This window comes from Pan troglodytes, chromosome X, assembly GCF_028858775.2.
Source record: "Pan troglodytes isolate AG18354 chromosome X, NHGRI_mPanTro3-v2.0_pri, whole genome shotgun sequence".
In the NCBI taxonomy this organism is placed as follows: domain Eukaryota; kingdom Metazoa; phylum Chordata; class Mammalia; order Primates; family Hominidae; genus Pan; species Pan troglodytes.
The window spans coordinates 75,183,134-75,255,222 of record NC_072421.2 but is presented as its reverse complement, the minus strand read 5'-3'; the positions used below and the strand labels follow the sequence as shown (position 1 = coordinate 75,255,222).

Genomic DNA, 72,089 nt, shown 5'->3' with positions numbered 1-72,089 from the left:
CATAGTATTCCATGGGGTATATGTGCCACATTTTCTTAATCCAGTCTATCATTGTTGGACATTTGGGTTGGTTCCAAGTCTTTGCTATTGTGAATAGTGCCGCAATAAACATACGTGTGCATGTGTCTTTATAGCAGCGTGATTTATAATCCTTTGGGTATATACCCAGTAATGGGATGGCTGGGTCAAATGGTATTTCTAGTTCTAGATCCTTGAGGAATCGCCACACTGTCTTCCACAATGGTTGAACTAGTTTACAGTGCCACAAACATTGTAAAAGTGTTCCTATTTCTCCACATCCTCTCCAGCACCTGTTGTTTCCTGACATTTTAATGATTGCCACTCTAACTGGTGTGAGATGGTATCTCATTGTGGTTTTGATTTGCGTTTGTCTGATGGCCAGTGATGATGAGTATTTTTTCATGTGTCTCTTGGCTGCATAAATGTCTTCTTTTGAGAAGTGTCTGTTCATATCCCTCGCCCACTTTTTGATGGGGTTTTTTGTTTTTTTCTTGTAAAGTTGTTTGAGTTCATTGTAGATTCTGGATATTAGCCCTTTGTCAGATGAGTAGATTGCAAAAATTTTCTCCCATTCTGTAGGTTGCCTGTTCACTCTGATGGTAGTTTCTTTTGCTGTGCAGAAGCTCTTTAGTTTAATTAGATCCCATTTGTCAATTTTGGCCTTTGTTGCCATTGCTTTTGGTGTTTTAGACATGAAGTCCTTGCCCATGCCTATGTCCTGAATGGTAATGCCTAGGTTTTCTTCTAGGGTTTTTGTGGTTTTAGGTCTAATGTTTAAGTCTTTAATCCATCTTGAATTAATTTTTGTATAATTTGTAAGGAAGGGATCCAGTTTCAGCTTTCTCCATATGGCTAGCCAGTTTTCCCAGCACCATTTATTAAATAGGAAATCCTTTCCCCATTTCTTGTTTTTGTCAGGTTTGTCAAAGATCAGATGGTTGTAGATATGCAGCATTATTTCTGAGGGCTCTGTTCTGTTCCATTGGTCTATATCTCTGTTTTTGTACCAGTACCATGCTGTTTTGGTTACTGTAGCCTTGTAGTATAGTTTGAAGTCAGGTAGTGTGATGCCTCCAGCTTTGTTCTTTTGGCTTAGGATTGACTTGGCAATGCGGGGTCTTTTTTGGTTCCATATGAACTTTAAAGTAGATTTTTCCAATTCTGTGAGGAAAGTCATTGGTAGCTTGATGGGGATGGCACTGAATTTATAAATTACCTTGGGCAGTATGGCCATTTTCACGATATTGATTCTTCCTATCCAGGAGCATGGAATGTTCTTCCATTTGTTTGTATCCTCTTTGATTTCATTGATCAGTGGTTTGTAGTTCTCCTTGAAGAGGTCCTTCACATCCCTTGTAAGTTGGATTCCTAGGTATTTTATTCTCTTTGAAGCAATTGTGAATGGGAGTTCACTCATGATTTGGCTCTGTTTGTCTGTTATTGGTGTATAAGAATGCTTGTGATTTTTGCACATTGATTTTGTATCCTGAGACTTTGCTGAAGTTGCCTATCAGCTTAAGGAGATTTTGGGCTGAGACAATGGCATTTTCTTGATATACAGTCATGTCATCTGCAAACAGGGACTATTTGACTTCCTCTTTTCCTAATTGAATACCCTTTATTTCCTTCTCCTGCCTGATTGCCCTGGTCAGAACTTCCAAAACTATGTTGAATAGGAGTGGTGAGAGACGGCATCCCTGTCTTGTGCCAGTTTTCAAAGGGAATACTTCCAGTTTTTGCCCATTCAGCATGATCTTGGCTGTGGGTTTGTCATAAATAGTTGTTATTATTTTGAAATACGTCCCATCAGTACCTAATTTATTGAGGGTTTTTAGCATGAAGGTTGTTGAATTTTGTCAAAGGCCTTTTCTGCATCTATTGAGATAATCATGTGGTTTTTGTCGTTGATTCTGTTTATATGCTGGATTATGTTTATTGATTTGCATATGTTGAACCAGCCTTGCATCCCAGGGATGAAGCCCACTTGATCATGGTGGATAAGCTTTTTGATGTGCTGCTGGATTCGGTTTGCCAGTATTTTATTGAGGATTTTTGCATCGATGTTCATCAGGGATATTGGTCTAAAATTCTCTTTTTTTGTTGTGTCTCTGCCAGGCTTTGGTATCAGAATGATGCTGGCCTCATAAAATGAGTTAGGGAGGATTCCCTCTTTTTCTATTGATTGGAATAGTTTCAGAAGGAATGGTACCAGCTCCTCCTTGTACCTCTGGTAGAATTTGGCTGTGAATCCATCTGGTCCTGGACTTTTTTTGGTTGGTAAGCTATTAATTATTGCCTCAATTTCACAGCCTGTTATTGGTCTATTCAGAGATTCAACTTCTTCCTGGTTTAGTCTTGGGAGGGTTTATGTGTCAAGGAATTTATCCATTTCTTCTAGATTTTCTAGTTTATTTGCATAGAGGTGTTTATAGTATTCTCTGATGGTAGTTTGCATTTCTGTGGGATCGGTGGTGATATCCCCTTTATGATTTTTTATTGCATCTATTTGATTCTTCTCTCTTTTCTTCTTTATTAGTCTTGCTAGCAGTCTATCAATTTTCTTGATCTTTTGAAAAAACCAGCTCCTGGATTCACTGATTTTTTGAAGGGTTTTTTGTGTCTCTATCTCCTTCAGTTCTGCTCTAATCTTAGTTATTTCTTGGCTTCTGCTAGCTTTTGAATGTGTTTGCTCTTGCTTCTCTAGTTCTTTTAATTGTGATGTTAGGATGTCAATTTTAGATCTTTCCTGCTTTCTCTTGTGGGCATTTAGTGCTATAAATTTCCCTCTACACACTGCTTTAAATGTGTCTCAGAGATTCTGGTATGTGGTCTGTTTGTTCTCGTTGGTTTCAAAGAACATCTTTATTTCTGCCTTCATTTTGTTATGTACCCAGTAGTCATTCAGGAGCAGGTTTTTCAGTTTCCATGTACTTGAGCAGTTTTGAGTGAGTTTCTTAATCCTGAGTTCTAGTTTGACTGCACTATGTTCTGAGAGACAGTTTGTTATAATTTCTGTTCTTTTACATTTGCTGAGGAGTGCTTTACTTCCAACTATGTGGTCAATTTCGGAATAAGTGCTGTGTGGTGCTGCGAAGAATGTATATTCTGTTGATTTGGGGTGGAGAGTTCTGTAGATGTCTACTAGGTCCACTTGGTGCAGAGCTGAGTTCAATTCCTGGATATCCTTGTTACCTTTCTGTCTCATTGATCTGTCTAATGTTGACAGTGGGGTGTTAAAGTCTCCCATTATTAACGTGTGGGAGTCTAAGTCTCTTTGTAGGTTTCTAAGGACTTGCTTTATGAATCTGGGTGCTGCTGTATTGGGTGCATATATATTTAGGATAGTTAGCTCTTCTTGTTTAACCGATCCCTTTACCATTATGTAATGGCCTTTGTCTCTTTTGATCTTTGTTGGTTTAAAGTCTGTTTTATCAGAGACTAGATTTGCAACCCCTGCCTTTTTTTGTTTTCCATTTGCTTGGTAGATCTTCCTCCATCCCTTTATTTTGAGCCTATGTGTGTCTCTGCACGTGAGATGGGTTTCCTGAATACAGCATACTGATGGGTCTTGACTCTTTTTCCAATTTGCCAGTCTGTGTCTTTTAATTGGAGCATTTAGCCCATTTACATTTAAGGTTAATATTGTTATGTGTGAATTTGATCCTGTCATTCTGATGTTAGCTGGTTATTTTGCTCATTAGTTGATGCAGTTTCTTCCTAGCCTTGATGATCTTTACAATTTGGGATGTTTTTGCAGTGGCTGGTACCAGTTGTTCCTTTCCATGTTTAGTGCTTCCTTCAGGAGCTCTTTTAGGGTAGGCCTGGTGGTGACAAAATCTCTCCACATTTGCTTTCCTGTAAAGGATTTTATTTATCCTTCACTTATGAAGCTTAGTTTGGTTGGATATGAAATTCTGGGTTGAAAGTTCTTTTCTTTAAGAATGTTGAATATTGGCCCCCACTCTCTTCTGGCTTGTAGAGTTTCTGCTGAGAGATCAGCTGTTAGTCTGATGGGCCTCCCTTTGTGGGTAACCCGACCTTTCTCTCTGGCTGCCCTTAACATTTTTTCCTTCATTTCAACTTTGGTGAATCTGACAATTGTGTGTCTGGGAGTTGCTCTTCTCGAGGAGTATCTTTGTGGCATTCTCTGTATTTCCTGAATTTGAATGTTGCCCTGCCTTGATAGATTGGGGAAGTTCTCCTGGATAATATCCTGCAGAGTGTTTTCCAACTTGGTTCCATTCTCCCCATCACTTTGAGGTATACCAATCAGACATAGATTTGGTCTTTTCACATAGTCCCATATTTCTTGGAGGCTTTGTTCATTTCTTTTTATGCTTTTTTCTCTAAACTTCTCTTCTCGCTTCATTTCATTCTTTTGATTTTCAATCACTGATACCTTTTCTTCCAGTTGATCAAATCGGCTACTGAAGCTTGTGCATGTGTCATGTAGTTCTCGTGCCATGGTTTTCAGCTCCATCAGGTCCTTTAAGGACTTCTCTGCATTGGTTATTCTAGTTAGCCATTCATCTAATCTTTTTTCAAGGTTTTTAACTTCTTTGCGATGGTTTTGACCTTCTTCCTTTAGCTCAGAGAAGTTTGATCATCTGAAGGCTTCTTCTCTCAGCTCGTCAAAGTCATTCTCCATCCAGTTTTGTTCCATTGCTGGTGAGGAGCTGTGTTCCTTTGGACAAGGAGAGGTGCTCTGATTTCTAGAATTTTCACTTTTTCTGCTCTGTTTCTTCCCCATCTTTTTGGTTTTATCTACCTTTGGTCTTTGATGATGGTGACGTACAGATGGGGTTTTGGTGTGGATGTCCTTTCTGTTTGTAATTTTCCTTCTAACAGTGAGGACCCTCAGCTGCAGGTCTGTTGGAGTTTGCTGGAGGTCCAGTTCAGACCCTGTTTGCCTGGGTATCAGCAGCAGAGGCTGCAGAACAGCGAATATTGCTGAACAGCAAATGTTGCTGCCTGATCGTTCCTCTGGAGGTTTCATCTCAGAGAGGTACCCGGCCGTGTGAGGTGTCAGTCTGCCCCTACTGGGGAGTGCCTCCCAGTTAGGCTACTCGGGGGTCAGGGACCCACTTGAGGAGGCAGTCTCTCTGTTCTCGGATCTCAAACTCTGTGCTGGGAGAACCACTACTCTCTTCAAAGCTGTCAGACAGGGACATTTAAATCTGCACAGGTTTCTGCTGCCTTTTATTCGGCTATGCCCTGCCCCCAGAGGTGAAGTCTACAGAGGCAGGCAGGCCTCCTTGAGCTGCAGTGGGCTCCACCCAGTTCGAGCTTCCTGGCCGCTTTGTTTACCTACTCAATTCTCAGCAATGGTGGGTGCCCCTCCCCCAGCCTCGCTGCCGCCTTGCAGTTTGATCTCAGACTGCTGTGCTAGCAATGAGTGAGGCTCTGTGGGCATGGGACCCTCTGAGCCAGGCGTGGGATATAATCTCCTAGTGTGCCGTTTGCTAAGACCATTGGAAGAGCGTAGTATTAGGGTGGGAGTGACCCGATTTTCCAGGTGCCTTCTGTCACAGCTTTGCTTGGCTAGGAAAGGGAATTCCCTGATCCATTGCATTTCCTGGGTGAGGTGATGTCTCTCCCTGCTTCGGCTCATGCTCGGTGCGCTGTACCCACTGTCTTGCACCCACTGTCTGACAATCCCCAGTGAGATGAACCCAGTACCTGAGTTGGAAATGCAGAAATCACCCATCTTCTGCGTTGCTCATGCTGGGAGCTGTAGACTGGAGCTGTTACTATTTGGCCATCTTGGAACTGCCATAGTTTTTGTCTTGAACTTTATTTTGTCTAATACAAGTAGAGCTACTCATGCTCTTTTTTGGTTTCCATTAGCATGGAATATATTTTTCCATCCCTTTATTTTCAGTCTGTATCTGTATTTATAGGTGAAGTGTGTTTCTTGTAGGCAACAGATCAATGGCTCTGGTTTTTTCATCCATTCAGCCACTCTATGTCTTTTCATGGGAGAGTTGAGTCCGTTTACATTCAATATTACATTCATTACATTACATTATATTCATTACATGCATTACATTCAATATTATTATTGATACATAAGGACTTACTCCTGCCATTTTGTTATTTGTGTTCTGGTTGTTTTTTCTGGTCTTCTCTTCCTTCTTTCTTTTCTTCCTCTCTTCTTTTATCGGAAGTGATTTTCTCTGGTGATATGCTTTAGTTTCTTGCTTTTTATTTTTTGTGTATCCATTGTATATTTTTTAATTTAAGGTTACCGTGAGGCTTACAAATACTATCTTATTTGTAAGCCTCATTATTTTAACCTGATAACAACTTTAACACTGTTTGCATAAACAAACAAGCAAAAATAAAACTAATAGACTCTATTCCTTAACTTAATTTTTCTGCATTTTAACTTCTCATTGTTTCTATTTATATATTATTATTGTACTGACTATATCTTGAAAAGTTGTTCTAGTTATAATATTTGATTGGTTTATTGTTTAGTCTTTCTATTTAGGCTAAGAGTAGTTTGCACACCACTGTTACAGTGTTATAATATTGTTTTTCTGTGTACTTACTATTATTGGAGCTCCATTGTATGTTATTCGCTTCTCTTCTCTTGCCACTTTTAGGATCCTTTCTTTATTCTTGACCTTTGGGAGTTTGATTATTAAGTGCCTTGAGGTAGTACTCTTTGGGTTAAATCTGCTTGGTGTTCTGTAATCTTTACCTTGAATATTGCTATCTTTCTCTAGGTTTGGGAAGTTCTCTGTTATTATCCCTTTGAATAAACTTTCTACCCCTATCTCTTTCTCTACCTCCTGTTTAAGGCCAATAATTCTTAGATTTGCCCATTTGAGGCCATTTTGTAGATCCTGTTGGTGTGTTTCATCATTTATTCTTCTTTTTTTGTCTCCTTTGACTGTGTATTTCAAATAAACTGTCTTCAGGCTCACTAATTCTGTCTTCTACTTGATCAGTTCCACTATTAAAGGACTCTGATGCATTTTTTAGTATGCCTATTGCATTTTTCACTCAGGCATTTCTGATTGAGTCTTTTTACTTATTATAATCTCTTTGTTAAATTTATCTGATAGAATTCTGAATTCCTTCTCTGTGTTACCTTGAATTTCTTTGAGTTTCCTGAACACAGCTATTTTGTATTCTCTGTCTGAAAGATCATGTATCTCTATTTCTCCAGGGTTGGTCCCTGGTGGCTTGTTTAGTTCATTTGGTGAGGTCATGTTTTCCTGGATGGTGTTGATGCCTGTAGATATTTGTTGGTGTCTGGCCATTGAAGAATTAAGTATTTATTGTAGTCTTCACTGTCTGGGTTTATTTGTACCCCTTCATCTTTGGAGGGCTTTTTAGATATTTGAAAGGACTTGAGTATTGTAACCTCAGCTCTATCTGCTTTAGGGGGCACCCCAAGCCCAGTAACACTGTGGTTCTTGCAGACTCATAGAGGTACTGCCTTGATGGTCTTGGACAAGATCCAGAAGAACTCTCTGGATTACCAGGCAGAGACTCCTGTTCTCTTTTCTTACTCTCTCCCAAACAATCAGAGTCTCTCTCTTTTTGTTCTGAGCCACCTAAAGGTGGGGGTGGAATGACATAAGCATCCCTGTGGCCACCACTACTATAACTGTGCTGGGTTAGACCTAAAGCCAGGACAGCACTGGGCCTCACCCAAAGCCTGCTGTAACTACTCCCTAGCTACTGCCTATGTTCTCTCTAGGCCCTGGAGCTCTACGGTCAGCCCAGGGGCAAAGCCTGCTAGGCCTGCATCCTTCCCGTCAGGGTGGCGAGGTCTCCCAGGCCCTGGGTTGGTCCAGAGGTGCTGTCCAGGAATTAGGGAATAGAGTCAAAACCTTAGACCTCTACCTGGTGTTCTAGTGTACTGTGGCTGAGCTGGCAATCATGCCACAAGATGCAGTCTTTCTCAGTCTTGCCTCACCTTTCCAAAGGCAGAGGAGCACTCACCTTATAGCCACCACCCCAGACCATGAGAACTGCCAGACTACCGCAAATGTTCCCTTAATGCCCAATACCTCTTAAGTCAGCTTGTGGTAAATGCTGCTTGGCCTGGGACTCACCCTTCAGGGAAATGGGCTCCTCTTTGGTCCAGGTCAGGTCCAGAAATGCCATCCAAGAGTCAAGTCACAGAATTTGTGACCCCAGGAACCCACTTGGTGCTCTATCCCCCTGTGGCCGTGATGGTTGGTACCTAAGTTGCAACACAAAGTCCCCTTTACTTTTCCTTCTGCTTTTCTCAAGCAGAAGGGGTTTTGCCTAGTAGCCACCACAGCTGGTAATGTGCTGAGTCTCACCTGAATCCAGTGAGTTTCACAGGCTCATTGAAGGCCCTCAATGTAGTACCTGGGTATCACTTCTGGTTATTCAGGGCTCAAGGGCTCTTCAGTTAACAGGTGATGAAGGCTGACAGGACTGAGTCCTTTCTTTCAAGTCAGCAGGTTCATTTCTGGCCAGGGTGTGTCTAGAAATGTTATCTTGGAGGTAGGGCCTGGAAGAGAGGCCTCACAACACTGGCCAGTGCCCTAGCCTGCTGTGGCTGAGCTGGTATCCAAGATGCAAGACAAAGTCCTTCCCATTCTTCTGTCTCCTCTCTTCAAGCAGAAGGAAGAGGTCTCTTTTGGAGCCATGAGCTGTGCAGCCTGTGGTTAAGGCAGGGTTGATGCCAGCACTCCCTTGGCTGCTCCAGCTGGTATCTCAGTATGTCGCATGCCCCTGCACCCCCAAAAGTCCACTGTTTCTGGGCCTAGTTCAATACTAGGACTCGCCTAAGAGTTGCAGTCCTTATGGCCTAGACTGCCTTTCAAGTTTACTTGGAGATACAGAACATTGCAGCCCTTGGTGGCAAGGTCTAGAGGAACTCAAGTTCTGACTGCTGGGATCAGCAAGTCCCCTCTGGCTAGGGCAGATTCAAATACTCCCTTCATGGGTGGTCATCGGCTGAGTTTGGTTTAGTTTTCCTTTCTGCTCTAACAGAACAGCATTGAGTTAACTGCTTCACAATACTGTGTTATCCCTCCCCCAGCACCCAGGGACACTCTGTACCATGCTGCCATTGCCAGGGGTGATTCAGGACTTTTTTTTTAAATACTTCTTCTGTGCCTCTTTCAGCAATATGAAGTTAAAAGCAGGTACTATGAGTGTTCACCTAACTTTTGGTTCTTATAAAGGTGTCTTTTCTGTGTAGATAGTTGTTAAATTGGTGTCCTTGTGGGTGGGGGACCATCAGTGGAGCCTTCTATTCTGCCATCTTGCTCTGGTTCTCCTATTTTTATTTTTATCTTTTTTGCAAAGATAGAGTCTTCCTATGTTGCCCAGGCTGATCTTGAAATCTGAGGCTCTTGTGATCCTCCCACCTTGGTTTCCCAAAGTGCTAGGATTACAGGCATAAGCTACCATGCCTGGCCTACATGATTTACATGTAGAAAACCTTAAGGGCTCCACCAAAAAACTGTTAGAACTGATAACTAAATTTAGTAAAGTTGCAGGATACAAAAATTAAGAAAGCAATCCCATTTACAATAGCAGCAACAACAGTAAAAATGCTTAGGAGTAAATTTAACTAAGGAGGTAATAGAATTGCATACTACAAAGTATAAAAAACTAGTGAAATAAATAGAAGAAAATATGAATAAATAAAAATGTATCCCATGTTCATGGATCAGAAGAATTAATATGCTTAAAATGGCCATACTACCCAAAGCAATAGACAGATTCAATGCAACCACTATCAAAATTCCAATATTAGTTTTCACAGAAATAGAAAAAAAAAATCCTTAAATTCATATGGAACCACAAAATACCCCCGAAAACCAAAACAATCTTGAGCAAAATGAACAAAGTTGGAGGCATAACACTCCCTGATTTCAAACTATATTATAAGGTGATGGTGATTAAAACAGCATGGTACTGGCATAAAAAAGACACATCAACCAATGGAACAGGATAGAAAGCCCAGAAATAAACTAATGAATTTATAGTCAATTGCTTTTCAACAAAGGTGCCAAGGACACACAATGAGGAAATTAGAAGTAAATGATGTTGGGAAAATTGAATAGCCACATGCAGAAGAATGAAATTTGATCCTTATTTCACCCCATGTACAAAAACCAACCCAAAATTATTTGAAGACTTAAATATAAGACCTGAAACTATAAAACTACTAGAAGAAAACATAAGGGAAACATTCAACAATACTGGTCTGAACAATGATTTTTTTTTATATGATCCTGAAAACACAGGCAGCAAGAGAAAAAATAGGCAAAGGGAATTACATCAAACTTAAAGGTTTTTGCACAACAAAGGAAACAATTAACAAAGAGACAACCATGGAGTGGGAGAATCTGATAAAGGATTAATATACAAAATATATAGAAAACTCAATAGCAAGAAAACAAACAACCTGATTAAAAGATGGGTAAAGTGGGTGATGGGATCAACCATAACCCAAACCTTAGCATCCTGTAGTGTTCCTAGGTGACAAACCTGCACATGCACCCCCAGGATCTAAAATAAAAGGTGAAATTATTTTTTTAAATTATAAAAATGGGCAAAGGACCTGAACAGGTTTTTTTTTTTTTTTTTTTTTTGAGATGGAGTCTTGCTCTGTCACCCAGTCTGGAGTGCAGTGGCGTGATCTCGGCTTGCTGCAAGCTCCACCTCCCCCGGGTTCATGCCATTCTCCTGCCTCAGCCTCCCAAGTAGCTGGGACTACAGGCACCCACCACCACGCCTGGCTAATTTTTTGTATTTTTAGTAGAGATGGGGTTTCACCATGTTAGCCAGGATGGTCTCTGTCTCCTGAGCTCGTGATCTGCCTGCCTCAGCCTCCTAAAATGCTGTGATTACAGCCGTGAGCCACTGCGCCCAGCCTCTGAATAGGTATTTCTTTCTTTCTTTCTTTTTTTTTTTTTTGAGACGGAAGTCTCGCTCTATCGCCCAGGCTGGAGTGCAGTGGCGCTATCTCCGCTCACTGCAAGCTCCACCTCCTGGGTTCACGCCATTCTCCTGCCTCAGCCTCCCCGAGTAGCTGGGACTACAGGCGCCTGCCACCACGCCCTGCTAATTTTTTGTATTTTTAGTAGAGACGGGGTTTCACCGTGTTAGCCAGGATGGTCTCGATCTCCTGACCTTGTGATCCACTTGCCTCAGCCTCCCAAAGTGCTGGGATTACAGGAATGAGCCACTGCGCCCGGCCCTGTACAGGTATTTCTTAAAGGAAGACATACAAATAGCCAACCGGCTCATGAAAAATTGTTTAGTATCACTAATCATAGGGAAATGCAAATTAAAATCACCATGAGCTATCATCTCACACCTGTTAGAATGGCTTTTATTTTTAATTTCAATAGCTTTTTGGGGAACATTTGGTGTTTAGTTATATTAGTAAGTTCTTTAGTGGTGATTTCTGAGATTTTGTGCATCCGTTACCAGAGCAGTGTACACTGTACCCAATGTGTAGTCTTTTAACCCTCTTCCCCCTCCCACCCTTTCCCCTCAGTCCCCAAAGTCCATGGTATTATTCTTATGCCTTTGTGTCCTCATAGCTTAGCTCCCACTTATGAGTGAGAACATATGATGTTTGGTTTTCCATTCCCGAGTTACTTCACTTAGAATAATGGTCTCCAAATTCCATTCAAGTTGCTGCAAATGCCATTATTTCATTCATTTTTATGGCTGAGTAGTGTTCCATGGTGTATATATATATCACATTTTCTTTATCCACTCGTTGATTGATGGGCATTTGGGCTGGTTCCATATTTTTGCAATTGCGAATTGTGCTGCTATAAACATGCATGTGCAAGTATCTTTTTCATATAGATGACTTATTTTCCTCTGGGTAAATACCCAGGAGTGGGATTGCTGGATCAAATGGTTGATCTATTTTTAGTTCTTTAAGGAATCTCCAAACTATTTTCCACAGTGGTTGTACCAGTCTACATTCCCACCAGCAGTGTAATAGTTTTCCCTTTTCACCACATCCACACCAACACCCATTATTTTTTTATTATGGCCACAACAAATTTTATCAAAAAGAGGAAAGACAATGAGTATTGGTGAGGATGTGAAGAAAAGGGAACCCTTGCACAGTGTTGGTGGGAATGCAAATGAATACTTCATAATGGAAGACAATATAGAGGTTCCTCAAAAAACTAAAAATAGAAATATCATATGATCTGGCAACCCCACTTCTGGATATATATCCAAAGGAATTGAAATCAGTATATTAAAGGAATATCTGCACTCTCATCTTCATTGCAGCATATTTCACAATAGACAAGATATATCAACCTAAGTGTCCATCAGCAGATGAATGAATAAAGAAAATGTGGTATATCTACGTAATGCAATACTATTCAGCCATACAAAAGAAGGAAATTCCAACATTTGTAACAGTGGAAGATATTACACCACATGAAATAAGCAGACACAGAAAGACAAATACAGCATGATCTCACATGTGGAATCGAAAAGAGTTAACTCATAGAAGTAGAGAATGGAATAGTGTTTACCAGAGGCTGAGGGATAGAGAAGGGGTCTGGAGGGAAGGAATAGGGAGTTATTGGTCAAAGGATACAAAGTTTCAGTTAGACAGGAGGAATAAATTTTGAGATTTATTGCACAGTAGGGTGGCTATAGGCAATAGTAATATATTGCATATTTCTTTCTTTTTTTTTTTTTTTTGAGACAGAGTTTCGCTCTGTTGCCCAGGCTGGAGTGGTGCAGTGGTGTGATCTTGGCTCACTGCAACCTCCACCTCCCAGGTTCAAGTGATTCTCCTGCCTCAGTCTTCTGAGTAGCTGGGATTACAGGCATGTACCACAATGGCCGGCTAATTTTTTGTATTTTTAGTGGAGATGGGGTTTCACCATGTTGGCCAGGCTGGTCTCAAACTCATGACCTCAAATGATCCGCCTGCCTCAGCCTCCTAAAGTGCTTGGATTAAAAGCGTGAGGCACCGCACCCTGCCTATTGTATATTTCAAAAGCCAGGAGAGGCTGGGTGCAGTGGCTCACATCTGTAATCCCAGCACTTTAGGAGGCTGAGGCAGGAGGATCACTTGGGCCCAGGAGTTCAAGACCAGCCTGGGCCACATGATGAGATCCTGTCTCTACAAAAAATACAAAACATTTGCTAGTGAGGTGGTGTGTGCCTGTAGTCCCAGCTACTGGGGAGGCTGAGATGGGAGGATCACCAGGGCCCGAGAGGTCAAGACTGCAGTACCATATATTATTGGTGGGAATGCAAAATGGTGAAGCCTCTTTGAAAAACTGTTAGCAGATCCTCATCTGGTTGACCATAGAGGTAGCGTATAACCCAGCAATTCCACTGCTAGATATATACCCAGGAGATATGAAAACATGTATTTATATAAACTTGTACATGAATGTTCATAGCATTATTCATAATACCTGAAAAGTGGAAACAACCCAAATGTCTAGCAACTGATAAATGAAATGAAATGTGGTATATTAATACAATGGAATACTATTCAGCCATAAAAAGGAATGCAGTATCACCACATGCTACAATGTAGATGAACCTTCAAAACATCATGCTACATGAAAGAAGTCAGTCACAAAAGACCGTGTATTGTGTGATTCCATTTATATGAAATGTTCGGAATAGGAAAATCCACAGAGACAGAAAGTAGATTAGAGCTCACCAGGGACTAGGAGGAGGGGGTAATAAGGAGATATTGCTTAATGGTTTCAGAGGTTTGGTTTGGAGCGATGAAAAAGTTTTGGAAATATGGTGGTGAGGCTGCACAACACTGTAAATACAATTAATACCCTTGAGTTGTACACTTAAAAATGGTAAAATGGCAAAATTTTGTTATATATATTTTACCACAATAAAACATTCAAAAAAATGTTTTCTTTAAAAGAGAAAAGCAAAACTAAAGAACCCCCCAAAATGATTGCTAGGAAGCCACTATTGGATGGCTTGGGTCTTCTTAGTAAAACATGAGAGGGGTGCATCTACACAGCTAGACCAAAGAGTGCCTGATCCAGAACAGACTGGAGCTGAGAACTTGAGACAAAGGAGATGTGTTATGTCTCACATGAACAAATGCAGTGTTTGTTACCTATTCTTATGATAAGAATCACTTGAGGGTTTGTTGAATCTGTAGATCAGTGATTCTCAAAGTGTGGCCCAAGAACTCCTAGGGGTCCGTGAAGTCTTCTCTTTTGCAATTACATATTTATTAGAGGCCAGATTTTCTCCCGATACTTCAGGCAAAATAACATATAACAACAGATTGAATGCAAAAGCAGGTATGAGAATCCAGCTGTCTTCTATCAAGGCAGACATCAAAGAGGTTTGGAAAAATATATAACAATAGCATGCTTCTAACTGAGTTTTTGAGAATATAGTTATTTTTCATAAAAATGTTATTTATGTTAATGTGTAACAGCTTTATTGTTATTTTTAATGAATTATTAAATAAAAAATTCTGAGGTTTTTTTTTTGTTTGTTTGTTTTTAGAGCCAGTGTCTCGCTCTGTCTCCTAGGCTGGAGTGCAGTGGTGCAATTATGGCTCACCGTAGCCTCGACCTCCTGAGCTCAAGCAATCCCCGCACCTCAGCCTCCCAAGTAGCTGGGACTACAAGCATGCACCACCATGCCCAGCTAATTGTTTTAAAATTTTTTGTAGATGAGGTCTTGCTATATTGACAGGGCTGATCAGTCTCAAACTCCTGGGCTCAAGCAATCCTCCCAACTCTGACCCCTGAAGTGCTGGGATTACAGGTGTGAGCCACTGGGCCTGGTGGTTCTTCCATTTTCTGTTGCGTACAAGGGAGCTCTAGAAATGACAAACTAAATTATGCTCTGATCCTCCTGTTGAGCTAGGGAGTTAGATGGCTGATGGTGAATACATCTTTCCAAGAGAGAGGATCTCTCCTCTCTGGTCCACTTCTCCCTATGTCCTGGTTCTTCCTTGACATATGCCAGCTGGTGAAGTGCAGCTTGAGAAGTGCAGAAAAGGCAGTGTAGCCCCAGCTACTCCAGAGAGAAGGAAAGCAGTCCCCAGTGGCCAGCCTTTTCAGGAGGAGGAAGGCTGGGGCTGCACTCCAGGCAAATTGGACAGAGCCCACGTGACCTGCAGCCCCGCTAAAGCCCTGGACATGATGTCTTTCTGACTACACAGCCAGGAGTTCAGTGGCTGAGCACTGCAGTGACTTGAAGGTAAGATAAGATAAATTATATTTATTATTTCAAGCCTTTGATTATATTCCTTTTGGGAAGGCACCTGCCCTGATGGCTCTGACAAGCTCCTTGTGCCCGGGCCTGGTGGGCTCAGTCACTGCTTATTTTTTGAGCATGAGCAACGTTTGGCAGTGGCAGTGGGAATGAAAAGAGTGTGTAGGGAGGGGAAGGAGAGTCGTGCTGCCAGGGACTACTCTTCAGACTGGCTTGGGGTTGAACTTTGTTCAGAACCACTGAGCAGTGCAGTCATGCCAGCTTGCCCCTCCCTTCACTCCCACCTCTTCATTGCCAAACTTGAAACTATCTCTTAGAGAACAGAAGTCAAAGGTTTCATGCATAAAATCCACATCTTTGAAGGAAAAACACCTAATGAGTCTGTCAAGGTTTTCACATAGGATCACAGTGGCCACCAAATCTTATGCCAAATGCTTAGAAACTCCTAAGGTAGTAGTTCCTAACATTTTGTGGGGCCTTTTCAGGATCAATGAAATGCCAAATGTACATCTACGTAAAATTTTGCATACTATTCTAGGGCGTTTGGGTCCAGAGAGTTCAGGCTTTCCATGTACCTTTAATAACCCTGTGACTCCCAAGTTTGGAACCTCTGGTCTACAGTGTCTTTCTTGGTCTGGGACAGCAGTTGGATAGCACTTTTAGGTCTGATGTATTCTTTCTTGGAACACTATTGGTGCTCAGGAAAATTCTGGGGGTCCCATAGAATATATGGTTAGTAAACTAATGCTACATTCTGCCATCTTTATCTAGTATTCACCCTGTCCCCTCTAAATGATGCAATATCCTTGTCAAGTGGTTGTCTAGCATCTGCTGAAACACTTCTAGTAACAGGGACCTATATTTCCTGACACATATTCTAGTTTGTCATTGTGTCTATTTAAACGTACTAAGAACTTAACATTTCTGATGATTCTGTTCTATAACATATTTGCTCTCTCTAGCCCAGCGTTTATATCATAGATAGAGATATAGATAGATAGATTAGATAGATAGATAGATAGATAGATATAGATAGATAGATAGATATTTGCTAAATAAGGCATCTATTTCTGGGAAGGGATGTAAACATGAATAAGAAATGGTCGTTGCACATGTTTTTATCTCAAACCAGAGCCCCAGAGCTTACTATTCCCTTTAGGTCGGCATGAAATCCATTAGCCTAGCACTTTGGGGATATGGTGTAAATCAGCTGTTGATCGATCTAGTGATACTAGGTCATCCATCTCACATTTCCCATTTCTGGAGTTTATCTTTCCCCTCCTTTTGAAAATGGGAACAGTTGCCCATTGCCATTTTCTCTCCACATGCTCCATTCATTGTTATCCCTCAAAGTTCAACACCAAGAGTGAGCTCCTCCTGTGTCCTGGGACCCTACACCATGTTCCAAGTCGTCTCTTCTCTGCTTCCACCTAGAGGAAAAAATAAGGCCTGACTCTAGGATTTGAAGTCTTTTCCCTTTTCATTACAGTGTGATTTTTCTTGCAAATTCTGCCCTGCAGCATGGTGCTTGTGGTCTTGCCAGGCTCACAGCAAGTGCCCCGCTAGAGTAACCCTGGCAGTTATAGCAGAGCTCATGTATCTTGCAAGTCCTCAGAAGTTGTGGCTGTGTTTCAAAAGTTCTAGGTAGCCGAACATCTCTACATAGATAAGTACAATTTGTTTGAAAATAAAAGCGTACTTCCTATTTAAAATGTGATTTAGGCTGAGCATGGTGGCTCATGCCTGTAATCCCTGCGCTTTGGGAGGCCGAAGCAGGTGGATCACTTGAGGTCAGTAGTTCGAGACCAGCCTGGCCAACATGGTGAAACCCCATCTCTACTAAAAATACAAAAAATTAGCCAGGCGTGGTGGCAGGCGCCTGTAATCCCAGCTAGTTGGGAGGCTGAGGCAGGAGAATTGCTTGAACCCAGGAGGTAGAGGTTGCAGTGAGCTGAGATCATGCCACTGCACTCCAGCCTGGGCGACAGAATGAAACTATATCAAAAAAAAAAAAAAAGAATGAAAGAAAAAATGTTATTTAAAAAATGTCACATAGCTGATTTTTACTCTTCTGCCAGAGACCACTAAAGATGGTGTCTCTTCCCTATGGCCCAACATGAACATCATGATCAGCCAGCCTCTTTTCCTCACCAAATCCTGTTTGTTCTTCACAGCAGGCATTGCCCCTTTCATGAAACTCACCTTAATCACACTAGCCCACTCAGATCTCCACGTTAGTAGTTCCACTGATGAGCATTCCAGTCTATGATCACACAAGCCACACAATTTAGCACTTTTTATTTTATAGTCTTTCTTATTTGCTATTTCATGTATGTGCAGCTTCTCTGTTGGGTACTCAGATTTGGGTGAGCTTTGGGTTTTGTTTTTTAAGTGAACTGATACCTAAGCTATTTGTTTCACCCATACAATTAGAAAAATAGTGGATGCCTACAGGGTATGATTCAGGAGCACTAGGGAGAACTATCTCAAACCCAAACACCTCTCCTACTAGGCCTTCGTAGTGCCTGTGTACTCAATGTCAATGAGACTTTTATCCTTTTGGTTGTTGTCTCCTGACAACACTCACTATAAAAATGCAAATAACTCTATTCTCCTACCTTGGTAAATATCAGTAAAGAGGCTAACGATTTTTTTTAAGTGAAAGCAAGTTTATCAGAAAGGTAAAGGAATAAAGAATGGCTACTCCATAGGCACAGCAGCAAGGCTAGGGATATTTAACCAAGATACCTCAGGGGCTGCTCTGGGGAAGAGGGAGCTCCAAGAAATGCCATCCCCACTTCAACTAGAGCCACTCTACTTTTGTTTTCTGGACCGAAGTTACCCTAAAACTTTATTTATAAACCATTCAGATGCAAAAATAATTAAAAAAAATTCCTTTAGGGCAGTAATTCCCAAACTTTAGTATGCGCAAGAATACTCCTGCAAGGCTTGTTAACATGTAAACTGCTGGATCTTGCCTCCAGAATTTCTGATAATTTGCATCTCTAACAAGTTTCCAGGTGATGCTGCTGGTCAAGAGACCATATACAGTACGCTAAGCACTACTTCTGTAGATGAGTGTGTTTACAGCCTCCCAAATTCCCTAGGAGAAGCACTGGCAGGAGGTGAGGGTGGGGGTAAAGAGAATGGGGAAATCTCCAGAATGGAAGTTGACTGGTTCAAAAAAATCAGTCTCTCTGTTGATTTGTGTTTATTTATTTATTTTATTTTTTATTTTTTGGAATTAGAATCTTGCTCTGTCACCCAGGCTGGAGTGCAGCGGCATGATCTCGGCTCACTGCAACCTCTGCCTCCCAGATTCAAGTGATTCTCCTGCCTCAGCCTCCCGAGTAGCTGGGGTTACAGGCACCTGCCACCATGCCTGGCTAATTTTTGTATTTTTAGTAGAGACGGGGTTTCACCATGTTTGCCAGGCTGTTCTCGAACTCCTGGCCTCAAGTGATCCACCTGCCTTGGCCTCCCAAAATGCTGGGATTACAGGTGTGAGCCACTGCACCAGCCGATTTGTGTTTATTTTGAATCCCTTCATCTTCATATCTGAAGTAAGAAGCCCCCAATTAGTGTTTTGACCTTAGGGCTTTGGACCCTAACCAAGTCCCAAAGGAGAGTTTCTCTATGCATAGTCCTAAGCACAAATGGGAGCTTCAGTAATAGCTGTTGGTCTAGGCCTTCCTGAAGCTTTGATTCACCTGTATGTTTAAAATCATAGAACTGGAAAGGACCACTAGGACTTCACATAAGGCCTCTAGATAATGCTAACGTATTGGCTGATGGAGTCATCTAGCATAGGCAGTGTGATGCCAATATCAGAAAATTCTAATGAGTTGGAGAGAAAGAAGCTGGCCAACCTTCTAACCCTACTAAATGTACAAATCATTAGAATTAGACAGAATCTTACAATATAAAGACAAATTTTATTGTCAGTAAAAGCCTTTAATAACTCATTTTATCCTGTTTCAGTAGGACCTTATTCTTTCTGATGAAAATCCAGCCATCGCATCTCTCATTAAAAATAAAATTATTATTTTGAAATAAATAAATATATAAAATAAATAATAGCATATACATTTTATAAATAGTTTGTCCTTATGCACAGTATCCATGCTTACATTTTAATATCATTTTCTTACAACCTACCCCATCTCCCACTTCCAATGACAGGAAAACTGCATGTCAGGACAGATGAGAAATCTGCAGAGCCAATGCAGGGAAGGCTTGCAGCAAGGCTGTAGCCCCAAGGATTTTCTTAATGAGACTTTTCCAAAGCTCTGTAGGTAGCATCTGTGGCAGATTCCTTGGCCTTTCATTTATACCCATTGTCAAGGTATTTGAGTAAATTGTGGGGTAAGACACCCCTGGCCCTTAGCAGGGGCTCCCATTCTTTGTTATGCTACCTCAGGGGAAGGAACATGAGTAAAGAAAAAAGTATATACAAGATTCCCTCGAGCCCAGCCCCCCCATCCCTCCCCAAAATAACCCAACCTTGATATACAGTTTGAACAACAAGGGAACAGCTGGGTTGAGTTCAACAGTAAGTGCTTTTCTGTTATCTAAAATGATAGGAAGGAAGGATTGAAAAGCTATGAATATAGTGCTTGCAGAGACAACCGTGGCCCCAGAGTACATGGGTCACAGAGGGCACACCAGAGGTTCATTACCTATAGTGAAAGAGGTCTCTGGACATGGAGGGCAACTTAGAAGGATCTACAGGCCTGGGTAAAAAGTGAGTGAATTTCTGGTGTCGTTTAGTCCTGTATCCCTCCCGGGGTGAGCCATCTTTGTTCAGGGCCACGTAATACTGTCTCTCCGAGTCCGAATGTTTGTACAAGGTTGAGGCATAGGTGTTGTACCAGTTTTCTTCAAACTGTTCCCGGAAAACACATTCACGTGTGAGTTTCTTCTGTGAGGGTGAGAAAATAAAGCAGAACCCATTATATGACTATTTCTCCTATCCCAGCTTGCTAGTAGAGAAACCCTGAAATAGCAATAGCACATTGATGTTAGAAAATTCCAGTCCTATCTCTCTGTATTACTGGAGGTATCTTTCTTCCAAATAGCACAAAACACTCTTGTCTGTATCTCCTTCATTCTCTTTCATGAGTTACACAAAAATGTTTTAGTTGAAATCTTTCCTGAAGGGAGGAGATTGGAGGAGATGGCATCACCTGGCTCTTTGAGCCTGAGAATTGCTGCTATGGCCTCCCAATGCCCTGCTGGCACCCACTGAGCTTTCTCCCTACTTAGAGCTAATGATGTTCAAATTCATTGAGATTACAGTCAACCATGTCAACTAACAGGCAAAGGCCTCGGATCTATATAAAGCTCCATGGGAGGTGAGCTGTGATCTCTCCTAATGAAGGGTCTCAGGCCTGTCAGTCTGAAAGCTCAGAAAAGATCTCCTTGAAAAGCTCTTCCAATCTGGCTACTTCAGGCTGGCAGTTCCTGGGTCTCTTGCCTCTGTCCCTTCTCACACTTGATCCAACCGCCATACTACTTGCTGCAGTTGCCGATACTGAGTGCTGGGGACAGGCCTATCTCTTAGGTGTCATGGAAAAATGTGTTCTGATTTCATGGGGTGCAGGCAGCCAGAAAGTATGCTATGTGACTTAAAAGCCAGAGCCAGGAGTTGGGATCCCCTGGAAGGGTTAAGGTCAGTAAATCACTCACCATTCCTCAGTGCTAGGCTAGCTTCCAGAATAGAGAAAATGCACTGCCGCTAGCCTAGTCCTAGCTGAGGGCTTAAGGCTGTCACCAGACCCTGGAACCCTCATTCTTCATTTGTTTGTTTCATTTGGCCTTTGGGACTCAGCTGAAGCAATCTGGAAATCAGGGACTGTGTTGTTAACCTCAGAATCTCAATTTGAAAGCCACCTCTTCCACTGCCTATTTTTGTGCCTGCTAGTCTGCTACTCCTCTGGGTACACATTCAAATTCAGATGTACTCCCCTGGAGGGTTAATGCCCCAAACCCTGACCATCTACTGCCAAACCAGCACAGGTTACTGTTATCATCAGACTAGCTGGCCTTCTAATGAAAAAGGCAAAATCACATGTATCAGAGAAAAGCTTATGTTTTGGGGCCGGGTGCAGTGGCTCATGCCTGTAATCCCAGCACTTTGGGAGGCCAAGGCGGGTGGATCACTTGAGGTCAGGAGTTCGAGACCAGCCTGGCCAACATGGTGAAACCCAGTCTTTACTAAAAAATACAAAAAATTAGCCTGGCATGGTGGTGCATGCCTGTAGTCCCAGCTACTCGGGAGGCTGAGGCAAGAGAATCACTTGAACAGGGGAGGTGGAGGTTGCAGTGAGCTGAGGTTGCGCCACTGCACTCCAGCCTGGGCAACAGTGTAAGACTCCATCTCAAAGCAAAAAAAAAAAAAAAAAAAAAAAGCTTGTTTTGGTGGGGGCCAAATGAGTGAAGGTGTTATGTAGCAAGACCCTGAGCAGCCAAGAAGTAACTAGAAGACACTACTCCTTTACAGCTAAAAAAGGGCTTTCAAGTGCTAGATAAATTTCTTTTTTTTTTTGAGATGGAGTCTCACTCTGTTGCCCAGGCTGGAGTGCAGTGGCGCAATCTTGGCTCACTGCAACCTCTGCCTCCCAGGTTCAAGTGATTCTCCTGCCTCAGCCTCCTGAGTAGCTGGGATTACAGGTGCATGCCAGCATGCCCAGCTAATTTTTTATTTTTTATTTTTAGTAGAGATGGAGTTTCACCATGTTGGCCAGGCTGGTCTTGAACTCCTCACCTTGTGATCTGCCCACCTCAGCCTCCCAAAGTGCTGGGATTACAGGCGTGAGCCACCGTGCCTGGTCCCCAGATAAATATTTTTATACTTTTGCTTTACATTGTCCAAACACTGGTTGTAATAACCTCTGACCAAAAAAAAAAAAAAAACAAAAAAAAACCCTTAAACTTACCGACCCATAGAGTTCTCCTCGCTCATTCATTCCTAGGTACAGGCCAGAGTCCACTCCCCGGATGCTGATCAGCCCCACAGCCAGGCTGATAAACTCCAGGATTCCTAGGGCAAAAAGTGAACACTATTCCCATTACCAGCATCAAACTAAGAGAAAGCTGTTCAGGTGACATGAGCTACCAGTCATTTGTCCCCAACTGGAGGCCAGCCCTGTGTGCCTTTGATAAAATGCCTGATGAAACCATCTTTTGCGGCAAGAATGGAACCTCAGAGAAGGTACTTAGTCTCTTTGGGCCTCAGTTTTTCCATATGTAAAACGGGGGACACCATCTCTGCTTCTACTCAACAGTCTTAGGCATATTATGAGGAAGAGACCATGAGAAGGCTTTGGCTACAAAAGCTCCATAATTGCAAGGTGCTATTGCTCTCAAATTCAAGAAACAGGAAGTCAGTTTTCTAAATGCAAGGACAGGTTTCTGTATCTTTCCCTGTAACCTCCCTCTTCCTTAGAGCACGCAGCATTACCTTGCTGTCCTCTAGGCTGAACTTGTTTTGTGCCCTGTCAGCCCCCATGTCCTTAAAGCCACATGAGGCCGTCAACTGCCTGTAGCTGACTCTAACAAAGGTCACACAGGCCACTCACTGTTTGTTCCCCCTGCTTATGGCAGGAGGCAAAACTTGGCCACATGAGAGCTTTCTCCTAAAAAGCATTCTCAGCTAGTACAGCCTCAAGCTGACAAGCCTATCATTCTCTTTTGAGAATTTTAAGTTTATCCACAGCAAAGAGTTGGCAGGTGGTATTGGACTCAATACTGATTTGAGATGTTGTAACTTTTAGGCCAAAGAGAAGAAATTCAGAAATGTCCTCCTAGCGGACAATATTAGAGGTGAAGATTTGAAAATGCTTTCATTTACCCAGCAGCAGTCCTAAGTGGGAAAAAGGACCCAGAACTGAAATCCTGGTGATACTGAAGACTACAATTTTGTCCCAAGATAGTACGTCTATTATCTAGATACAGACATAATAGTCAACTAGATTCCTCTTTGATATTCCTGCCTCTAATCACATTTCTCAACATACAGACCAAAAACTTGTTTAAGTCATCCAAGGTATGAAATGAGCTCATATCTGGCTGTCTTTCTTATCCAAAATTGCAATTCTGTTTTTTTGTTTGTTTGTTTTTTGAGACAGGATCTCACTTTGGCACCCAGGTTGGAGTGCAGTGGTGTGATCATGGCTCACTGCAGCCTCAACCTCCCCAGGCTCAGGTGGTCATCCCACCTCAGCCTCCCTCGTAGCTGGGACTACATGCACGCATCACCACACCCAGCTAATTTTTTATTTTTTCTAGAGACAAGGTTTCACCATGTTGCTAAGGCTGTTCTCAAACTCCTGGGCTCAAGCAATCTGCACACCTTGGCCTCCCAAAGTGTTGGGATTACAGGCATGCACCACTGTGCCTGGCCCAAAAATGCAATTCTTAAGGGTAATAATATTCTATGTAATCTATATAGGGAGTAGAGCTGATTTTCCAAGATCAAGAATTTTAAGTGGCTAATTTTAAAATCAGGTTAAAACTCTACTGGGAAGTCTCCTGAGGAACCCCAGTGACTCAAGTTGGTGGGCTGCTGTTCAGGTATGGCAGCTTTGGGGGCATGTGCTTCCACAACCCACCCAGATCTTTTGGAAGGATGTAAGGTTATTTTGCTGCAATTCTATAGAACACTCAGGGTTTGGCCTTTGGCCTCTCACACTGAAATCCTCCAAGTTTTATTCTCAGTCTGGTTGCTATTAAATTTTACAGTACAAAGAAAGGAGTCTCGGGAAATGAGATTGAGACAAGACGGTAGGAGGGGAAGAGAAAATACCCAGTGCCAAGTAAGGGTTAATCAGACACTGATTTAATGCAACCAAATCTTCAGCTGCACTGCACAACGTTTTGCATTTGGTTCTGCTCCGTTTGATATTTCAATAAATGACTTGTAAGAGAACATATGAGGACCGCTTATCCTAGTTCTAGAACACGTACAGCTGAGAGGGATGACACAATCAATATCCAAAGAGATTTCAAGAGGATGGAAAAATGGAGTGGCTCCAGCAAACTATGCTTAATTAGAATCAATGTGAAGTCCTGCACTTTGGTCTCCCAAATTTCCCAAAGTGTTTTGTGTTTGGGGTTTGGTTGGGGGAGGGTGAGCCTCAAGTGCAGACAGTTGAGTTAGCTGTACTGCTTAGATCATGTCCTATTAACATAGTTGGTCTGTGCAAGGGCTTTATAATTATCTATTTCTTTCTTTCTTTTTCTCTTCATACCCTGCTCCCATCTGCCCCTCCATTTCAGGCAACCATGTATATTTTCTTGAAAATGTGTATTGTTATTTTGTGTTCTTGTGCATTTTAATTACACGCAAGTCTACCCATCTCTGCAATGGGGAAATGTGGCTTAGTAAAACACAACAATGGCTAAGAGACTTAATTGAACAAGGCAAACTCAGTATGATGGATGATTAGCAGGATTATTAAAAAGCTAATGTACAATTGGACATGTAAAATTAAAAATTAGAAAGCTAGTGGAAAAAATAGAAAAAAAGCTAGTGTGATATAAGGCCTCACTGATACAGGTCTGGTAACTAACAAAAGGGAGGGAGGATTGTCCCACTCTGCTCTGCCATGGTTAGACCACACTGAGAATGGTGTGTTTAGTTCTACTGTGCTTAGAGAAGAAAATGGAAAAACAGAGCATGTTCAAAGGAGAGTGCCCAGTATGGAAAGGAAACTAGAAACCAGGTCATGATTCAGTTCTGGGTCCTAAACTCTGAGGGACACTAACATGTGGGAGCCTTTAGTTCTTTGCTTTGCTCAGGCGGGTTACTCCTGAGCTTCAAGTCTGAGTTCCCTCATTCTGTAAGTATCTCATGTCTCTGACAACCCTGAGCTCATTAAGTAGCAGAGCACAGCTTGTGATCTCACTGCCCAAGACATAGTGTGAGAACAAATCATGAAACCCAAGAGGTGTGGCCATTTGAGTCACCACAGTTTTTCTCCAACTCTCTGTTAACCCTGATGCCAAAGGACAGATCATACAGGAAGTCACTTGGGTTGTGTCCAGTAACAGGGGTCTCCAACAGCTGGAATTATCCCTGCCCAGCTGTCTTTGGGCATCATTTTCCCTCGCCAACTTTCCTATTAGCTGGTTTCAAACTGTGGGAACCCAGTGGCACATGATGATGGAAGAGATATTCCTAAACCTTCTCCTGAATCCCAGCCAGCATGAAGGGGGAGAGAAAATAAGCCATTTTCATATTTTCCCAGCTACAGCTGGACAGGGGTGTTAACAGCAAAGTGTTGAGGTGAAGTATTAAGTAGACAAAATTTGTCCTCAGTACTCTTACCCCTTCAAGGCCCAGGACCTCTCTCTACTCTGCCTCATCTTGACCTGCCCACATCAGGCTCTGCCCTTTTCTTGACAATTTCCAGACACTTCTTATACCTCTCTCCCCAGGCCCTCAGTCAAAACTGATCTGTTCTGGGCCCCACTGCTTCAGAACCTAGCTAGATGACTGTCTAATGTGTCATTTAATCTAGTTCCATAACTTGCCTGAATCCTTCAGCCATCCTGTCAGACCTTTGGGGCCGAGACAGTGCTGCTTTGGCATCTTGCCAAATGAGAACCAGATCACTCAAGAACCAAGGCAGCTGCATGAGCCCACTCCATCCCACCTGGTGGGAGGACTCTCCTTCAGTTTGGCTCCCAAGCTCTGCTCTGCCAGTCCACAGGTGCCCCTCGGAATGTCAGTATCCTTGTGAACTTCATATAAATGCTACCAGCCAGGCGGTGATTGAAATACTCCTGGCTACTGATTGCAGATGGAGAGCGGAGAGCATATGCTGTGCCAACAGGTTATTATTTGGAGTCGGGACTGCTCTTGGGCTTAGCCTGACTTGTTCTGAACACATGGATTCCAGGGTAATCCTTGGGGGCCCTGCTCTCCAATTACAACAAATAGCTATTTACTTCACATGGCTTTTGGAGACTACCTCTTCCCCCCTAGCAGAAATCTATAATATTTTATATCTTAAGTCTGGCCTACTTTACCCTGCTGGAATGTTGACTGCTAAAGCACTTATGGAATGTTAAAGTTTCAATTTATTGAATACCCTGGCTGATTAACTCAAATGTGGAGGGAGGAAAGAGTTAGCAAACTTGAACGCCACCTCTTTCTGTGCCAAAAGCTAAACTGAGAAAGAGTATGTGTTTTAAAGTTGGCAGGGAAGGTTACAAAGAGACAGCTTTGGCTAGTTATCATTTTCTTTACAGGAAGTGCAGGAAAGTGACAGGAAGTCAGGGAAGGAGGAAAAGGAAAAGGTGATGCAGAGGTGCTCTTAGCCAGTGTTGTTTTCTTTTTTAAAGGCAAAACCAAAAATGAAGCAGTCAGTTAAGCAGCAGTGAAAATGTCCCTTCCTCCTGCCAATCTTATTTCCTTTGGTTTCTCCTTAAACTTAACACCCTTAGCAGACCTGGGAAATGAAAAGAAATCAAGATGTGTCTTTAGGGAGGTAATTAAAGACCACTTATCCCAAGAGCCTATTACTGATTTATGTTGACCTTGTAGGTTACTGGGCTCAGCTTAGGCACAAAATCAGAAAAATATTTGGAGCTGCTGGGAGGTGTGCTCATAATTTTTCCACTTTCGCTACCCCCACCCCACATCTCTCCATCATTTCATGATCTTTTTTTTTGGTTACATATCGGCAATGAGTTACCCCGGTATCTTTATGCCATTTCAGGAAGGCTCTGAGGCCGGTGTGGGAGTCCTATTCCTTAAGAAGAGGAACAAAAGGGGACTGCAAAATCACAAGCAATGAAAGGGAAAGGAGCCAAGTTAACACCCCCTCTCCTCCCACTCCACCTTATCACCCTTTTGAGGACCTGCTGCAAGTTTATACAGACACCTGCACCCCTCCATTACCCCTCCCAACCTACTGTACTCTAGCTATGTTTGAGTGCATTTTTCCAAGATACCATAGACCTCATTAGGGTTTCTGCCTGTTCCCAGCAAGGAAGACCAACCCTGCCCCTAAGTTGTTTGCTAGGCTTGGCCTTACCCCGCACTGGCCCCTATGTTCCCCTTTTTGCTGTGCACTCCAGATGCAGCTCTAGCAAGGCATGGAGAATAGGAGGATGGAGAGGTTTGGGGGGGTTGGGGCAGATGTTGGCAAGGAGGGTGGGAAAAAGAAGGGAAGGGTGTCATGTCTGAGTGTAGGCAGAACATCTTACTGGCTTGGGGAAAAGGTGTCTTTCTTGGATTATAGGGTCCTTGGGAGGAAGCAGAGGACATTGGAGGATGCGGAGGGGCAAAGGTAGCTGTCACAGAACCCCCCATGATGTCTTAGTATAGAATTGGAAATTGAAAATAAAAATGGCAAATTACCGAGGAGCGAACACATTTGCTTAGAAACCTAATGATCTTTGTCTCAGATCAAGGCTTATATTAATTGTGTAATTAGTTCTATATGTGAGACAGGCAGCTGTGTTGAACAGTTTGTATAGTGGCAGGCAAACAGACAATCCTGGATGGAGGTTGAACGTTTCCTGCTTTGGGCCCAAGAGACAACTGTTTCTGGGACTGGGAGTGGGCCCAGGACGGTTTCCTCACTGAGGCAAGGAGTCCAGAGGTAGTTTCCGGCAAAAGCTGCCCCAGGACTTGTGCCCTTACACGGTGGACACCGCGAGGTTTTCCTAGATTCCCAATTCGTGCCAGGCTGCCTGGATTGTCTCCTACCCTGGACAGAGCGACCATAAGGCAGGCGGAGGCCACAGCTGCCTGGTACCCACGGGCCAAAAGCGATTTGTGTGCCGGCCGACCGCCTCACATGCCCACGGCCCATGCAGGATCCTGTTCCAGGAAATCAGCTGCCACAGCCCAGCTGCCTTCGAGGCTCGGCCCGCGCTGCAGCCACGGTCCCGGCCTCCTAGGCGAGAGCTCCCATCCCTGTCTCAGCTCCACCTGCTTTCATTCAAGGCTTAGAGTCCAGCTCCCAGAACTACCCCCTTGCTCCCCGGGGAGATACTGTGGAGCGGCGAAAGGAGAGGCCCCACCGCAAGGCGCCCCCGCCCCCACCTGAGAGTGTCCGAGGGTGCAGGGCCCCCTGATGTCGAGAGGCCCACGACCGCGCCGTCGTGTCTCGCCTCGACTGGCCCGGACGACACCAAGCCCGGGGGCGGTCTGCGGGCCCTACGCCTGAGCCCGGAGCTGTGGGCTCCCCAGTGCGCCGTCCGCCCGCCTCCCGTTCCCCCGACCGCGTCCTCACCGAAGCGGCTGTGGTCGTGGCGGGTGCCGTGCACCGTGCCGTTGGGGAAGATCTCCAGGTGGAAGCCGGTGCGGCAGTAGAGCTGGCGGCGCCGCAGGATCCCCTTCAGGTGGGCGAAGTCTGTGGGTGAGCCACGCTGCAGCTTCCCCTCGATTTGGCCCAGGCGCTCGTTCAGGAAACCTGGGGAGTCAGCTAAGGGCACGTTCCCCAGAGACGAGGAGAAGCCGTGTAGATCCCAGTCCAAGGAGGCGAAGACGCCCCCCACCTCTGCCATGGCTGGGCCGATTGCGGCGCTGGTTGTGCTGGGCGCGCGCGGGCCGAGCCGGGGCCACGGGGCGCGAACTGCCTCTTCCCGCAGCGGGCGCGGGCGGTTCGGCGGCGCTCCCTCGTTAGCTCGCTTGCTCCGCGCTCTGCCGAGCTGCAGTCGACGTCTGTTCGCGTCCAAGGAACTTCTCAGCGGCGGGGAGCGCGGGGCAGCGTGCTCCTGACCTTGCTCTCAGTCAAAGTGCCTCTTCCCCTCCGCATCCATCTCCCCCGGCCTCTCATAGCTGGCTTCGTCCAGCTATCAGATGCAAACGGCACTTTATATACATACCCACTCCCCTTACATTGACATATTGGATATTTAAATACAAGCCACACCTCATTGGCATCCCCTCGGAGATTGGTGTGTGGGTTCTTTTTTTTTTTTTTTTTTTTTCTTGCATCCATTTGGCTCTTTTTGGGAGAGGGGGGTGGAGGGAGAGAGCGAGCGAGCTTCACTCCCTCTTTTATTATGAAAAAATGGCAGGAAAAAGCTACACATTGCAGTGAGGCATAACTGCTTTTGGCAGGTTCTTCTGAAACTGCTGATGAAATAACAGAGCCCAGTGCGTGGAGGCCGCTGGCGCGCACGGCCACTCAAGGCCTGTTCCGTGGGGGTCTGTCTGTCTGCTGCCCGGGGGCTGTCCCCACCTCCCACGCGTCCTCGGGCTGCTATGCTAGCCTTTGGAAAGTGCCATGAGACCGGAGTTGGGGGGTTCACATGCTCCTGATCTCCTCTTGTTCCCCAGTTGGTCGGAGGCTGCGGAAAGGGCATCTGACCCGGGACAGGGACTCCCTGGTTTCTTTGTTCCACGGCCCCCAAGTCCTAATTCCTACCTGTATAGGTTGGCGGGGTACCGAGGAAGTGAAAAACCTGGAAGCCAATGCAGTTGCAAAATTTGGGGTTGGGGGTGGTGGTCCTTGCAGATTCCAAGGCGAGGGCCTTACGGGGTCTGAGAGGAGCGGGAAACCCCTCAGAGGAAAGATGAATTTTTATTTTTTTAAAGAAAGAGACGTTACAGCTTAGGCTTAGGAAAAGGAGAGGGGGAGTAAGAAATAGAAAGCGATCTTTTTGAAAAATGATCTCCGCTGGCTTTCTGGGCGCGCTTTTAAGAGGCTCTCGAGAGCAAGCTCAATGAGAGGCCATTGGAAGCCTGGTGGGGGCTTCCCCCCTACCTCGTTTCTTGTTGGAAACAGGTGTTTCCTCGTTCTGTCCAGTGCCTTGCTCCGAGATATTCTATCAGGAAGAGCGGCAGTTGGGACAGGAACCGGCGGCAGCCAAGTCAACGGGCAGCGTCCAGAAGTCCTGGGGAGCAGGTGCCAGACCTGCCCTGCACCCCTGCACCTGTGCCCCGAACCTGAATCCTGGGGCACCTATTGGGCCCTGGCATTCGGCGTCCCGATCGCCTGTGAAAGGGTGTTGTTACTTGGTTTTCACCCGCAGCCGGCGATGGCTGCCTTCCCAGGCTCCCTCAGGAGAAACTGAACACAGGGAGCCCCGCGCCACCCCCTCTCTTTGCAGCGCCTCCTGCTGGCGACCCCTAGTCTCGTGGCAACTTTGAACTCAGGGTCACCATGAGATGAGAAAACCGATTCCGCTCAATTCACTTAGTGCAATTCAGGGTCCTACTCCTGGGCTCCCACGTGCACCCTGAGCTCACTCCCCTGGAACCGTAGCAATTCTCGTTTGGGAGTATTGTGGCTTGGTACTGGTGTGCCTCTGCAGCTCAGACAGAACCTCTGAAGCCAAGCACAAGATGCGGCACATAATAGGCACACTCAGAAATAATCTGAGGTGCTCCCAGTAGCAGCGGACATAGATGCAAGTCATCTTCCAATTGTAGGGGACACAGAAATGCAGAAAGTGTCATTCATATTGAAGTATTTATGGATGAAATCATACGCTGTCTGGGATTTGCTATTAAATTATTCAAAGTAAGAAGGCAGAAGGAGTGGAGGTATAGATGCGATTATTGTCCTTGTGTCGCTAATTGTTAAGCTGGGTGAGGGGTATATTGGTGTTTAATTATACTTTATATATATATATATATGAAATTACATATGAAAATTTCCATAATTAAAAGCTTTATAAAATAAGACTGACATAAAGCAACTATTAGGTTGGTGAAATACAAAGAAATCAATCTTTCTTCTTTCTTCCTTCCTTCTTCAAAGAGTTTTTGAATTTAGTGGGAAGGTGGAAAAGGAAGGGAAGAGGTTAAGACAAGTACATAAATGACTGGAGTACAAGACAGTGTCAAGTGCACAGTGCTGTGTGGATTCAGAAAGACTCATCTGGAGGTTTAGGGCCTGGTTCTGGACTAAGGTGTCCTTTGTAATGAATGGGCCCCAAAGGGAAGATGGGAAGGATTTTGCAAATTCAGATGGACCACTTGCGGGAAGAGGAAAGTTGTAACGAAGCAAGTGGAACAATTTTAATTTAATCTCAAGTGTGTTAAGTGTCTTCCATGTGGTGGACACAATGCTGGGCACTTTCCATCAGTGCTCAGTACCTCAAATGAGTATTGAGTGCCACATGAAATAGTATAAATGAAACTGCTTTGAGAAGCATGTTATATAAAAGATTTAGATGTCTCCATGATGATATAGATTACACACTGATTATGGCAAAGATCATTTCCTCAACAGCCACTTCAGGGTATTTCTGCATTCTCTGTCCCCCAACATTCCCAAAGTCGCCAACCGCAGTTGGCAAATCTGGAGTCCTACTTGATCAAAAGTCAGAGATACAGGTATTCCATTGCCCATCTGGGGCTCTTTTGAGATTAAGCTATCTGATGGTTCTGTTTTAAATAATGTTTCCATGTCAAGCATCTCAGTTGACAGAGCACTTTCAAGAAAGTTATTTTATTTTCACAACCTCATGGAGCAGAAGTTGTCATTATCCCCATATTAGAAATGAGGAAATAGAGGGGGAGGTTAAGTGACTAGTACAGAATCCTAACAAGTAAATAGCAGAGTCATAAATTGATCTCAGCTCCACTGGTGGCAAATTATTCTCAACTCATGGGATTTAGGATTATGCAAAGATTGGCATGTTGAGGACAGTGAAATTTCCCTATAGTTTAGTTTACGGAAAATCCTCAGCAGGATGCAACCTCAGGCCAGAGTAGTACTGAATATATCGGATGAGAGGAAAATGTACGTTAATAAAGAAAGCAAACCTTCCCTGGATTCAGGACATCATTTATAAAGTGAGGATAAGTGCATCCCTTCACAGTGGTATTGTGAGGTATTGGGCACTGATGGAAAGTGCCAGCATTGTGTCCACCACATGGAAGACACTTAACACATTTGAGATTACTTCCTCCTTTCCCAATACCTCACAGGGTTGATGTGAAAAGGATGTGGAAAAACAAAACTGAAGGAAAAAAAAGAGTTCTGACTCAGTCTATAAGCAACCAAAGGCTGGGGGATAATCTGGCAGGCTCTGTTCCTTGAGAAAGGAGACAGTGATGCTAATAATGCTGGTGCTCGCTAACCACCCCCCACCCCATGCCCACACATACCCCTGAGAGATGGGAAAGGATGTCTAGAACTGTTACTCTGCCCAGTTCTTCATTTTCTGGACAATTTACAATTTTTTTCCTTCCTAATTGGTATTCCCTGGGAACGGGCAGGGGGAGCTGTATAGCTAGGCAAATCCTGAAGGTGGCATAACCAATGACATTAGTTGCTCTTACTGAGTATTTATGTAGGTGTGTTAAGTACTGCCCTTGGCATGTTATGTGCATTATCTTCTGTAAACCTTATCACAACTCTAAGAAATACTAGTTAGTTTTTAATTATTTTATTTTATTTTTATTTATTTACTTTTTTAGAGACAGGATCTCACTTTGTCACTCAGGCTAGAGTGCTGTGGCACAATCATGGCTCCCTGTATAGCCTTGAACTCCTGGTCTCTAGAGATCCTCTCACCTCAGCCTCCTGAGTATCTAGGACTACAAGCAGGTACCGCCACGCCCAGTTAATTAAAAAACAATTGTTTTTTGTAGAGATGAGGTCTCACTATGTTGCCCAGGCTGGTCTCAAACTCCTGGCCTCAAGCAATCCTCCTGCCTTGGCCTCCCAAAGTGCTGGGATTACAGATGTGAACCATCACGCCTGGCCTATGAAATCCATTTTACAGATGAGGAAGCTAAGGTCCAAAGAAAATCAATAACTAGTAGCAGAGGCAAGCCTTAAACCCAGTTACTTTTTAAACCTTGGTCTTAAATTAGAGCTTAACCAAAACACTAGACTGCCTCAATCAACTTACTTCAAAAAGAACTTGTATCGCTCCATTGTCTTTTGTTCCTGCCTCCTCTCTCCTTCTGTTTTCTTTGCTTTATGTGGAAAGCAGTATAGTGTAGTGGTTGAACACTCCATCTCTGGTGTTAGACTTCCTGGGTTCATAACCCCAGCTTTAAGCCATTCTAGGTGTTGGAGCCTCAGTTTTCTCTTAGGTATGATGCAGGTGATGATGGTAGTTATCAATTCATAGGGTTGCTGTGAGGTTTGAATAAAATACACAGAATGTACTTAAAGCTGTGCCTGGCACATATTAAGTTGTCATTGTTCTTAATATTATTTACATCCTGCCTGGCCCCAGCCATATTTCCTCCCAAGGTTTCCTCTAACTATGCTCATTTTTTCCTAAGGAGGAGATGAAGTAGATAAGAACACTGGCCACTGGCCTGCTGAGTCACCCGAAAGCAATCAATTCCAATCCTATTAATCTTTCTGTGTGATATTGGGCCAGTCTTGTTCTCTCTGGGCTCTAGAAGGTGTGACTCAGGAACAGGGTGACCACATTGTCAGCTGTGGGTGGGCAAGCAGGTAGTGAGGTAGTGAAGGCCTGGGAAAAACAGGAAATTACTCCTTTGTATAATTCCATTTATTGAGCCTCTTAAGGGCCAGGCACTTTTCTAAGAGCTTTAAATTTAAATCACATCATACCACCATGAGGAAGATGCTATTATTATCCCGATTTTTAACAGATCTGTGAAACTGAGGGCTAAAGAGGTTAAATAACTTGCTCAAGGTCATACAACTAGTATGTGATGGGGCTGAAATTCAGACCTGTCATCCGGCTCTAGAGACCATGCTGTTGATCACTACACTTTTCTGAAGTAGTTGGGGTCTTATTCAAAAGAAAAAGTAGCATAACATGACCCAATCATCTTCTGGAAAAAAAAAATCCATGTTAAAAGAGGAGTATTACCGGGGCCTACTTGAAGGTGGAGGGTGGAGGGTGGAGGGTGGGAGGAGGGTGAGGACTAAAAAACTACCTATCGGGTACTATGCTTATTACCTGGGTGATGAAATAATCTGTACACCAAACCCCCATGACATGCAATTTGCCTATGTAACAAGCCGGCACGTGTACCCTCTGAAACTAAAATAAAAGTTGGAAAAAAATAAAAATAAAGAAAGGAGCAGTCTTTTTCTTATTTTTTTTTTAACCTAGGTGATCTGTATCTAGAGTTTGAGAAGTCTGCGAAAAGTCAGACTACTTTCCCACCCCCAATTCTAGGGCCCAGAGAGGAAAGGAAACCTCTTTGGCTGGGACAAGCCCCCCATCTTACCTGTCTGGTCAGTCTCCTGCAGTGACACTGAGCCACAAATCTCTTTTGTCTCTGGTGTCATTCTCCTGTGAGCCTACCTGTAATGGGGGTGGGTAATGTACCATTAATTCTGGCTGTAACTTGACATTAGTTGGCAGGTGATGATATTTTTGTGAAATGATCTGTTAGTTCTTTGAGAGGAATGGAACACCATGGAATGTGGCTCTAACCCTGGCAACTGGGATCACTGCTCAACCTGATGTGTGTGATATGAATGTGGTCTCAATGGTGTATATCTAGGGCTGGGTGTTGGGGGAGGAGAAGTGAGGGTAGAGACAGACTATCATAATGTTGGTTTTCTCAACACAGATGTGTGCTTATGTTTGTATTTGTGACAGTGTGCAGAAGAATTTCCATATGTCTGTGTAACAGTGAGAGTTGTGGGTTTGAGGTGTGAATAAATGTATGTAAATATGAAAATCTATAGGCAGCCCCTGCTAATAAGAATATACATGACAGTGAAGTTCAGTTCTTTTGAATTCAGAGTCACTTCCTGTTTTTACCTGAAGTGATTATTTTATTCCCTTAGTCTGAAGGAGACAGGGAAGCCAGGTGGGGTCACCTCCAAGGAAACTGAGGCCCCGGTTTCCTTGGAGGCTTGCTGAGGTGGTCTTACACAAAAGAAGGGAAAAAGCAAGATCTTGAAATCAGCTCTTTGCTTTCTGGCTATGGCCTCTGATTAGCAGGACCTCTTCCCTTTTTTGCCTCTCTCACCCTGATATTATTGGCTTTCATCCTATTTCTGGGAGGGGTATGAATTTCATCAGTTACATGCATTTCATGCATCATTATTCACTGCATTTGAAGCTGTAGCGAGGGAAGGGTGTGGCCTGCTCTCAGTGCTGCTGGTGCTACACGTTTCCCTAAGGATAGGATGTATAACCCTTGGAAAGAAAAAAAATCCTGAAAGGTACAAGCTGTGGAACAGAGTTAGCAAGGAAGTGTAGTCAGCAGTCAGTAGTCACCTGAGCAAGTCACTGGGAAGAAATGTACATTCTGATGGAGGCAGACTGTGGTCCTAGCTCTCGCTGAACTCAATGTAATTATTTCTCACCTGTGGGACTCAGTTATCCTAACTGCGAAAAAGGGGTTGGACTACATCAATCTGTCTCAAACTTTTATTTATTTAGTTTTCACTAAAATAACCCTAATGACAGAGGAAAGTGAAAATGAAATCCTCAGCGTGGGTAAGGGAGAAGGGTGGATGGGGTAACCCAAAGCAGCCTACTGCAAACTCCAAGTGTCTTTGAGATCTTGTGTTCTATCCTAAAAATGAGAGCAGTGTTTGCATTCTCCTCCATGATATAGCTATATTTGTTTTAATATAGAAATTTTTAAAATTTCTTATACTCAAGTAAAATTGATACTCCAGAAAAGCATGCCATGTTTATTCTGCGGCTTTGTGGACCCCTTTGGCACACTGCCATGGACCCCCAGGGGTATTCATACACCCGTTTAAAAGTTTGGGAATAGATGATTGAGATTCCTTTCCGCTCTAACACTCTGTGGTTCAATGACCTGGAAATACCTGTGGTGTCTTTGGTAGCTGCTCCCCAGGATGCTGAAGGTTTTTTTTTTTTTTTGATGGCTGTGTTTGAACACTCCATTTTCTAACCATTTATACTAAAAGAATGGAAACCCCTGATTTTTTTCGAGAACGAGTATCTTCAATATGTCTTTGCTGAGCCCCAACTACAGGCTCAGACTTTTGCTAAGTGCCCCTGGGAGAGATCAAGAAGGATGTTTATGGTAGTAATTGTGGAGTCTAAACTAGTTTACATTAAACATTAGGAGTTAAGAGTTGACTGAGTCAAGTGCTAAATTGTGTGGGGTAGATTTTAACAGCGGCAGGTGGTTGAGAAGTAGGAGAATGGTGTGCTTCCTGGAAGAGGTGATACTAGATTGGCGTTTTGAAGAATAAGTATGGTTCAGATAAATGGAGTGAAGGGGGAGTGGCATTCAGCTTGTAGGAGGGCATGAGTAAGGTCTGGAGGCTGTAAGGATTGTGACATGCTTAGGCCTAGGCCAAAGCCCTGCTCAATGGCAAGAGGCATGGAAAGGTGAAATGGGGTCTTTTTCCCTTTGGGCATGAACTATTAGCTACTTATCAGTCCACTGTCATTTTAAAAGAAATTATATTATTATTTTTTATTTACTGTCTTTTTAAAAATTTTATTTGAATAGAAATGGGGTCTCACTATGTTGTCCAGGCTGGCCTCAAACTCCTGGGCTCAAGCGATCCTCCCATCTTGGCCTCCCAAAGTGCTGAGATTACAGGCATGAATGAACCACCATGTCTGGCCTCTTTTTTTTTTTTTTTTTTAATAGGAGGCTGTGACAGTGCTGAATCCCTCATTTCCTGGGACAAAACAAAACAACCTTTAAAAAGGGATTGGGGGCTGGGTGTGGTGGCTAACGCCTGTAATCCCAGCCCTTCGGGAGGCTGAGGCAGGAGGATTGCTTGAGCTCAGGAGTTTGATGCCAGTCTGAGCAACATAACAAGACCTAGTCTCTATGAAAAAAAATTTTTTTAAATTAGCTGGGTATGATGGTGCATGCCTGTAGTCTCAGATATTTGGGAGGCTGAGGTGGGAGAATTGCTTGAGCCCACAAGGTCAAGTCTGCAGTGAGCCATGATCACACCACTGCACTCTAGTCTGGGTAACAGAGCGAGACTCTGTCTCTAAAAATAAATAAATGAAATGGGATTTGGGGGAAAGAGTAGAGGAAAGAAAATATCTAAATGGCCTGATACACTGTCATCCAATCTAATCTGTGATTACATGCACATTTATTCTGTAAACCATTAAATTTCTGGTCTTTTGGGCGCATGTTATTTCCCCTACTGTAACTTATTGGTGAAAGTACATTTCAAAAAACTCTAATTTTGGCTGGGCGCAGTGGCTCACGCCTGTAATCCCAGACTTTGGGAGGTCAGGAGTTCAAGACCAGCCTGGCCAACATGGTGAAACCCCATCTCTACTAAAACTACAAAAATTAGCTGGTCTCTACTAAAAATACAAAAATTAGATGGCATGCGCCTGTAGTCCCAGTTACTCAGTAGGCTGAGGCAGGAGAATTGCTTGAACCCAGGAGATGGAGGTTGCAGTGAGCCGAGTTTGTGCCACTGCACTCCAGCCTGGGCGACCCAGTGAGACTCGGTCTCAAACAAACAAAAACTCTAATGTTGTCTCAGTTAAAACTGGGAAAAAAAAGAATTTTCTCCATATTATTTAAAAATATTGGAAATAGGGTTGGCTAAGGGTGCCATTGTGTCCCTTGGCAGCTGGGGATGGTCATGCCAGAAACTCCTTAGAGTAGAATCTAGGGAGAAAGGCACACCCAAGGGGAACAGAGTTGGTGGCAAGAGGAGGTTTCAGCAACAGGCCCAGAGTAGATTTTAGGCCCAATAGTCAGGGCCAAGGAGGCCTGGCAGCAGGCAAGAGATAGGTGCCCCCACAGGGAGACAGAGACAGCATCCAGGGAGTTTGGCAGCAGGCTGTAGACAAAGGTCTAGGTAGGGATCTGGCATCAAGAAGGACCGGCTGCAAGTAGCAGGGGAACATTACCAATGTGTTAAAAATCCAGATAAAGTAAAAATATTAATATGACTAACAGAAATAAGGAAGAGACAGGAGAGAAAATAGGCAGAAATGGATGAATGCTTGTTCATTCATCTGTCCTACCAGGGAGCCAACTGATAACATTTAAAATTTAACTGTGTGAATTTATTTGAAGGAATCCAATTGCTGGAGAGGACCCAGGTTGGGCAGGGATTGAAAGGATTGGCCAGGAAGCCCCCTTCTCCCCACACACCCTTTCCCATGCTGGAATAATTTGGGTACCTAGGGAACTACAGGGCCTCAGATATTGAGGGAATAAAACAGAAGCCCCATCACAGGAACTGAGTACAAGGCCGGTACCTGTACATAAGGGAAGGGACAAGAGCCCAGTTACTGGACTGCAATTTTGAGATCATAGCTGAGCCAGAAGCCACTTGCTTGAGCCTCAGCTGGTGAGGTATGGATGGAGTTATGTTTTTCACTGATTCAGGGCAGGATGAATCCCAGAATCTGGGTTTGGTAGAGATGGGGGAACAAACCTATAAGTGGGGGTTAGATGGCCTTAGATAGGGTATGGAACTGGAAAATCATCACAGTACTGAAACCACTTTTGCAAAAATTGTATCAGTGAGAAAATAGTGGCAGAGGGGAGATCTGATCTAGCCAATGCCCCCTTTCTTTTAACCTTCAAGCTGCCAAGCTAACTTTGAGAGATATTTAGCTTCCAGTTTCAATGATAATAGCCCTCTCCCAAAACTCAACCACCTTTGTAAAACTAATCAAAGATCACCAGGCTAGGAGGAGGGTAGAAGCCTAAATTCTGTTAAGGTGTAGACATAAACAATTGCCAGCCATTATTCTGAAGGTCACAAGACATGCAACTTCCCCAATTACTCCTGCAGATGACATCACTATTGTAGAACCTAATATTGGCATTTTGACATATCTTTTCAGGTTTTTTTTTTTTGCGTGTCTGATACCAGGCTTCATCTGGATCCTTTGCCAACTGCTCCAGTGGCCCCACCAAGAATCTATTCAGCACATAAGAGGATCATTTGCCATGCCCCTATGATTGCACCCCCCAGCCAAATCAGCAGCGAGCATCCATTGCCTAGCTACCCCACCTTTTCCCCCTGAGTACCTTTGAAAAAAACCTCTAACCTTTGAGCCTTCAAGGAGATAGATTTGAGTAATAACTCTGTTTTCCACAGGGTGTGGCTGGCCTCATGTCAATTAAACTCTTTTTCTACTGCAATGCCGTAAATTGGTTTTGTTTGTGCAGTGAGCAGAAAGAACCCGTTGGGTGATTACAATGCCACCCAGACAAGCTTACATAGCCATACTACCACCTAAAATCTCTGCAGCAGAGTTCAGTAACATATGCTTCCTCAGTTCCCTCAGTTGCTTCTTCCTCCTCACCACCCCAGGAAGGAAGGACAAAACTGTGCTTTCCGGATGTTGGCATCACTGACTCTTGACTGTCTGGACCTCCCCAAGTCTAGGCCTTTCTTGATTAGCATCTCAGGCCCACAGTGGAGGATGAGGTCATCATAATGTGAGATGAGATGACAGTATCATGACTTGGCTGGCCATAAAGCAACTGCTTTTAAAGTTAAATTTTGTAATCTCATAGTTTACCCAAGGGATTGTGGTAATTTAAAGCAATGACCATGAAGCTATTTGTAAAACCATGACTTTCTCCTGAACCAAGTGTGAATTTAGGGGATGGTTGAGGGAGCAGGAGAGGAACAGCTAAGAGCTAGGGGAGGCAAGCAAGACCCAGATGCCTGAGGGGTAGAACCAGCACTCATGGTTTCTCTTAATGTGACAGGGGTCTCCTTTTCTGCAGATATAAAAAGCTTTGTCTTTTCAAGTGCCTTGAAGATTTCCAAAGCAGAGGGTGCTTAACCTACTGACCTCAACATGGAAAAAAAAATAGAAAGAGAGAAAGAAAATCCAAGCAAGAGTTGCTCAGCCTTCTAAACCATAACTGGGGCCAGCTGGCTGCTTGATGGGGCAGGATGACTTGCCCTCCAGCAAGGGTTTGGGGCTTGGCCATCCAAGAGCCTGACAGTCTTGGAATTAGATACACCCCATAACTAGTGGGTCTTAGGCTCTCTTGGAGTACAAGAGTGAATTAATAGAAGGTATGAAATATCAGGTAAAGAGGTGATAAGTACTGGATGTGGAATCACACAGATCTGGGTTTTACTCCTGTCTTTATAATGATATAAAGTGGCTATGTGACATTGGGCAAGTCATTTAATCCTCTCCAATTCCATCTCTTTGGCTGTAAAACTGAAAAAAATAATTGGAGCTATCTCTTAGGTGACTGTGAAACTAAAATGTGATAATATGTGAAACACAGTAGTTTCCCCTTATCCATGGTTTTATTTTCCATGGTTTTAGTTACCCATGGTCAACTACAGTCCACAATGTTAAATGAAAAATTCCAGAAACTAAGGGCCAAAACTCAGAACACTAATGACAAGAAATACTGGCAAAGATGTGGAGGAACAGGAACTCTCATTTGCTGCTGGTAGGAATGCTACATTTTGGGACACTTTGCAATACAATTTGGCAGTTTCTTAAAAAACGAAGCATAATCTTACCACATGATTCAGTAATGGAGCTTCTTGGTTTCTACCCAAAGGAGTTGAAAACTTATAGTCACACATAAATCTGCACATATTTGTTTATTAGCTTTATTCATAATTGCCAAAGCTTGGAAGTAACCAAGATGTGTCCTTCAGCATATAAACTGATAAGTAAAAGAACAAACAAATAAAAAAAACTGTGGTGCATGCAGAGAATAGAATATCATTCAGTGCAAGAAAGAAATGAGTTACTAAGCCATGAAAAGACATGGAAGAAACTTAAATGCATATTACTAAGTGAAGGCAGCCAATCTGAAAAGGTTATATGCTGTATGATTCCAACTAGATGACATTCTGGAAAAGACAAGATTATGGAGACAGTGAAAAGATCAGTGGTTGCCAGGGGCTGGGGGGTGGAGGTGAAGGGGTGGAGCATAGATGATTTTGGGGGCAGTAAAACTACTCTGTATAATACTATAATAGTGGATACATGTCATTATACATTTCTTTAAACCCATGGAATATAACACCAAAAGTAAACCCTAAAGTAAACTATGAACTTCTAGTAAAAAAAAAAAGAAAAAAAGAAAAAAGAAAAAGAAAAATTCCAGAAACAAATAATTCATAAATTTGAAATTGTATGCCTTTTGTGGGAGCATGATGAAATCTCACGCTGTCGTACTGCATCCTGCCTGGGATGTGAATCATCTCTTTGTCCAGTGTATTCACCTTGTCTATGTCACTTAGTAGCCATCTCGTTTATCAGATTGACTGTTGCAGTATTGCAGTGCTCATGTTCAGGTTACTCTTTTTATTAAAATTTCTTATTTTAATTTTTGTGGGTTCATAGAAAGTGTATATATTTTTGAGGTACATGAGATATTTTGATACAGGCATGCAATGTGAAATTATCACATCATGGAAAATGGGGTATACAACCACTCAGGCATTTAGCCTTTGTGTTACAAAACAATTCAGTTATACTCTTTTAGTTATTTAAAAATACACAATTAAATTATTATCAACCATAGTCACCCTATTGTGCTATCAAATGCTGTCTTATTCATTCTTTATATTTTATTTTGTACCCATTAAATATCCCCACACCTTCCCACCCCCAAGAAGTTACTCTTATTTTAATTAATAATGACCCCAAAGCACAAGAGCAGTGATGCTGGCAGTTTGGATATGCCAAAGAGAACCTGTAAACTGCTTCCTTTAAATGAAAAGGTCAAAGTTCTCAACTTAATAAGGAAAGAGGCTGGGTGCAGTGGCTCATGCCTATAATCCCAGCACTTTGGGAGGCCGAGGCAGGCGGATCATGAGGTCAGGAGATCGAGACTATCCTGGCCCACCTGGTGAAACCCCGTCTCTACTAAAAATACAAAAATTAGCTGGGTGTGGTGGTGTGTGCTTGTAATCCCAGCTACTCGGGAGGCTGAGGCAGGAGAATCATTTGAACCAGGGAGTCGGAGGTGGCAGTGAGCCGAGATCGCGCCACTGCACTCCAGCCTGGGGACAGAGCGAGACTCTGTCTCAAAAATAAATAAATAAATAAATAAATAAATAAATAAATAAATAAATAAAATAAGGAAAGAAAAAAATCATACGGTGGTGTTGCTAAGATCTACAGTAAGAATGAATCTTCTATACATGAAATTGTGAAGAAGGAAAAATAAATTTTGTGCTAGTTTTGCTATCATGCCTCAAACTGCAAAAGTTACAGCTATAGTGTGTGATAAGTGCTTAGTTAGGAAGCAAAAAGCATTAAATTTGTGGAAGACAATAGAAACGTGCTCCTATTGATAGCATTCAGGTCCAGTACTATCTGAGGTTTCAGGCATACACTGGGGATCTTAGAACACATCCTTGCAGGTAAGAGAGGTACTACTGTATATGATATGTAAGCTATATGGCCTACATATGTAGTCTGAAGGTTTCACAGTGAGTTAGTAACACACAGTGTTATGTATGCCAGGGACCCTGTGGTTTGACATTATTGGGTCTTTTGATTCTTTTTCATTCCCATAGTTGCTCATGATAGCAAAGTTTATGAGGAGTGGAATGAGGTAGGTTAGAGTTACTTTGCAATAGAGGAATGTTTTGTGAATGCTGCTCTGCTCTTGCCTGACTTTTCCCCTTCTATCCACACATTATCTTTTCAAAGGATGAGAAGCAGCATGGTATGGAGCAGAAAGAGTCAGAGAAATGGGGTCCTATGGTCTATGTTCCCTAGAAGTCAAATGTTGAAACATATTCACTAATGTGGTAGCATTGAGAGGTGAGGTATTTAGGAGGTAATCAAGTCATGAAGGCAGAGCCCTCATGAATGGGACTAGTGACCTGATAAAAGAGGTTGAAGGAAACACCCTAGGACCCTCTTGCCCTTCACCATGTGAGAACACAGCATTTAAAGCACCATTTTGGAAGCAGACGCTGGGCCCTCACTAGACACTGAACCTGGTGGCACCTTGATCTTGGAATTGCCAGCTTCCAAGACTGAGAAATAAGCTTTATAACATATAAATTACCCAGTTTGTGGTATTTTGTAATAGCAGCAGGAATGGACTAAGACATAGAGCTTGAACCCCAGCTGTGTCACTTATAGGCCATGGAACCCTGGATGAGTCAGGTAACTTCTCTGAGCTTTACTTTCCTTGAAGGGACTTTTTTTCTTTAATAATTGAAAGAGATGTGTGTAACATGCCTGGCTCTTAAATATACAGAGAGGATTTTTTCCTATTAATCATTGTCCAGAGATTTTAGATTTTTAAAGATGTGTGGGTTAACTAAGACAGTGAAATACTCCATGATTTCAAGGATTTGAGATGTAAATTTTTTCAAGATCCGCCTTGAGAGATCATGCCACAGAAAATCCTTCTCAATGTGGATTCTACAAATCCACAAGTTGTAGATCTCCTCGTCTGACATCCAGATATCCTGTTTGCCTACATGACAAAGACTGCTGTTTGCTACTGAATTGAGTATTTTCCCTTCAGAATTTTTGTGGCTCCTGGGATTTTTCAGAGATTTATGGAGATTCTAACATTAGAGCTCCTCTTTTGCATTCTTAAGGTACTGTGGTGAACTGACCTGAACTGATTTGGTTATGTATAACTATTAAGTTTAATGGGTAGGTCTCAGTAGTCACTAATAATTGGAGGAAAGCAAGGGGGTTAGCTACCTTCCCACAACCTTGCTGCCAGTTTTGAATAAAAGCAAATGTCAGACCAAAATCTGCCACACATATAAACATTTATTAGCAAGAATGCACAAAACAGTTTATAAAACCTGTTGTAGAAGCTTGATGATGTTTCAGATCTCAGGGTTTTTTTTTCTTGCATGAAAGGCTCACCTGAAGAAAATGTGATAATATTCCAGCCACAGATTCAATTAACCACTTATTGAGGTCAAGGGACTGAAAATTATCTGGATACAGCAGTAGGACCCAGAACCTTTTAGGGATTAGGTTGAGAGTGCCATCCCTAAAAGTAGGAGCTATTAGATTTTTATACCCTGTTCAAGCTAAAATATTCTAGTCTGACTACATAGTTTGAATACCATTAACGTCACCAATAAGAACCCATTTTAACAACCATTGCATACATTAACAAGCCACGGTTCTCACCAATGAAAACTTATTTCTAACATTTATTATGCTAATTATTATAGCCTTCAGCATTAATAGCAAATAGTTATAGCTAGCCATCTCTGGAGCGTGGTTTTGGAGTGAGAGGTCTTGAGGTCTTTTTTTTTTTTTTTTAAGAGATAGATAGGGTCTCATTCTGCGAGTGCAGTGGTGTGATCATAGCTCACCATGGACTAGAACTCATGGACTCAAGTGATCCTCCTGCCTCATTCTTGCTAGTAGCTGGGACTACAGGTGCATGCCACCACACCCGATTTAGAAGTCTTGATCAAGGTAACTGACTACTCAAAGAGTGTATATTTAAACTAATCATGTGGAATATCACACTGTCTCTGCTTCAGTATTTTAAAGTAAATTATAGACATCATAACAGGTACCCCATTCTGATGATTGGGAGATCAATAGAAACTGAAGAGCAGGAAATCTTTAGGTTTTCAATATGAGTGAAAAAAAAGAAATGTGAAATCAGTACCACCAAGGCTACTGGAGTATAGCCTCCTTAAGATAACTCTACTCTAAAAATCAAGCAAGAGCCTCTGGCTTTCCTAAGGCTCCTTGGCTTCTGCCATGGTTTTTCTTTCCCCAAAGGCAATTGTTGCTCAGTCTGTGGACAGTTTCTGGAATGCTAAACGCTCGATGGTTGGGCTCTGCTAGGATTAATGATTTCTCACCTCTGAGGCTTCTCCTCTAGAGAGTGGTGTCTGATATGGGTGGAGCTCCCCATATGCCAGATGTCCTGTGGTGACAACTGCTGGCAGCTGATTGCTCAAGAACTAAGCTGTGCACTTTTCAACTAAAAGAAAGAGCCACGTGCTCAGTGCAATTCAAGACTCCAGGCCCGTCTTTAAGGCTGGAAGAGCTCTACTGAGGCCTGCGCCCTCTGCTTCTGCAGTTCCTTCAATGTGCTGTGATGCCTCCTACAGGCCCTCTCAATCAATTTATTAAGTCACTGGCAAATTTCCCTAAATTAAAAGTGGGTGCAAGATAAAAAGGAGCAAGCTACTGAAACATGTAACAATTTGGATGACCCTCAAGGGAATCATGCTGAGGGAAAACAGCCAATCCCCAAAGGTTGCTATGATGTATTATTCCACTTCTATGACATTCTTGAAATGACAAAATTACAAAGACAGAGAACAGATTAGTGGTTGCCAGGGATTAGGGAAGAGAAGAGAAGTGAGGCAGGTGTGGTTATATTATAATAGGGCAACATAAAAGATCCTTGTGGTGACAAAACTTTTCAGCATCTTTACTGTAGTGGTGGATACGTGAACCTACACAGGTGATAAAATAGCATAGAATGAAACACATGAAACACGCACACACACACACATGCACACAAATAAGTACAAGTAAAACTGGATAATTTGTTACAAGATGGGTGAGTTATATCAGTATCCTGGTTGTGATAATGTACCACAGTTTTGCAAGATGTTACCATTGGGAGAAACTAAACTATACAAGAGATCTCTCTGCATTATTTCTTACAGGTTATCAAATAAGATCTCAAAATAAACATTTTAGGCTGGGAGCTGTGGCTCACGCCTATAATCCCAGCACTTTGGGAGGCCCAGGCGGGCAGATCATTTGAGGTGAGTAGTTCGAGACCAGCCTGACCAACATGATGAAACCCCGTCTCTACTAAAAATACAAAAAAATTAGCCGGGCATGGTGGATCATGCCTGTAGTCCCAGCTACTCAGGAGGCTGAGGCAGGAGAGTCCCTTGAACCCAGGAGGCAGAGGTTGCAGTGAGCCGAGATAGTGCCACTGCACTCCAGTCTGGGCAACAGAGTGAGACTCTGTCTCAAAAAACATTTTTTTTTAAAATTAAAAATAGGTGATTGTGGTGATGATTATACAACCCTATATATATACTAAAAAATATTGAAGGACTGGGCGTGGTGGCTCACGCCTGTAATCCCAGCACTTTGGGAGGCCGAGGTGGGCAGATTGCCTGAGCTCGGGAGTTCAAGACCAGCCTGGGCAACACGGTGAAATCCCGTCTCTACTAAAATACAAAAAGTTGGCTGCGCGTGGCAGCGTGCACCTGTAATCCCAGCTACTAGGGAGGCTGAGGCAGGAGAATGGCGTGAACCTGGGAGGCGGAGCTTGCAGTGAGCTGAGATCGCACCACTGCACTACAGCCTGGGCGACAGAGCGAGACTCCATCTCGAAAAAAAACAAAAGAAAAAGAAATATTGAATTCTGCACTTGTAAATGGATGAATTGTGTGGCATATAAAATATATTTCAATAAAACTGTTTATCAAAAGTGAGTACAAATATTTCCAGAGAGGCTAAGGAATCAGGGTGAATTCCTGGCCCATAAAGGACAACCCTGGAGGTAGAATTGTTCTTTTGTTCAAGGGGACTGCAATCCTCTGCCTTCCTCAACCTTTCCCTTTTCCCATTCTGAGCCAATCCTAAATGAGGTATGGGACAACTCAGCTGCTTCAGCCCACTGGTGACAGGAGTGAGCCACAAGAAAGACTCAGGTACCTTGCAGCCCTCAAGTTGCAGCCCTTTTCTCTTCCCCACTGCATGACCCAGTTCACCTGCCTGAGTGTCTTCTCTCTGCTTGGACTAAGGTGTATTTGATTGGGGCCCTGGTTCCCGGCCTAGCTCTTGCTAAGTTCCTCCTCTGGAGGCTGAGTGCTTTTCCCTGTCCTCCCCTACCACCTCTGGGCTGGTTAGTTATGATGCACAGGTGGCCACACTCAGCCATTTCTGACAAGAGGTCTGGGTTTACCTCACCTGGGCTTAAGGAGGTTTTTTGTTTTTAGGAAGGAGGCTTAGTTTAGCTGTCACCATCATAACCCATCAAATGGTCAGGCAACTAACAATGTGCTAAAGCAGATAGGTAGACAAGATTGGCCAGTGATATTTGCCAATTTTCTCATCGCTCAGCAAGTTGCTCCATGTTTGACAACAGGAGTCAGTCTTGCTGTATTATTATTATTATTGAGACAGGGTCTCACTCGTTCACCCAGGTTGGAGCACAGTAGCACGATCTTGGCTCACTGCAACCTCTGCCTCCTGGGCTCAAGAAATCTTCCCACCTCAGCCTCCTGGGTAGCTGAGACTACAGGTACGTACCACCATGCCTGGCAAATTTGCTGTATTATTAAAAAGACAAAATCTCAGGACATTGATTCGCTGTCTACATCTATATTCAACTGTCACTTCTGCTGTTATCAGTATTTCTGCCTCCTCATAATTTGCTGTTTCTCATTTTCTGTGGCTACAGAAACAATAAACACACTTGTAAGGATTTAGTCTGAAGTAAAGAAATTGGCTCTCAGGAAGATTCTTTTATGAGTAAAGCTGGCAAACTTTATTGTATGTATGCTGACATCTTTTTGACTTCCTGGAGGCCCACTCCCTCTTATTTTTCCCTTCTTACTTCTTTATTCTCAGCTTTGTTCCAGATATGTGAGATTGCCAGAGAAGTGACCTCTGGATGATGAGGTGTTAGTTGGGTTCTGGAGAGTGGCTCTCACTTTGCTTCAGCAGTTTTCTTGTTGGCTCAGGCCTCCTTCTCCTTTGGGGCCAGCGAAGCCCACTGCTCTAGGTTAAAGACAGGAGGTGGGAGGTGGGAGTTGAGTAGCAGAGGTGTAGACATAGTCTTAGCCCAGTCTAGGAGACATTGAGAAGAGGCCAGTGATGGATGGTGGGGTGGGAAATGTGACATTTTCCTCTTTGAATATAATGAGACCATTTGGAATAGATATTTTTCTGCCAAACTATCTGCTTAAGCCCCCTGGGGAATGGCAGAGGGAACTAACATCTGCCAAATATACAGGTCAGACAGCATATAGACTGGGCTGGCCCAGCAATTCCTTCAAACCAGTGGAAGTCCAGAGGTTCCAGAGCCTGGGCCAGGTATCTGGGGAGAAAAGAAGGGTAGGCCCAAGGGAGACTAATGAGACAGAGAGAGACTGTGTGTGTGTGTGTGTGTATGTGTGTGTGTGTGTGTGTGTGTGTGTCTGAGACAGGGCAGAAGGTCGAGGTGCAGGGGAGAGAGAAGAGAGGGAACCAACTTGTACTGTAACTTATGGTGACAACGCATCCTGGGATGGAACATTGTTCTTTTTCAAACATTGACTCAGCCATCTTTTGTTTTTTCTTCCAAATCTTTTCCTTACTTTTTCTCTCCCACTTCTTCCTCTCCTTCCCTTCCCTCCTCCAGGATAGTGGAGAACATCTGGGAAGATGGAGTGGCCCATTGCTGGAGCAGTATCTTTGAAAACAGAAGAGACTATCATCTTGCTGCCCCTCCTGTTTTGCAATTCTAACATCCATTCAGGACCTGTTTGTGTCTCTCCTTCCTGTTCATTTTAGGAGGTTGAATAAAAGCACATGAACTGCAACTCTCTCCTCTGATAACCCTGTTTCTCTGTGTTTTTCCCTGAGTCACTGGGGAGAATCACACATCTTTTTGGATGGAGCACTTGGCTGGAGGTGGAGGACCTGGCTCATGTTCCTAAGCTCTACTATATATTTTTGATGTGACCTTCGGCAAGTTCCTGTCCTCTTTGGGGCCTTAGCTTCTTTTTCAATAAGTATGATAAAAGAAACGGAAAACTTTTGGAGGTGGCACTCAAAAGTGATGTTAATTAGAATACTTGGGCTTCTGAGATCTTCCTAGCTCTTGCCACCCCGCTTCTTACCTCTGTTCGTCCCAGGCATCAGTTAGTTAACCGAAAAGCCACACCCAAGAATATGGTCCCAGTAGAGGAGTTGAGTTATTTTTTCACTTCTTAGTGTAAAAGATATAATCACAAAGAGTCCTCAAGTAAGAAGAGGGCAGGAGTAGGGTTCTGGAAGCATAGGCATTTTGTGGATAAAGGCAAATACTTATCCCTCCGAACTTTCCCGACCCCTTCCATTCAAAGGTTCAGGATGAAGTGTTTGAATTGCTGTTAAACAGGGAATTTGGCCCAGAAGCAGCCCATTTCCCGAGTGGTAGTTGGGGGTGGGGAAACTGTTGGTCTGAATAGGATATACAGTTGGCTATACTGGGTGGGGTGGGGATCTGTGGGCCCAGTCCTCCTTCCCTTAAGACTGGGCATCTAGCAGCAGGGTTGTGGGTCCACTTTGTCTTGTCCAACTGTGAAAGTAGCAAGAATGGGAGCCTCTGCAAGGGGCTGCAGCTGCCTTCCAAGGAATTTCAGTGATATCTGGGAGTACAGAGGCTGAGTCATATTTTGGGATAGGATTGTGTTTTTATACCCGCAATGCAGGGTGTTGCCATAATATTAATCATTATTATGGTTAAAAACAAATAAACTCATCCTGCAGTTATGACAAATCTGTGTCTTGGCTCTTTCTTGCCCTTACATTGTCTTTCTTTTAGCTTCTGCCTTAAGAAACCAGAGATTAACCCCATATAGCCAGAATAAGCAACTGTCTTTCTAACATCATTTCAGGAATACAGGTTAAGTATCTAATTTTTAAAAATCTTCCATATTTATGTACTAAGACCTACAATACCATCCTGTCAAAATGCAAATGCTGCTTAAGCTTCATTAGTTACTTTGATGTTAATATTACTGGGCCATTAATATTGTTTCCTGAGAGAAGGAGATTGGGTGAAAGGAGAGACCACAAGGGTCCTGGACATCTGACCAGGGAGAGAGAGGCCACAGAAAGGATATAGAGGCACCAAAGACAAATCACCAACCTGTCAATTTTTCCATGGACCAGTTGTAGACACAGGTCATGGCTACAGCAGCAGGGGGTCTGTGATTGTGGAGAAAGGTAAGGAGGGAGGAGTAAAAGGAAGATTCACTGAAGTTTGAGGAGCCATTCCCTCAGCGTGGGCCTCAGGTTCTGGCTCTAGAGCAATAGACTCTGACCTTACAAAAGGAGAAAGATGCCTGCTTGTGTGTGTGGGCTGTTTCAGGTGGATCCCATGGGCCTTGGACAGTTTCTGTGGGTCAGGCCTTGGCTTCAGAGCCTTGAGTTCCTACAAAGTTGACAGAGGCTGAACCAGCTGGGGAACTGCTAGGTATCTGGCAGGAGCGGGAAGAGCCCATCAGGACTTGGGCTCAGTGAGAGACCTGAATACTGGGGCAAAGAGTGCCTTCAGAATGTAGCCCACTCTGTTAGCCTAGGTCCCCAACCTAATCTTACCTAGTGACCAAGAAATGCACTTTGCTCTTTTCTGGACCCCATTCTATCTTGACCAAATCAGAAAACAGGCTCATTGCTGCCCTACATATCTTTCACCTGGGCTTCGATGAAAGCAGATAAGCTAGGGTGGAGAGTCTCCAGTTATGGTCTCAGCAACCATCTTCCTGTCATTTTCTCCACCGCTTTCCTGCATGTACTGTCATTTGGGTTGTGGCAAAAATGGCATCTCCTCAGAGACTGTCTCTCACTCTCCTAGTTAGATAGCTTCTCCCATCTCCAGCCATATCACTTCACTCTGGTTATTGTCTTCATAGCACCTATCACCATCTCAAATTGTCATTTGGTTTGTTTTGTTGTTCATTATCTCTCCCATCTCCCTGTGCCATGCTGTGTGTGATTCATGAAGCAGGGGCTGACTGCATTTTGGTCCCCCAGTCTATCCCCTAAATCTGGCAGAATTGGGTAGGCCTCTTCTCTGCTCTGTCTCCTGAGTACAACCTACATGTCCTCACTTTGTACCTTTGCTCAAAGTATTTTTCCTCTCTGGAATGTCCTCTTCCCTGTCCACTGAATCCTTCTTGTCCTGAAATGCTGGATTTAAATCCCACCCCCTCCAGAAAGGCCTCCCTGATTACCTCAACTGACAGAGAGCTTTTCCTTCTCTGACTGCTACAGCCTTGACTGTGTTTGCTACATATTTTGCTATTTCTGTTTTCACTGTCTTATAGTCCTTTCCAATTTTTTCCCTTGCATTCGTCTTTTCTCTCCAGATTGATTGTGTCCACAATACTTTTGTACTTCTGAAGAGGTCTAGCTCTTCTGTCTCACCTCAAGATAAAAATGGGGTTGTGGCCAGGTGCAGTGGCTCACACCTGTAATCTCAGCATTTTGGGAGGCCGAGGCAGGCAGATAACTTGAGGTCAGGAGTTCGAGACCAGCCTGGCCAACATGGTGAAACCTCATCTCTACCAAAAAATACAAAAAATAGCTGGGTGTGGTGGCGTAAGCCTGTTGTCCCAGCTACTAGGGAGGCTGAGGTGGGAGAATCGCTTGAACCCAGGAGGCGGAGGTTGCAGTGAGCTGAGATGATGCCACTGGACTCTGGCTTGGGAGTGTAAAAACAAAATGAGTTTGGTTGTGTCCATCCAGTGGTACAGATGACATAGCAGGACACAGGAAATAGTTTCTCCTTGTGTGATCCAAGGGTCCTGAAGCAGCTCTCATTTAAATACAGATTCCCAGGCACCACCTCCGCAGCTTCAGAATGTGTTATCTAGGGTGGGGCTCTGAAATCTGCATTTTCTTTAAAATACACAAAGTTTGAGAACCAGCAATTTAGGGAGACCCGGTTTCATCCTTGGTCAACCACTAACCAGGTATGTGACTTTGCGTGGCTCACTTGTCTTCTCTGGGCTTCTGTTTTCTCATATCTAGGATGACGGGGTTGGGCAATGTGACCCCTCAATTCTAAAATTCAGCAAGTTTATGTTCTGTAAACTTCTGGAAGGTAAATTCCTTGCCCTACATGTCTTAGAATCTCTAGCATATTCAAGTATAGTACCTTAAATACAGTAGGTGCTTAACAAACACTGGATGAATGAATGGATGGAATGAGTAGCTGGGAGGCAGGGTAAGGGGTGCTCACAGCAATTCAGAGACAATACTGCAGTGGAGCACAGTACAAAGGCCTGGGTTAGAATCCCAGTCTTTGCCAAGTTGTGTGGTCTCTTGAACTCTCCATTTTCCCATCTGTAAATTGGAGGTGTTACCTATTGCATCAGGCTGTTGCAGGACAAAATGAGTTAATGTCTACAAAAAGCTTAGCACAATGTCTGACACATAGTAAATACTTAATACCTTTATTTCTAATTAAGTCGCCCCAATGAGGAACAAATAATTGGCTTTCAATGAGGGAGAACTTGATTTTCAACCATATTCCAGACCTCCTGTCTTCCTCCCTTTCCCACTGGCCCATGGAGACCCTGACTATAAGGTTGGGCCTGGAAGACTGGCTGACCTGACAGCCAAAGCTGTAAGGACCTAAGATGTTCTATTATCTTACAGCATGGTGTAACTTATCCATGAACTGAGAGAAACAAATTGTCAAGGCATCATGAAGTTTATCATCAGGAGTATGGAAAGAGTACGAGGTTTGACATGAGAATATCTGGGTTCAAGTGTTAGTTCTTGCAGAAAAACTTCCGTGACCTTACTGTACCTCCACCACCTGATTTGAGTCAGATGTCCCTTCTCTATGTTCTCACAGTGCCGACTATTTCCTTTATCATGATATTTGCCTTTTGTTCTTACTACCTGTGACTGTCACCTACAGTAGACTAAGCTTTTTGAGAGTGGGGACAATGTCTTGACCATCTCTGTATCCTGGACAAAGAACATATTGCCTGAGTGGAGCAGATGTTCAGGAAATGTTTGTAGAGCTCAATTCAAATGATGAACTGATATACTACTGAGCTCAGCAATTAACCTCTTTAGGCACTGTAAGAGGGAGACAAGAAACCCTTCTCTGATGGCTCGCCAATGTTATTGTGAGGCTCAAGCACTTTGTAACCAGTAAAAGAATCACTGTTATTGCCTTTCAGGCCTCTTCCCCTCCACCCCGGACCCCCCACCCCCACCCCCACCCCCACCCCACAGCCTTGCTGACCTTTACCTAAACCTATTTACCATCCCATTAGGACTCTACTTTCTGTTCTGTAGGCTGTTTTATCAGCCAATCTGGAAAAGGAATCCATGCTAATGTGTTAATGGGTGTTAATTGGACGATATGTTTATATTTCAACAGGGAGTTTTTGAGCTTTAGGAGGAATGAGTAATAGTGGATTCCAGGTGCTTGGGCTTGGGAGAGCTGGGTTTTTGTTTTTGTTGTTGTTGTTAGGGAATCTCTTAAGCCATTTCTCAAACTGCCCTGGTAGGGGGCCACCTACTTTTTGTCCACATTAGGCTTGTCATGCAGCACACACAGTGTATTTGCATGCAGGAAGTGCCTGAGGCCTCTAGGACCACATTGGGGGGTTCTGTCTTGCAAGAGATCCAATAGCACAAGGAAGCAGTCTGTAGCAATTTACCTGCTTCCTTCCTGAGTTTTGAGTCAGGGCCTGATGAGCTCTGTTCCAGGCTTGGAGATCAGACCTGGGGCCCAGAAAAGCCATTAGCCTGGAAAGATTATTTCTGTTAATCCTTCTAAGCAGCTCCTGAGGCTTTTCACATGCTCACAGAACAGCCTGGGGCCTTTGCTGGGGTCCAGCGTTGAACTCCTTTGGAAAGAGTTGTAATTCCCAGTTAAAAGTTCCTCTGGTGCTATTAATGTTGAACAGAAATAAGTTTTGTGCCTGAAATATCAATGCCAAGGATTTTGCGTGTGTTGAGAATGAGGAGGGGAAGGTGAAGGGTTTACTGGCTGAGGCTGGTTTGAGTTTGCAGGTGTGGGCAGAGGTGGGGGTGGGAGGTGAGGGGAGAGCCTGCGTGGTCTGTGAGCATGAGTGTGTATTTTAAGCATGCATGCCCTGTATGCATGCTCTGTGACTTTGTCCCTTGGCTCTTTTCTGAATTGTCTGGTGTAGGAGCTGGTTATGAAAATAAATTGTTCTTTCTTACTGCCTTATGTGTAAAGCCACTGCCTAAGCTTCTCAGAACATTGTTCTTGATTGTGTTGAGGCCTGACAAACCTAGGGCATGATAGAATGCCATTCTTGTCTCAGTGTTCTCCCATCAGAATGTGGGGTCCTTGGATAAATTTTGGGAAAGTGACCTGAGAGAGGTTGGACCAGTGGATCTGAACTTGCTAGAGGCTGGTTGTCTTGTGGCTGGTAGATTACCATGGGGCTTGCCTGCCATTTCTATTCCTCTGCTTCTTGCCCACATCTCCAGAGGAAGGGTAAAAGAGGGAAAGAATTGAACCTCACCTCCCTTAGTTAGAAAATGCCTTGTTTCCCAGCTTTTGTGTGGTCAGTGGCAGCCTCTGCCACCAGGTTCCCCTGTATTTCAGTCCCTGACAGGTAGCTGATGAAGCCTCCACTCATGAGTATTAGAATTTAACTCTTTCTCTGTAATAGACTCAGATGGGACTATTCTCTGAATGAGGCTGGTTTGCTCATTCAGAGAATTTTTCAGAGAATTCAGAGAACATTGTAGGTACCAGTGTTGCTCACGGGGCAAAAGGTGATTGATTGATGACTTGCTGAGCACTGCTGGCAGCTGGGGTGGGGTGGAGAGGAGGCTGACAGGTCCAGGATCTCTTTAGGATGAAAATAGAAGTTGCCAAGTGAGAATCTGTAGGCTAAATTCAGCACTCACACCCTATGTGACCTGAACAATATTTTAAAACATTTTGACTTGGTTGCCCACATTTAAAAATCCAGAAAGTTGAAAATGGTAGGATGAGAAAACACTGGGTAAGTTGCCGGCTTGGCAACAATTAGTTATGCTGAGTAGTGGCTGCCACACTGGGGCAGGATCTGTGCCCAGGGATACTCTCTGGCTTGCCACAGTCCCTCACCATTGCCTGTTGTATTATACACTGCACACTTTCCTTGTTTAGAGTATCTGTCTGCCTCCTGTAGGCCACTTTGTGATCCCCAGACTATCAATACTCATCATGGTGGCATAGGCCCTAGGGAGAGATTTTGCTGTAAGGGATGGGACACGAGCTGAGCAGCAGGGTCTGAAAAAAGCAGGAAGCCTGAGAGAGGAAGCCCGGGGTCCCCACTGGGCAGCCTGTCATGCAGAGACATCATAGCAATAAGGGAGCCTGAAATTCAGCAGCCTGTGAAAACCCAGCCAGGAAGCACTGAAGGCAGTGAGCTAAGTTAGTAGGGGGATACAGCCAGGCTATCTCAGGCCAAGTGACCACGCCATAGTCTTCCTTAAACCCTCAATGACTTCCCGTTGTTCTTAGGATAAAGAGCAAACAGCCTTACCATGGTCAATAAGGTGCTGCATGGTTTGGCCTGACGAGATTGAGCTTTATTTTGAGCTCTGTGCTCTTGGAAAAGTAGCAACAGTCAAGAAAACCCCCTAATGTTTTGTGATGCTTTTGTGTTCCAAGAAGCTAACTGCAAAGGACCATCCCACCCTCATAAATGGCAAGACAAAACCCACCTCCACCCTTTTTCAATGACTCAGATAAGATCCACCCTAAGTTTTCTCCCTCTTAATGAACATTCTCCCTCCCTGTTACAATAGCTCAAATAAAATCATCTCCTTGGTTGTCTGTTGCATTTTATTCTTCACAGTTTTGGTGCCATGACTTAGAAGGAATTGGACCTCACCTTCAGATCACATCACCCAGGTAACAAGATCTGTCAGAGCCCTTTGTGTTCCTCTCCTGACTAGTGATCTGGGGACCCAATGGTGAGTCCAGTTCTTACTCCTGTGGTTTGGGCTCTTGTTTATTGGTAGATCCATAAAGATTTGATTTTGATTCTTTTTGAATACTTGCTTGATTTCTGGTGCTGGCTTGTTTTGGTTTCATGATCTGACCATTCAGTGATCTCTGTCTTTCCCAACAGAGACAAGGTTTATAGAGACCTTGTCTCTGTTGGGTGAAAGATGACAGTATCTGGTTTGTTAGTCTATTTATCTCTTTTGAGCTTAAATCAATTAAGAATTCCATGATCTGCTGGGCACGGTGGCTCATGCCTGTAATCCTAGCACTTTGGGAGGCTGAGGCGGGAGGATCACCTGAGGTCAGGAGTTTGAGACTAGCCTGGCCAACATGGTGAAACTCTGTCTCTACTAAAAATGCAAAAATTAGCTGGGCGTGGTGGCATGTACCTGTAGTCCCAACTACATGGGAGGCTGAGGCAGAAGAATCCCTTGAACCCAGGAGTCGGAGGTTGCAGTGAGCCGAGATTGTGCCACTGCCCTCTAGCCCTGGGTGACAGAGCGAGACTTCATCTAAAAAAAAAAAAAAAAAAAAAAGAATTCCATGACCATCAGGAAGAGAACAGCTCTTTGATATAGATAAATGGGTTTTGTAATTCTATGTTTACATTTGACCCTTGGCTGAAATTTTAGAATTAAAGCTATAAGCTATCCATTTGTATGCTTATACACAATTCAGAAAGAACTTTACCTTTTATTGTGTGAGTGTGGGATTTTTTTATTACTATTATTATACTTTAAGTTTTAGGGTACATGTGCACAATGTGCAGGTTTGTTACATATGTATACATGCGCCATGTTGGTGTGCTGCACCCATTAACTCGTCATTTAGCATTAGGTATATCTCCTAATGCTATCCCTCCCCCCACCCCCAACCCCACAACAGTCCCCGGTGTGTGATGTTCCCCTTCCTGTGTCCATGTGTTCTCATTGTTCAATTCCCACCTATGAGTGAGAACATGCGGTGTTTGGTTTTTTGTCCTTGCGATAGTTTGCTGAAAATGATGGTTTCCAGTTTCATCCATGTCCCTACAAAGGACATGAGCTCATCATTTTTTATGGCTGCATAGTATTCCATGGTGTATATGTACCACATTTTCTTAATCCAGTCTATCATTGTTGGACATTTAGGTTGGTTCCAAGTCTTTGCTATTGTGAATGGTGCCGCTATAAACATACGTGTGCATGTGTCTTTATAGCAGCATGATTTATAATCCTTTGGGTGTATACCCTGTAATGGGATGGCTGGGTCAAATGGTATTTCTAGTTCTAGATCCCTGAGGAATTGGAGTGTGGGATATTTACCTACCTTTGGATGGTATTACCAAATTAGATTTTAAAATCTCTTACAGGAGCTTTATTCGGATTAGCTTAGAGATAAATAACTGCTGTATAAATTGAATGTTCCTACAATTCCCAGAAATTAAGGAAATGATATTGTATTGAATACAATAAATGTTCTTAAAAAGTGTTCTTATAGAAATTAACTCAAATGTTTTTAAAAAATTCAAGTTCATATAAATTAGGTAAATCTGGCAAATGAGAGTAGTTCAGTGTTTTTGTTTCAATGAAAAGCTATGTTTTTCTGATTTATCAGTGTTAAATATGAGTGGACATTTTTATTTTACTTAGGTATGTTCTTCCCAAATTTAGAAAAATCTACTGATTAAATAAGCTGGCATTGCCTCTACTAGGTGTTTAAGATTATGACACCAGAGCAGTGAAAATTTTGAATTGTCTGAGACATATGTCCCAGCTGAAGCTGAACAAGTTGATGCTCTGCTTTGTTTCAGTTCTCATACTCTAAACAAGAGTCCTTCTTGTGGTCTATTTAGTGCTGTGTCTTTTGCATTTTTTGTGCTTTTTATTGGTGATTTCCTTGTTTAAAATCGCCCTCATGCATAGTGCTGAAGTGCTGTCTATGGTTCCTAAGCACAAGAAGGCTGTGATGTGCCTTACGGAGAAACTATGTATGTTAGACAAGCAGCTTAATTCATGCATGAATTATAGCGCTGCTGGCTGTGAGTTCAATGTTAATGAATTAACAATATATATTAAAGTGTCTTTAAACAGAAACACACACAAAACAAGGTTATGTATTGGTTGGTTGGTAAAAATGTTGTGACTAGAGGCTTGCAGAAACTTAACACTGTATTTCCCAGGAACAATGATTCAGGATTTGCTAATTTAGTGTTTGTGACAACTTTATGGAGCGTAGTTGCTGCGAATAATGAGAATCAGGTGTACTTTGGTCTTTTCTTTCACAGCATTGATCACAGGTTATAAGTATATGTTTATTTGTGCAATTAAAAAATGTCTGTCTCCTCCACTAGAATGTAAGCCCCAGGAGGAGAGGGACTAGGATTATTTCATTTGATTGAATTCCCAGTAGCTGATACCCAGTGCCTGGTTCATAACTGGTGCTTATTAAAGAATTGTTGAATGAATAATTGGATGAATGATTGAATGAACAAAATATCTATTAGCTGTGTGGCACAGAGGAATACCTAAGAAGGGAGCCAGACAGGTCATTACTGAGGGAGGTTGCAGGCTGTGGTAGGAGAGACCATTGGTCTACTCCTGTTTTTCATTACAGTATCTCTTGTCCTACAGTGTTGGCTATATTTAATGTATAATAGGAGGATTTTCCATTGAGAGTAAGATGTGTTTCAGATACCAAATACTACCTTCCTTTAAGTAGTTAATGTCCTTTCATTGTGCTTCCAGTGGAAACAATAAAAACCACCTCCTGCAACCTGGTGGCTGCAAATATCAGACAGATTTAGAAAGGTGCATTGGGTTTTCTTCTCCGTTCCTACTGGTGGCCCCAAGCTAGCTCTCAGATATGTCTACAACTCCTTTTGGGGTTTATATCTGTCAACATATCCCAGGCAGAAGGCCTAGGACACATCTTTACATGATGTTTATTGAAATTAAATCACTCAGGCCTTTCTAGGTATCCTGACATAACATGGCTAGATGGGTACTTATTCATTTAGTAACCCCAGATTGTGGGTGATGGAACATAATCCACCCATCAGAAACCCATCTTGAGGAGCCAGCCAGTTGGATCACTGTGGAAAGGATGTCAAAGTAAATCCAGGGCCAAGCCAGGGGACAGAAAAGGCTTTTATTGAACTTAGTAAAGAGGTGTTTGAAAGCTGACCTTAGATATAGGCAGAAATGGTAAGTAACCTATTCACCCATGTGGAATGATCTGAGGGGCATCAAGAATGGTCCTTACACTCCCATTCCTTAATGAGATCTTTTTACACGCAAACTATGCTCTTGATTGTTCTCTTCTCCTGGACAGAACTTCCTTTTTTTCTTTCAGCCTTGTTGAATTTCACCTATACTTCAAAGCCCAGCGTCTCTAAGAAGTATCTCTGGACATTAGGTCTCAGTGACCTTTCTGAAGCCCATTGACTGACTGTCTAGGCACCCTTGGTCTTCTTTGCACACTGCCTTTATCAGTGATCCAAGGAACATTGTATGGCACTGTTGATATGCTTCTTGAAGTATGTTATACGAAATTTGAAGACAGGGACAATGTCCAGTATTTTCTTTGTATTGCCAATGTTTCCTATCACAATCTTCTACACGCTTTGGGTCTTGGTAAATATTTGTTTAATAAATGAAGTCAGCCAATTAACTTTTATGAAGCCTTCTCTGCCCACCTTACCTGGAAAGGACCTCAGAGCACTATATTACCCTTAGAGCTGACTATATCCCAGAGACAAGTCTGGGTAAAGAAAGTTTGGGTGGTAAGGTCTGATACAAATATTGTCATTAGCTGGGTCTTGCCATCTCCACCAACCAAGCAAGAGTAGTTTTTGGGACTCAGGGCCAGTCCAAACACATTTGAAATGCAGGTGGAGATAGTCTTTAATATCCTAGATTCCCTTTTTGATTCTTTGTCCCCCTGAGAATTCAGTACCCTCTTGCCCTTGATCCCTGTACCCCCAGCCCTAACCAGCCAGCTCAATTCTCTTTAGCTGTGTCTACATAGTCAAAATAGCTGCAGGCTGCTACCATTTCCCTCCTCAGGTTTTCTCCACTCCAGATTTAGTTTCTTTTATCTGGCTTCATCAGTCACTGGCTGATTCTCCAGGATCATATTTCTTTCTTTTTTGAGACAGAGTTTCACTCTTGTTGCCCAAGCTGGAGTTCAATGGTGCGATCTTGGCTCACTGCAACCTTGGCGTCCTGGGTTCAAGCGATTCTCCTGCCTCAGCCTCCCGAGTAGCTGGGATTACAGGCATGGGTCACCATGCCCGCCTAATTTTTTTGTATTTTTAGTAGAAACGGGGTTTCACCATGTTAGCCAGGCTGGTCTTGAACTCCTGACCTCAGGTGATCCGCCCGCCTCAGCCTCCCAAAGTGCTGGGATTACAGACATGAGCCACTGCACCTGGCCCAAGATAATATTTTAAGGTCTTCTCTAGGCTTCCCAATCTACCCAGCTCTGAGTATTTTTTCCTAATGACTAGGTCCCTGGATAGAGGGTCAGATCTCTCTTGTGCCCCAGTTAGACCTTGGGACTATCCAGGCAGCCCCAAAATAAACTCTGCAACTGACCACAGCTTAAGGCCAACTCTTGGCTCATTGTTCAAATATCTCTTGGCTGTGATGTTCTTCAGCTTCCTCTTACCTCAGAAACATTTGTTTTTTAGATTAATTTTTCCCAATTACATTATTTATTTTGTGACTATCCAAGTGGAATCTCTTTGGCTATTTCCTGTGTATATTCTGATGCTTGCGCTGTCTGCATGCAGCCTATGTCTCTGTTTCTCTACCTTTCTCTCCATGTCCCTCTCTGCTGAGTCTTCTTTGTTTGTGAAAGCAAATTACTCTTACCCAGACTATTCTGGGCAGTGTTTCTAGAACTATGATGGGAACTGTGGTTCAAAAGTCCCTTTTCAAAAGTTCCAGGCAAGGGGAGAAATGGAGCATTGCTTTTAGGGCTATTAAGCAAAAAACCTTCATGATTTATCTGAGACCTCTTTGGGCAGGGCCTGGACATTGTGGTGCCTGGTCTCTGGCATTCCTCCCTTGCTCTATTTTTTACCTCAGTCTCTCTTTATAGCTAAAATAAACTTATTTCCTCATTTTCAGTCAATTTCCAACACTGTAGGTTAAACTTTCTCAACCTCAGCACTCTTGACATTTTGGGCCAGATAGTATTTTGGGGTGTGTATGCTGGGGGGTGTGGTGGTAATGGTGGAGCTGTTTTGAGCACTGTGAGATGTTTAGTAGCATCTCTGCCCTTTATCCACTAGATGCCAGTAGCATCCCCTGACCCAGATGCAGCTTCTCACCCAGTTTTGACAACTTAAATGTTTCCAGACATTGCCAAATGTTCCCTGGGGGGGCAAAATTATCCAAGGTTAAGAACCACTTCTCTAGGTTCACTCTGCTTTAGTCCCCAGTCCCTGCCCTTTCCTCAGCCTCACTGGACGTCTCCACCAACTTGGCTAACAAAATTGTTATGAAGTGAAGGGAAATCTGGGCTTAAGGTACTCGGTTTTCATTGCTGGCTCCACCTCTTACTAGCTATGTGATCCTGGACAAGTTCCTTAACTCTCAGTTTCCTTATCTATAAAATGGAGATAATAGTACTCCCATAGCACAGAGATTTTGTGAGGGTTAAATGTCTCTCCTCTTAACATTATTATTCCTAGCCATTGCTGTTATTATTTGTGGTTTTATAAAGTAAGATGACAGTGAATGGAGCAAGGGGTAGAGCTGGCAGATTTCAAGAGTACTATAACTCAGTGGCATAGAAGAAAAAAGCCACATGTCTGGAAGGAAGAAAAACAGAAGTATTGGTTTCCAAACTTAGTTGAGCATCAGAATCAGCTGGAGGCATTTTTTGGAAGGACAGAGTCCTGAGGCATATACTAGGTGTCCTGAATGCCAGTATTTGGGCGTGGGACACAGGATCTGTACCAAACAAGCTCTCCAGTAGATTCTGATGACAAGCCATGATAGTCAGTGATTGTATGATATGTCTATTTATACCTTGGCAGTATTATACACATTGGGATTGTATCTTCTGAGCATAGTCTTAGGATATTTGCAGGTTTTTAAATTATTATTATTATTTTTATTTTTTGAGATTGGAATTGAAGAACGTCACCTCAATTTAAGGGAATAAAGCAGTTTCTGTAGGCACATTTGCTCTTAAAAGGAGGGATGAAGGAGGCACCTCCATGAAGCCTCAATCAGCAGTTGCTTCATTTCACTAATTAAGGAGCATGAAACTCTATGGATTCAGGCCAGGGTGACTGAATGAACGTCTAGGGGTATAAAGGGTGGAGGAATTCGTTTCTTTTGGGCACAGGGATAAACTCTCATTGGTGTAGGAACTCCTAGAGACGATTCATGGATTTATGTGTATGTGGGGTTAAAAGAGGGAGGCAGAGATGTAACTCTGGCTGGCTGGCTGGCTGGCCTGGTTCTCTTAGGAGCAATTGCGGCAGAGGGTTGGATTTGCTAGAGTAATAACAATGATAACTAATATTGTTTTGAGTGTTTTCTATATGCAGGCAACATTCTAGGTGTTTACATGTATTAATCCTCCCCTAAACCTTTTGAGGAAGGTACTATTATTATCCCTGTATTATAGATGAGAAAACTGAGGCCCAGAGAAACTCTAGTTAATGATATACCTGCTAAAGTAGTCAGGGGGAAGTGTACTGATGTCTACAACTTACTATGCAACAGAACAAAAAAAGAATGGTTTGATGAATGGATAGATGGAGATATATATTTTTACATATGATAAAGCAAATATAGTAAAATATTAATGGTAGAATCTAGTGGTTGGTATATGAGTGTTCCCTGTAAAATTGTTTAAACTTTGGTATATGTTTGAAAAATTTTATAATAAAATGCTGGAAAATAAGTGAATTGCCCAAGATCACACAGCTAGTAATGGGTACAGCCAGGATTCTAATCCAGGTAGTCTGGCTCCAAAGTATGTGTTTTTAATCACTATACTATATTGCTTCTCAGAAGCTTTGGTTTTCCAAGTATTTAAAGTGAATTCAATTTTTGAAACAGATTGCTCTCTTAATTGCTTTTTATAAGTTTTGCTATAGAAGCTATGAGACAGTGTAACACAGTCTCTGCCACAAGGAACTCAGGGTCTTGTTGGGGAGAAAAGATACACACATCTGAATCATTCTAAGAGGGGCTAAAATAAGGGGCAGAGCTCTGGAGGCAGGCTGGTGGGAACTTAATTGAAGGCATGGGTTTGGGCACTGGCATTCTCCTCAAAGTTTGGAGGAAAGGAGGAGAATGAGAGCAAGGGTGTAGAGTTTAAGATATTTGAGGTAGGATAGAGAGAGTTTGGGCCCAATAAGACTATCTGGCAGGTATAGTAGGAGGTGAGATCATCTGCCAAGAAAGAATTGGTGGAAGCCAGGGTATTAAGCAAAGTGGCAAGAATTGAAACCATTGCTTTGGGGAGTGAATATGAGATAATTAGAAATTATGTTGGGCGATAGGCAGTTCCCAGTTGGGATCAGAGGACAAGTATTTACAATGGCTACATTTTCTTTAATCAAATTCTTTGTAGCCTATACAAAACAGAACAGGACAAGGCAGGAAGCAGGATAGGCTCAGAAGAAGACAGGAAAAAGACCAAGGAGCCTCAGGTGACTTTCACAAGAGAGCTATAGGGAGGACAGAAAGCTCAGTTTTCTCTGTCTTTGAAAGTCCTGGGCTAACTTTTCTGTTCATGTAAGAATTTGACTACCCTCTTTATCCTGTCACCGGCTTTGGCTACCTTATCTATCAGGTCTTAGTTCTCTGCTGTCTAGACTTTACCCTCAAAGGCTTGATTGAAACCACCCTCTCAAAGGTCACCAAATCAAATGGCCTTTATTCTGTTCTTACTTCCTTGACCACTTTTCTCTGTACTCACCCTCTTTCTATTAACTCTCCTCCCCTGATTTTCATGACAATATTCTCTTGGTTCTCCTTCTACTTCCTGACTGCTCTTCCTCAGTTTCCTTGGTTGAACCATTCCACTTCTTCCATTTCTCAAAAGTAGTTGAGTCCACGAGTCCATCCTCGGCCCTCTTCCATTTTTATTTTAGAAGGTATCCCTCAGATCTCTGATGGATTCTATTTACTTCTGTGGCTTTAACAATGATCTCTTGAGGTGGCTGGCAAGATGGCCAAATAGGAACAGCTCTGGTCTGCAGCTCCCAGTGAGATCAGTGCAGAAGGTGGGTGATTTCTGCATTTCCAACTAAGTTACTTGGCTCATCTCATTGGAACTGGTTAGACAGTGGGTGCAGCCCATGGAGGGGGAGCTGAAGCAGGGTGGGGCATCGCATCACCCAGGAAGTACAAGGGGTCAGGGAACTCCCTCCCCTAGCCAAGGGAAGCCATGAGGGACTGTGCCATGAGGAATGATGCATTCTGGCCCAGATTATATACTTTTCCCTCAGTCTTTGCAACCCCCAGACCAGGAGATTCCCTTGGGTGCCTATGCCACCAGGGCCCTGGGTTTCAAGCACAAAACTGGGTGGCCACTTGGGCAGATACTGAGCTAGCTGCAGGATTTTTTTTTCATACCACAGTGGTGCCTGGAACACCAGTGAGACAGAACTGTTCACTCACCTGGAAAGGGGGCTGAAGCCAGGGAGCCAAGTTGTCTAGCTCAGTGGATCTCATCCCCATGGAGCCCAGCAAGCTTAGATCCACTGGCTTAAAATTCTCGCTGTCAGCACAGCAGTCTGAAGTTGACCTGGGACACTCAAGCTTGGTGGGGGGAGGGGCGTCCACCATTACTGAGGCTTGAGGAGGCGGTTTTTTCCTCACAGTGTAAACAAAGCTGCTGGGAAGTATGAACTGGGCAGAGCCCAGCCCAGCTAGGGAAAGCCTTTGTAGCCAGACTGCCTCTCTAGATTCCTCCTTTCTGGGCAGGGCATCTCTGAAAGAAAGGCAGCAGCCCCAGTCAGGGTCTTATAAATAAAACTCCCATCTCCCTGGGACAGAGCACCTGGGGGAAGGGGTGGCTGTGGGTGCAGCTTCAGCAGACTTAAACCTTCCAGCCTGCCAACTCTGAGGAGTGCAGCGGATCTCCCAGCACAGCACTTGAGCTCTGCTAAGGGACAGACTGCCTCCTCAAGTGGGTCTCTGACCCCTGTGCTTCCTGACTGGGAGACACCTCCCAGCAGGGATTGACAGACATCTCATACAGGAGAGCTCCAGCTGGCATCTGGCAGGTGCCCCTCTGGGACAAAGCTTCCAGAGGAAGGAACAGGCAGCAATCTTTGCTGTTCTGCAGCCTCCGATTGTGATACTCAGGCAAACAGGGTCTGGAATGGACCTCCAGCAAATTCCAGCAGACCTGCAGGAGAGGTGCCTGACCATTAGAAGGAAAGCCAACAAACAGAAAGGGATAGCATCAACATCAACAAAAAGGACGTCCATACAGATATCTCATCTGAAGGTCACCAACATCAAAGACCAAAGGTAGATAAATCCACGAAGATGAGGATAAACCAGCACAAAAATGCTGAAAATTCCAAAAATCAGAACACCACTTCTTCTCCAAAAAATCACAACTCCTTGCCAGTAAGGGAACAAAACTGGACAAAGAATGAATTTGATGAATTGACAGAAGTAGGCTTCAGAAGGTGGTGAATAACAAACTCCTCTGAGCTCAAGGAGCATGTAGTAACCCAATATAAGGAAGCTAAGAACCTTGAAAAAAGGTTAGAGGAATTGCTAACTAGAATAGCCAGTTTAGAGGAGAACATAAATGACCTGATGGATCTGAAAAACACAGCATGAGAACTTTGTGAAGCATACACAAGTATCAATAGCCAAATGAATCAAGCAGAAGAAAGGATATCAGAGACTGAAGATCAACTTAATGAAATAAAGCATGAAGACAGGATTAGAGAAAAAAAGAAAGAAAAGGAACCAACAAAGCCTCCAAGAAATATGGGACTATGTGAAAAGACCAAACCTAAGTTTGATTGGTGTACTTGAAAGTTATAGAAGACTTCCCCAACCTAGCAAGACAGGCCAACATTCAAATTCAGGAAATATGGAGAACACCACAATGACAGTCCTTGAGAAGAACAACCTGAAGACACATAATGGTCAGATTCACCAAGGTTGAAATGAAGGAAAAAATGTTAAGGGCAGCCAGAGAGAAAGGTTGGGTTACCCACAAAGGGAAGCCTATCAGAATAACAGTGACTCTCTCTGCAGAAACCCTACAAGCCAAAAAAGAGTAGTGGCCAATATTCAACATTCTTAAGAGAATTTCGGGTGTGATCCCTCGTGCCTGTGATCCCAGCACTTTGGGAGGCTGAGGCAGGCAGATCACCTGAGGTTGGGAGTTCGAGACCAGCCTGACCAAAATGTAGAAACCCTATCTCTACTAAAAATACAAAATAAGCTTGGCGTGGTGGCGCATGCCCGTAATCCTAGCTACTTGGGAGGCTGAGGCAGGAGAACCACTTGAACCTGAGAGGTGGAGGTTGCAGTGAGCCAAGATCGCACGATTGCACTCCAGCCTGAGCAACAAGAGTGAAACTCCATCTTAAAAAAAAAAAAGAAAAAAGAATTTTCAACCCAGAATTTTATATCCAGCCAAACTAAGCTTCATAAGTGAAGGAGAAATAACATCCTTTACAGACAAGCAAATGCTGAGAGATTTTGTCACCACCAGGCATTCCCTACAAGAACTCCTGAAGGAAGCACTAAATATGGAAAGGAAAAACCAGTACCAGCCACTGCAAAAACATGCCAAATTGTAAACATCAACACTATGAAGAAACTTCATCAACTTATGGGCAAAATAAGCAGCTAGCATCATAATGACAGGATCAAATTCACATATAACAACATTAACCTTAAATGTAAATGGGCCAAATGCCCAATTAAAAAGCACAGACTGGCAAAGTGGATAAAGAATCAAGACCCATTGGTATGATGTATTCAGGAGACCCATCTCATGTGCAAAGACACACATAGGCTCAAAATAAAGTGTTGGAGGAATATTTACCAAGCAAATGGGAAGAAAAAAAAAAAAGCAAGGGTTGCAATTCTAGTCTCTGATAAAACAGACTTTAAACCAACAAAGATCAAAACAGACAAAGAAGGGCATTACATAATGGTTAAGGGATCAATGAAACACGAAAAACTAACTATCCTAAATATATGCACCCAATGCAGGAGCATCCAGATTCATAAAGCAAGTCCTTAAGAGACCTACAGAGAGACGTAGACTCCCACACAAAAATAGTGGGAGACTTTAACACCCAACTGTCAATATTACACAGATCAACGAGGCAGAAAATTAACAAAGGATATTCAGGACTTGAACTCAGCTCTGGACCAAGCGGACCTAATAATCTACAGAACTCTCCACCAAAAATCAACAGAATATACATTCTTCTCTGCACGTCATCACACTTATTCTAAAATTGACCACATAATTGGAAGTAAAACACTCATCAGCAAATGCAAAAAAATGGAAATTATAACAAACAGTCTCTCAGATAACAGTGCAATCAAATTGGAACTCAGGATTGAAAAACTCACTCAAAACCACACAACTACATGGAAACTGAACAACCTGCTCCTGAATGACTACTGGGTAAATAATGAAAATAAAGCAGAAATAAATAAGTTCTTTGAAACCAAAGAGAACAAAGACACAATGTACCAGACTCTCTGGGACACAGCTAAAGTAGTGTTTTGAGGGAAATTTATACCACTAAATGCCCACAAGAGAAGGCAGGAAAGATCTAAAATTGACACCCTAATATCACAATGAAAAGAACCAGAGAAGCAAGAGCAAACAAATACAAAAGCTAGCAGAAGACAATAAATAACCAAGAACAGAGCAGAACTGAAGGAGATAGAGACAGGAAAAATCCTTGAAAAAAATCAATGAATCCAGGAGCTGTTTTTTTGAAAGATTAACAAAATAGGTAGACCACTAGCCAGACTAATAAAGAATAAAAGAGAGAAGAATCAAATAGACGTAATAAAGAATGATAAAGGGGAGATCACCACTGATCCCACAGAAATACAAACTTCTATCAGAGAATACTGTAAACACCTCTATGCAAATAAACTAGAAAGTGTAGAAGAAATTGATAAATTCCTAGACGCACACACTCTCCCAAGACTAAATCATGAAGAAGTCAAATTACCGAATAGACCAATAACATGTTCTGAAATTGAGGCAATAATTAAAAGCCTACCAACCAAAAAAAGCCCAGGACCAGACGGATTCACAGCCAAATTCTACCAGAGGTACAAAGAGGAGCTGGTACCATTCTTTCTGAAACTATTCCAAGTAATAGAAAAAGAGGGACTCCGCCCTAACTCATTTTATGAGGCTAGCATCATCCTGATACCAAAACCAGGCAGAGATGCAACAAATAAAGAAAATGTCAGGCTAATATCCCTGATGAATATCAATGTGAAAATCCTCTATAAAATACTGGCAAACAAAATCCAGCAGCACATCACAAAGCTTATCCACCACGATCAAGTTGGCTTCATGCCTGGGATGCAAGCCTGGTTCAACATACACAAATCAGTAAACACAATCCATTACATAAACAGAACCAAAGACAAATACCACATGATTATCTCAATGGATGCAGAAAAGGCCTTTGATAAAATGCAACACCCCTTCATGCTAAAAACTCTCAATAAACTAGGTATTGATGGAAACCATCTCAAAATAATAAGAGCTAATTATGACAAACCCACAGCCAATATCATACCGAATGGGCAAAAGCTGGTAGCATTCCCTTTGAAAACCAGCACAAGACAAGGATGGCCTCTCTCACCACTCCTATTCAACATAGTGTTGGAAGTTCTGGCCAGGGCAATCAGGCAGGAGAAAGAAATAAAGAGTATTCAAATAGGAAGAGAGGGAGTCAAATTGCCTTTGTTTGCAGATGACATGACTGCATATTTAGAAAATCCCATCGTCTTAGCCCAAAATCTCCTTAAGCTGATAAGCAACTTCAGCAAAGTCTCAGGATACAAAATCAATGTGAAAAATCACAAGCATTCCTATACACCAATAACAGACAAATAGAGGCAAATCATGAGTGAACTCCCATTCACAATTGCTACAAAGAGAATAAAATACCCAGGAATATGACTTACAAGGGATATGAAGGATCTCTTCCAGCAGAACTACAAACCACAGCTCAGGGAAACAAGAGCAGACACAAACAACTGGAAAAACATTCCCTGCTCATGGATAGGAAGAATCAATATCGTGAAAATGGTCATATTGCTCAAAGTAATTTATAGATTCAATGCTATCCCCATCAAGCTACCACTGACTTTCTTCACAGAATTAGGAAAAAACTACTTCAAATTTCATATGGAACCAAAAAATAGTCCGTATAGTCAAGACATTCCTAAGCAAAAAGAACAAAGCTGGAGGCATCACACTACCTGACTTCAAAACTGGTACCAAAACAGATATATAGACCAATGGAACAGAACAGAAGCCTCAGAAATAATGCCACACCTCTACAACCATCTGATCTTTGACAAACCTGAGAAAAACAAACAATGGGGAAAGGATTCCCTATTTAATAAATGTTGTTGGGAAAACTGGCTAGCCATATGCAGAAAACTGAAAATGGACCCTTTCCTTACACCTTATACAAAAATTAACTCAAGATAGATTAAAGACTTAAACGTAAGACCTAAAACCATAAAAACCCTAGAAGAAAACCTAGGCAATACCATTCAGGACATAGGCAAGGACAAAGACTTCATGACTAAAACATGAAAAGCAATGGCAACAAAAGCCAAAATTGACAAATGGGATCTAATTAAACTAAAGAGCTTCTGCACAGCAAAAGAAACTATCATCAGAGTGAACAAGCAACCTATAGAATGGGAGAAAATTTTTGCAATCTATCCATCTGACAAAGGGCTAATATCAAGAATCTACAAGGAACTTAAATATATTTACAAGAAAAAAAAAACAACCCCATCAAAAAGTGGGTGAAGGATATGAACAGACACTTCTCAAAAGAAGACATTTATGTGGCCAACAAATATATGAAAAAAAGCTCATCATCACTGTTTATTAGAGAAATGCAAATCAAAACCACAATGAGATACCATCTCATGCCACTTAGAATGGCGATCATTAAAAAGTCAGGAAACAACAGATGCTGGAGAGGATGTGGAGAAATAGGAACTCTTTTACACTGTTGGTGGGAGTGTAAATTAGTTCAATCATTGTGGAAGACAGTGTGGCAATTCCTCAAGGATCTAGAACCAGAAATACCATTTGATCCAGCAATCCCATTACTGGGTATATACCCAAAGGATTATAAATCATTCTACTATAAAGACACTTGTACACATATGTTTATTGCAGCACTGTTCACAATAGCAAGACTTGGAACCAACCCAAATGCCCATCAATGATAGATTAGAGAAAGAAAATGTGGCTCATATACACCATGGAATACTATGCAGCCATAAAAAAGGATGAGTTCATGTCCTTTGTAGGGACATGGATAAAGCTGGAAACCATCATTCTCAGCAAACTAACAATGGCACAGAAAACCAAAAACCGCATGTTCTCACTCATAAGTGGGAGTTGAACAATGAGAACACATGGACACAGGGAGGGGAACATCACACACTGGGGCCTGTTGTGGGGTGGGGGGCTAGGGGATGGATAGCATTAGGAGAAATACCTAATGTAGATGACGGGTTGATGGGTGCAGCAAACCACCATGGCACGTGTATACCTATGTAACAAATCCGCACGTTCTGCACACGTATCCCAGAACTTAAAGTGTAATTAAAAAATTGTAAAGTAAGACAAAACAAAACAAAGCAAAAAACACAATGATCTCTTTTTAGATGACTCTCAAATGTCTATCTTCAGACCTGACCTTTTTCTTAAGCCTCAGATCCATGTGTCTTATTGACAGGTGCAACATCCACCTAGATGTCCCTTAGATGCCTCAAATTAAACCTGTCTTAAACTGAGAGTCACTTCTTCAAGTCAATGGGTATCTTTTTTCCTCCCATTACAGGTATGAGCTCCTGGACGCTGGAGCTTACCTGCTGGCTCTTTGGCTAGCTTCATCCATGCCTGGCTGAACTAAGCTAGGATTAAAATGAAAAGAAGCAATCTTCTCCTTGCAGAAGCCCCAACAAAGACTGGTCTTGTTGGAGGAGTGAATTAATAACAGATATAAAAGAGGGCTAGGTGAAGGTGGACACTGCTGTGTTTTTTACATGAATGTGATTTACAGGCATTGGGCATATTAGCCGTTTTGCTCTCGGAATCCCTAGTCCTGTTACTCTAGTGCTTGCTCATACACACATGGACTTATGCCCAGACCTTTCTCTTGTCTGCTGGGGGAGCACCTTCCACAGACATTCTTCACATGTCATGTCCATCAGCCTCAGTTTAGATAATCTTCAGACTCAGGGAATAGAGTGGTGGATGGGGTCTGGGAAGAAAATTTATGTCTTAAACCACTCCATCTTACTTCCTTATAGCACCCTAATCTTTAAACCAGGGACTGACTGTGCCCTGGGGCTGGGGCTGGGGCATTGTGGGCTAAACACTTTTATTCCATACATCCTGTCACTTGTTTTAGGATAGGATTTTTCATTTTCTATGCAAAACTCTATGGAGGCAGGCTAGGATGTCATTATCTTTGCTTTCTAGGTGGTAAAACTCAGGCCTCAAAAGAAGTGATTTGAGGTAGAAGTGGACCTAGAGTCTTGGGCTGCTCATTTCCAGTTCAGGGCATTTGCCATTGCCCACATAGCTAAGCCAATAATCAGTTCCTGTGAGGTCCTGGTTGCTAAGTCAGGTAAGCAGTCAGCACTTTTAAGGGAGACACTGCTGGGTCCAGGCTGAGTTGGGATTCTGTTTCCTTTGCTTAGGAGATGATGGGGCAATAGGAGAGCAGGGACCTGTGAGCTGCTGTGAGAAGGGAAGGAGGGGCTTGGGATTTGGGCCCAGGAATTCTCATCAGAAATCAAACACTTTCCACCTGCTGCTGTCTGAAGTGCCTAACTCCATGATGGAATTTGCGTGCAGACAGTTAGGTTGGACTTTGGAAACAGAGAATGAAAAACGAGTTTCCTTCTTTCTGTTCACAGAGGCCAGCCAAGAGCCAGAGCTTGAGCCAGGCCTCTGGTCATAAACTAAACAACAGAACCAGTTATTGGTTTCAAGTCTGACTGCCTCTTTTTGTAACAACTTTGGAACTTAGGGAGGCTCCCTGGCCCTTTATAAACAAGCAGAAATTTAGAACTACGGTTGT

General features: G+C 43.1%; 1 protein-coding gene across 1 annotated transcript; it reads right to left on the bottom strand.

The window, feature by feature from the left end:
* Positions 1 to 19,152: 19,152 nt before the first annotated feature.
* Positions 19,153 to 29,087, bottom strand: FGF16 (fibroblast growth factor 16). The gene is made up of 3 exons (XM_529049.6): positions 28,488 to 29,087; positions 22,176 to 22,279; positions 19,153 to 20,158 (listed from the first exon to the last, which is right to left on the bottom strand). Exons 1-3 carry the CDS (start codon positions 28,759 to 28,761, stop codon positions 19,913 to 19,915), a joined length of 624 nt encoding a protein of 207 aa, XP_529049.2. The 5' UTR covers positions 28,762 to 29,087; the 3' UTR covers positions 19,153 to 19,912.
* Positions 29,088 to 72,089: the final 43,002 nt, after the last annotated feature.

Excerpts from the sequence above, each read along its gene's own strand:
- FGF16 (XM_529049.6), bottom strand. The coding sequence starts at position 28,761 with ATGGCAGAGGTGGGGGGCGTCTTCGCCTCCTTGGACTGGGATCTACAC. Across the intron at positions 22,280-28,487 it reads CCACGACCACAGCCGCTTCG|GAATCCTGGAGTTTATCAGC; the intron begins GTGAGGACGCGG and ends TTTTTGCCCTAG. Across the intron at positions 20,159-22,175 it reads GAGGAGAACTCTATGGGTCG|AAGAAACTCACACGTGAATG; the intron begins GTAAGTTTAAGG and ends TCACCCTCACAG.